Source organism: Rhyacophila brunnea, unplaced genomic scaffold (genome assembly GCF_057557595.1).
Source record: "Rhyacophila brunnea isolate RB1 unplaced genomic scaffold, BYU_Rbru_1.0 scaffold_15, whole genome shotgun sequence".
NCBI classification, from domain to species: Eukaryota; Metazoa; Arthropoda; class Insecta; order Trichoptera; family Rhyacophilidae; genus Rhyacophila; species Rhyacophila brunnea.
In genome coordinates, this window is record NW_028232806.1 from 17,552,054 (window position 1) to 17,624,142 (window position 72,089).

General features: G+C 32.1%; 2 protein-coding genes across 2 annotated transcripts; one reads left to right on the top strand and one right to left on the bottom strand.

Annotated features, from left to right (window-relative positions):
• The first annotated feature begins 23,635 nt into the window (after positions 1 to 23,635).
• Positions 23,636 to 38,475, top strand: LOC147074971 (uncharacterized). The gene is made up of 3 exons (XM_085942693.1): positions 23,636 to 23,708; positions 35,321 to 35,544; positions 37,878 to 38,475. Exons 2-3 carry the CDS (start codon positions 35,351 to 35,353, stop codon positions 37,981 to 37,983), a joined length of 300 nt encoding a protein of 99 aa, XP_085798819.1. The 5' UTR covers positions 23,636 to 23,708; positions 35,321 to 35,350; the 3' UTR covers positions 37,984 to 38,475.
• A 5,847-nt stretch (positions 38,476 to 44,322) lies between these two features.
• G6P (Glucose-6-Phosphatase) lies at positions 44,323 to 54,284 on the bottom strand. Its single transcript, XM_085942754.1, has 7 exons — positions 54,112 to 54,284; positions 53,627 to 53,791; positions 52,354 to 52,560; positions 51,771 to 51,901; positions 51,216 to 51,481; positions 50,092 to 50,213; positions 44,323 to 45,992 (listed from the first exon to the last, which is right to left on the bottom strand). Exons 1-7 carry the CDS (start codon positions 54,162 to 54,164, stop codon positions 45,722 to 45,724), a joined length of 1,215 nt encoding a protein of 404 aa, XP_085798880.1. The 5' UTR covers positions 54,165 to 54,284; the 3' UTR covers positions 44,323 to 45,721.
• Positions 54,285 to 72,089: the final 17,805 nt, after the last annotated feature.

Sequence of the window (72,089 nt, forward strand, 5' to 3'; positions counted from 1 at the left end):
GCTATCTAGCAATGTCTTCCAAAAGTTTTTTTCATTCTCACTACGACAGTTAAGTACCTAATGCCCACCCAAAAATAACAGTTTGTTGCAGTCCTGAAACTCGTTACAGATTCCTGTAAAATGAACGGGGTAAATGGTTCGAGTCGTGGCTTACGTGGCAAAGAAAAATATTATTCTGTCATGAAACGTATTATTATTATTATATTTTTCAATTTTTAATAAAAGATTTAGTTAGATATAAAAGAAAAGCATTTGCGTTTATGAATATATTTTTTATTGTCAAGGGGGTGGGTTGTACCTACAGAGGCACCTAGCGGAAAAATACGATGCTAGAAATTTGAGACATTTTTTTTGATAATTTACAATTTCAACTGTATTAATTAATAAATATGTATCTGAAAAAATTAACAAGTTTTTTTTTAAGTCAAAGATAAACTTACAATTGTAAAAAAAATGTTATAGAATGTGAATTTGTCACAGGACCACATCTTATTATTACATTATATTTTATGGTCATATTTACTATTAAAATTTAGTTCATTAAATTTTCTATTTTTTATCGTACATATTTTTGACTAATTCACAGTTGTAAAATTTTTTTATATTTATTTTAAAAACATCGATTTTTATGAAAATATAAATGTGTATAACCTGAAATCCTTTTTATTTATATGAAATCTTATTTAGGTAAGGTCCCAATATTTAAGCTCGATTTGATATTCTTAAATAAAAAGACAATATCAATGAACATCAGGTAAAATACACCGGCTTTATCGAAATAGATACCAACAAATCTAAATTGACATTCAAATTTACGCGTTCTTGTATATATATATATATTATATTAGGTGAGTTATATATTATATTAAGCGAGTTTATATGTATAATTTTGTTTTTGTTAAAAAATAATGTTTTAAAAGTAGGTACCTTGTAAGAGTATTATTAAAGACTAATATCTCATTAGTTAACTCGATTAATTATTTTTTCTTAGAATTGACGATTTACACCTCTTGAGTGTAGTATTTTTATTATTATAAAGAATTTTGACCTATTATTAGGTTTGACGATTTATTATAATAATATGCTGTCCAGTGTATTGTTATTAATAAGAGAGGGTTTTTACTAATTAGGTTTTTTACTTCAGCTATTCATAATTTGTTTATTGTATTTTTTGTTGTAATTTCTGACTAAATAGGTAGGTAATGGAGTTTTTACCTATTTTATTGTATCGATTTACTATATAAGGTAGAGTTGAGGGTGTTCGTTGTCAGTGTGTGTTTGCCTTTGGTGAGTGTACACGACGCCTGAAGATGCCGAAAGGCGAAACCCGGGTGGCAAAAAACGACTTAAATGGAATAGTACAGAGCTTGAATCCATTAGAATATATATATTTTTTAAATTTTAATCCTTAAAAATATATTTTATGTCTACATTGCCTTCAAGTTCATTGCCATCAAAGCCATCTAATTTTTAACAACTTCAACTTATTACCTTATTTATCTTATTTGCGATGAATTTGTGAATTTGTAAGTAATTTGAAAAAGCAAAAAACGGATTTTGGGACATTTTTATTACTTCAAACAGCTTCCGATCTCTGGATACTCTTACAAATTGGAATCAATCCCGGAATACCATATTTTTTAAGTTCTTGTCGTCAACCTTTTTTTGCCATCTCTATTCTTGAATAGTCACTATCACATTCAACTCTAGTATGACAGGATAGAAGAAATTTTTGGTCAATCAGCTTCTTCGCCGAGGTATTTTTTATAATGCATAAGTAAACATGCATGCCACATTAATATTTCTGTTCTGTCCATCTGCAGCATCTGAGTATGTGACAACGTGTTTGATTTCAGGTGAAAGATTCATGATTTTCTTAAATAGGTACTCATGGTGCGATGTCATTAGAACCTCTCCACCAGTTGACTCGTGCCACATTATAACCTTCTGAGAATTCTTGAGAAGAACATTCTCTAATAGTTAAATTCTACACAAACAATAATCTTTTATAGTACACAATATTTGTGGATAATATCAGACATGGTAGAACCTGTTGTAAACAACTATAACTAGTTGGTTTGACCTTTCCTTAGCTGTAGTTTTATCTCCTGATTTACTGTCATATGCTTTATGTGCATCAATGAAATGTGCATTGTGTTATTTGGAGATTTCATTCCTTGCCTCTTTAATAAATATATAACGTTTACATGTAATAATATATATATATATACACTAGCTGAAGTACCCGGCTTCGCACAGGGTCGCTTCGTGGTTATATTTATCTTAGATATTTAAAATATAATAAGAGGTAATTATTTTTTTAATATTAAAATATCTGTGTAATACAATATGGCAATATGAAAATAATTCTAATAAGAGTAAACGTCAAAAAAAAGACCACTAAATTAAAATCGAATCCAACATATGTAAACGTTATTAATGTTATTAATATGTAGTAAAAAAAAATCAAAATTGGATGGAACAAACAATAAACTTTGTATTTTATATAATACTTATTTAGAAAACTTCACAGGTGTGCGCACAACAACTGACAAAAGTTTCATCGCAATCTGATGAATGGTATAGGAACGCATAGGAATAGAAGAATATGATTTTCGAATTCAGAAAGCTTCGTGGGCATGCGCACGACAACTCACCAAGTTTCGTTGCAAGTAGAATAAGATAAAATAGAAGGAGAAGAAGATGGTTGTACCAATTCAGAAACCTTCGCGGGTGTTGGCACAATTACTCACGAAAGTTTTATTGCAATCGGATAAATGGAATAGGAACGCATACGAATAGAAGAAGAAGATGGTTGTACTAATTCAGAAACCTTTGCGAGTCTTACCACAACAACTGACTAAGGTTTCATCGCAATCGGATGAATGGTATAGGAACCATACGAATAAAAGAAAATAGAATGAAGAAGAAGATGATGATTTTTATAATTCAGAAACCTTCACGGGTGTGCATACAACTACTTACCAAAATTTCATCGCAATCGGATGAATGGTATAGGAATGCATAGGGGACAGACAGAAAAACAGACAGACAGACAGGCATACAGACATTCATTTTTATATATTAGATATAGCCTATACTCTTCGCGCAAGTGCAAGCAATAGGTTGACAAAGTTTTATCGAAATCGGATGAACGGTATGGCAGCGCATAAAATTCGAACAAACAAACAAATATTGATTTTTATATTATAGTTATAATATATATATAGAATATATTATATTCATCGCCTTGTGTATCTATATAAGGTTTATTGAATTTGAAACCCGTTTTGTTAAATACATCATAATAAGCAGTTTTCACACTTCCAGTTTCCAACTTCGTTGTTTTATATTCACCATTACATAATTTTAATATTTAAATTACTTGGGTAAGCATATTTAAATAGGAACATTTTCACAGGAATAATGGCTCTTGTGTTTTGGACGCTTTCCTATAAATGCCTCGATCTGGACTCGTTCATCAACCAATTTGTTTTTTTTATGGATGTCTTCCTCTTAAATCTTGTCCATGAAAGCCAGCTGGCAATGAATTTGTCAGAATGAATTATTGCTGTAGAATCTGTTAATTCAGCACCACTGACGTTTGAGGATCAGATTCGACGGATTTTTCTGGACAATTAATTCTTACACCAACGGATCATTATTAGCACCTGATGGTATATAGAGCGAGAGAGGTATTTTTAAAACTACGTTACCTATGAGAGTATTCTTCTGGTAGATTTATTAGGGTTTTCTTTATCCTGCTGGTTCGTACATATACTTTTGATTTCTATTGCTACTACTACAAAGGTATATAGACTTTTATTAAGTAAACAAAAGTATATATACTTCTGTAGTAAAAGTAATAGTAAATAAAGTCTATATACTTCTGTAGTAGTAATAACTACTACAGAGGTATATAGACTTTTTCTACTATTACTACTACAAAAGTACATAGACTTTTATTTACTATTACTACTACTAGAAAAGTATATAGACTTTTTTTACTGTAACTACTACTTCAGAAGAACATAAGTATACTTTTTTTTACTATTAATACTACTTCGCAAGTATATAGACTTTTTTAAACTATTACTACTATTACAGAAGTATATATATTTTTGTTTACTATTATTACTACTTCAGAAGTACATAGACTTTTGTTTACTATTACTATTACTACAAAAGTATATAGATTTTTTTTACTATTACTACTACTATAGAAGTACATATATTTTTGTTTACTATTGCTACTACCACAGAAGGTATATAGACTTTTTTTTACAATTACTACTACTACAGAAGTATATAGACTTTTTTTACTTTTACTTTTACTACAGAAGTACATAGACTTTTGTTTACTATTACTACTACTACAAAAGTACATATACTTTTTTTTATTATTACTACTACTACAGAAGTACATAGACTTTTGTTTACTATTACTACAAAAGTATATTGGCTTTTTTTACTATTACTACTACTATATAAGTACATATACTTTTGTTTACTATTACTACAAAAGTATATTGACTTTTTTTACTATCACTACTACTTTAGAAGTACATATACTTTTGTTTACTATCACTACTACTACAGAGGTATATAGATTTTTTTTACTATTAATACTACTATAGAAGTACATAGAATTTTGTTTACTATTATATTTTTCAAAAGGTCTGCTTCATGAAATTTTACTTTAATGACTCGGTATTTTGTAACTACAGGCAATACTACTTTTTGGTACTTAGAGCCTTATTTAATACACGTATTCATATTATTTTTGGTTCTAGTTACAATTATATTCCGGTTCGTATCTGAATGAATCAGTGAGGGGTGTCCGTTAAAGCCAAAAGCCCGTTTTATAAAAAAACTAACAAAATCCTGTTTATTTTTTTTCGATGCAGATGGACCGGACCGGGAACCGGACAAAACAGAACATGAAAAAATAGAACAGTGACAAAACAGAACAGTGACAAAACAGAGCAGTGACAAAACAGAACACTACAAAACAGAACAGTGACAAAACAGAACATGACAAAACAGAACAGTGACAAAACAAAACACGACAAAACAGAACAGTGACAAAACAGAACACGACAAAACAGAACAGTGACAAAAAACAACACGACAAAACAGAACAGTGACAAAACAGAACAGTGTCAAAAAAGAACACGACAAAACAGAACATGACAAAACAGAACAGTGACAAAACAGAACATGACAAAACAGATCAGTGACAAAACAGAAGAGTGACAAAACAGAACACGACAAAACAGAACAGTAACAAAACAGAACAGTGACAAAACTGAACAGTGACAAAACAAAACAAGACAAAACAGAACAGTGACAAAACAGAACACGACAAAACAGAACACGACAAAACAGAACAGTGACGAAACAGAACACGACAAAACAGAACAGTGACAAAACAGAATACGACAAAACAGAACAGTGACAAAAGAGAACACGACAAAATATAACAGTGACAAAACAGAACACAACAAACAGAACAGTGACAAAACAGAACACGACAAAACAGAACAGTGACAAAACAAAACACGACAAAACAGAACACGACAAAACAGAACAGTGATAAAACAGAACATGAAAAAAACAGAACAGTGACAAAACAGAACATGAAAAACAGAACATTGACAAACAGATCACGATAAAACAGAACAGTGACAAAACAGAACTAGACTACTAGCTGGACATCTAAGGACAATGGCTTCTTGCCTCTTCCGAAACCGAAACCTGAAAAATTGGTTATTTACATTTTTATGTGTCTGTAATATAACAGAGAATGAATACTGAAAATAAAATTTTCATATCGCTTTTAAGTTTTGAGATAATAGCTGTGTCCATGTGGACACGCTTGACACTTATGTTATCAATTATTTTTTTTTTGAAATGAATTCATTTTCAGTTAATTCTGTTTTCTATGAAAAGTTGTTTCGGAAAAATCCGTAGTCCAATCCACTATTATTGGTTGCTATGGGGGTGGTCTTAGCAACTAAATTATTAATATATACGTGCGTTACTACGGAAATTAATATGAAATGTCAAAATGACATTTCAGTAAGTATTCTATATTTTTCAGAATTTCTATCAAGTACAAAAAAAGTATTTATTAATACATAGAATTGTCAAGTTTATATGATTCAACAGAAAATTTAAAAACGTGGTATATAAAAAAGTTCTTTTTATCTTGTAATAATTATTTACTTCGATCTCTTTACAAATTTCATTGTGTCATTTGTTTGAATTATTAGTCATTTATATATTTTTTTTATATTTGCGCTTTATACTATGCATGCATCTTTTCATATAGTTTTATATTGTAATTTCGTCGATCCAGCGGATTATATGGTGGGAATGGGACGATTTGGCATCGCGAACTGGCCTCGGGCGATTGCCTCCGGTTATTGGCCGCCGGTACAATCGGACGCCGGCCCAATTGGACACTGGCCAAATTGACCGCCGGGAGGATTGGACGCCGCACGATTGAATTATGTGCGCAAAGGAAGAGACCTACGTAACGACTTGGTAGAGAAAGTAGACACGACACTTTAATATGCTTCTATCTACTTAGTGGTTATACCAAGGCCTGAACAAAAACTATGCATGAGTGTGAGTGAGAAAGTATTCGGCACCCTTACAATCTCTGCGACACGCGCTAGAGTAAGATAAAAGTTCTACATATGTGTGAGCTAGTTTCCAAAAGTATCGCCAGCAAATCGTGTAGAAACGCTTCACATAGCGTCGATAACCTGCCAGCTCGTGTTGCTAAACTTGCTATTTTTTGTGTTAAACATAAGGTCAGTGGTAAATATTTTTAGTTAATTAAGTAGAAAAGATGGTTCTGTGTGTTGTCTTAAAATGTGGTAGCCGTACTGATAAGCAAGAAGATGGTATTACGTTTCATAGGTAAGTTGATACATGTTCGTGATAATTTATTTGTATACTATTATATATTTTAATATCAGTGACCTAGTGTTTCTTTAAAATAACTTAAATTATGGATATGGTTGCATTTTGACCGCTTAAAAATACTATATAACGTAAAAAAATAGAAAATTATATTTTAATTCTGAGCGTCTAGTGCGAGCACTAGCGAAATGGTCTATGGTCTCGAACATTTGTAGACGAATGCGTTCGCTCGCCCACAAACCAAACGCAAGGCACGCGGCTTCATTTAGCAATGCAACGGGTGGCGTCTAGATGTATCTATAGTCTATGGGTTATACCTAATACATTTTGCGCATTATGATCGATAATAATTAGTGCTTATGCCTTATGCTGTTTATATGTAAAGAATTCTTTCCACGTCAGAACTTGAAGATGTGCATAATTAAGTAATTTATTGTATTATATAAAATAATAAAAAAGGAGGTTAAGAAAATATTCCAATCAGTTTCAGTCAAAAAACTCTAATTTTACATTAGACAAGAAAGACATCACGTTAATATTAGGTGCGCTTTTTAACCTAGAAGCAGGCACTGCTCATATTATGTGCAAAATAATGTGAATTTCACGTAGACGAAAAAACATTACATTTATACAAGTAGCGCTCTTTAACCTTTAGCCCTAAAGAAGCTGGCATTATGTGCCCAGATTATGTGAAAAAGAATTGTATTTCACGCGGGTGGCAAAAATATGATGTGTTCATCGTTCTGTTATGTCCTAGTGATGAGTACTTTTAGGAAACAGGTGATCTGGGCTGGCAGGTATCCTGCATGGTTTGGTGGTGTTAACCTTCCTTAAGTTTCTGACCAAAGTTGGGATACTCTGAGATACTCCATAATATCTTATGTTGCAAGGAAGCGTCGTATGTAATGTAGAAGGGTGTGTTGTAATATTTATTCGTGATCCCCGAATCCAAGTCATGACCGGCGTTGCTGGCAAAGCATATCCGCATGAGGCCCTCTTCAATCACCTCATGCCACTCGTTATAGTGGAGGATGTGATTACCGTCCCCTACGAAAATAGTTGAAACTGTATCTTGATCACAACACAACACTGCCGCCATACACGAGTAGTAGTGTTGTGTTGAATACGTCTTATTAGTTTGATTCATTAGAGATGTAGGTACCTGAGTACTAAGGATGACTTGAATGCATCATCATATTCTTTGAGGCAACACATTCAGTCCTGTCTTTCCCAATTGTAATGACACAATATAACAAAAAGCTTACCTACTTCCCGTCATACATTTTTAGCATAGAACATGCTTTAGCCGTCATCTCCCAGCCTAAAAGTGTCAAAAAATTAGCGAACTTAATAACAATGCATTCATCGTGATTGCGACGGCCCCGCGGCCCGCAACTTCAATTCCTTCAGTCGTTCACGCACCGCGCTTTGAAGATGTCGTATGTCCCGGTCCTGATTGTCAACGTTCGGTAATTTCTTTATTTATAGTAATCAGTTATCAGATGACAAAACCTGATAACTCGACTTTTTGACGAAATTGAGTTATTACTATATTCAGACTCCTCTCGTTGAGATCTATAAGATGGCAAAACCCAATATATCGTAGACCCACTAGTATTGGAGTTATGAGCGTTGTTGGCATTTTGTTATATCCCCAAAGTGTTGATTTTCGAAAGTTGACAGAAGCTTATAAAGCAAAATATCTCATTTTGCCATCTTTCGTTTCCAAGGTTTGAGTGAAATGTATAATAGTACAAAACATAATATCTTCCAATACTGTGATTTTGCCATCCGACATTTTGTTTGCTAACATCATGGTAGGTATTATAAGATGACTAAGATGACTAGATGGTTGGAACTAATGAAGAACCAGAAGGATAAAGAAAACTCTAATAAATCTACCAGAGGAATACTCTCATAGGTAACGTAGTTTTAAAAATAACTCTCTCGCTCTATATACCATTAGGTGCAAATAAAGATCCGGAAGTCGGTGTAAGAATTAATTGTCCAGAAAAATCCGTCGAATCTGATCATCAAACGTCAGTGGTGCTGAATTAACAGATTCTACAACAATAATTCATTCTGACAAATTCATTGCCAGCTGGCTTTCATGGACAAGATTTAAGAGGAAGACATCAACAAAAAAAACAAATTGGTTGATGAAGGAGTCCAGATCGAGGCATTTATAAGAAAGCGTCTAAAACACAAGAACCATTATTCCTGTGAAAATGTTCCTATTTAAAATTTAAATAGCATATTTAATATGCTTACCAAGTCATTTAAATATTAAAATTATCTAATGGTGAATATAAAACAATGAAGTTGGAAACTGGAAGTGTCAAAACTGCTTATTATGATGTATTTAACGAAACGGGTTTCAAATTCAATAAACCTTATTTAGATACATAAGGCGATGAATATAATATATATATATACATATATTTAGCTAACTTATTGAGCGCATCGACAAGAACGTTGACAGGTGGCAGTGCTACCCAGTATTTTTCGAAAATATGTTCGTTATTGCCGCAGAATACGAAGGGAAAATAAATTTTAAGAAAGGGTCGAAAATATTCGCGTTTTAAATTGAGCTTTCTGTAATCACTTTAATGGTGTTGTGAACAGTGAGCGCCCACCTACTGTAAAAATAATAATAGGATAATTATAATATTCTATTATTATATTGCAAGAAATGGGGGAAAATATAACGCAAGCTCTTATCAGGCAATGCAAAAATGAATCTAATCGTTACACAAATTTTGCAGTAATCTCTTAAGCCAGTATGCACATAATAAATAATTCGTGTGTCCTTCGTTGGCAATGGAAAACATTTGTTTTTCCCAGTTTTCCCCTATAGTTCTGAAAAGAAAAGAGGCGTTTAGTGTGTAGGTGTAACTTTGATTAAAACACAATTATTTAATGTTACTGTAATAGTGTCGAATTGTGGTATTTAGTGCAATATGCATATAGCAATAAATTTATTTAAAAAAATAACATTTTTTAAATTCGGTACGTTTTAATAAAACGCTGTTTTGGAGTCCCCAATATGTACCTACCAACCCTAAGTCTCTTCAAATGTATATCGGATCGGTTAATAATAATACAAGAAGAAGAAGATTTGTATAATTAGACGATTGCTATTTCAGTTATAACACCATTATAAGGAATACTATAATAAACCTTATCAAATAATTATTATATTATATATGTCTTCATTTATCTGTCTGTTTGTCTGTAACGTATTGCAACACGACACACATAAACACACACACACACGCTCCGCTCTTAGTCACGTAGAGTACTTCTACGTTTTATAACGTTGCTCTTTTTACTATTCTGATCCGCCTCTTTGCCTGATTATCTCGCATTAAATTAGATCAAATAATGATATTCACTTGTATTAATATATGCATGGGCGGCTGGTTCCTTGGGTCAAATAGTCAATGACCTCCCAAAAATAAATATCTTACAATCTATATTCATTATACAATGTCAATTATCTCCTATATATTATTATCCTACGCCTTTTTCCGTTTTGGCGAGCGATTGTAACGTGACGCACGCTAATTTATATGTACATGTATCTAACCACCATACACACACACGTATCTCAACTCTCACAATCGTTCAATTTTATGGATGCCAAGATTCATATTTCTTAATAATATTTCTTTCTCTCTCATTTTCCATATGTGAGACAGAAAGAAAGCACAAAACACGCCTTATTTTCATATTGTTTTATCTCTTGAATACACTAAATTTTGGTCATTGCTGAAAACGATATAGCTATACTATTTTCAATGTGTAAAATGAAACAGAATGATATATTTTTTTCCATAAATTAAATAGAGTTTTGTTCTGTGGTTTCAAGGTCTCGTTTGAGCGGCAAACCTTTTTATTCTTATTTGTTGTCGCTTATTATTTCAAACTGACCATTGTTGTCTGAAAGTTTCAATTATGTTATTAATTGTAGTTCAGTTTAAACCCAACCTTTGAGTAAAACCCATCGACTGCATTTTATGTATTAAACCATTGTATACAAGTTACCGATTAAAATGTAATCTGCTATATTAATCATAAAGTTACCTTCTAACAGTGGCGAAGACTCCATACTAGGCGATTATTTAAAGCCTACCTTTCTAAGAAAAATAATTTTTAATTCTATATTGACATATTAAATAATATAATCACATAATAATATATTCAATATGCCCAACGACATCTATCGTATAATTGTCATAATAATTTGAAGATCTTTTCCACTATTTCAATAAGCACCATTTATGGCATGTCTCGAAGGTTTAAAAAAATAAGCGACATCTCGTTTCGCTTTACATATTGTATGGATTACGTTCGCGTGAACCGAAAACTTTTTTTATATGAAGTTTGTTTCTCATAATTTAAAGACGTCTGCGGCGGCCCATATAAATTGGTAAGCTATTTAAGGAGCGCTTACGCTTACATATTACGTAAGTGCACATTTATTCAAAATAATTTATAAGATAACTTAAAAAAATAATTTCTAGGGATTCAATCACATACCTATAAATGTTGATTGTTTTTAAAAATAATAAATAATTTATCTCGTGATTTTTATTTGTCAGTTAGTTTATTCATAGACTAAGACAATTTATTCAGCCAATTATGTAAGTTGAAATCTGATATTGTATCTATCTAAGTCTGTTTTTTAGATATAGAAGTATTTTAAAATGTCTAGTTTACGGGTTAAATTATAAATTGTTATTGAACAAATTCACAACAACGGATATTTTCAATATATTTTGAGCGTATCTTGCGTTTATATTTAAGAAAATACATAATTCAAATTAATTGCTTAATTTTATACCATCAGTGAGCTTTTGAAATTTCATCGGTTTTTGTGTACCTACCTATTCATCAGTAGCTATGTCGGATTATTTTCTTATTTCCCGTAAATACATCTAAGAAGTGTGCTTTCTCCACAGCCTACCTGTTTCCAAAAGTCACCCTCCGCCACTGCCTTCTAATAAGATCAGTGGAAATATAAAAAGTGTTTATATATAAATGATCCCGCCATTCCATAACACTAGGTATTATAACGGAGTTTATATATTAATATTTATTAAATGTGTTTGATTGTTTTAATCTTATGTTCTTAAATAGTATTAAGTATAACAGTTATTAGGTGTATAAATCGACACACAAAGTTTGGTTTTTGACCTAATTTACAAAAAATTATAACGTGTTTGGTGCAATTTCGGTTAACGATGAGTTGACAACGTGCAAAATTTTTTAAGGGTAAGTAACCTACCTATAACAATTTCTAGCACTTCTTCTATAATGTATAAAAAGCTAATTTGCAATACGTCTTACAATAAGTATACAACGAAAAGGCAAATTAAAATAATATATTCAAAATTGACCTACCCCGTTGCCAGGCTTAAGGCCGCTATTATGTAGTAATAAATAGATAATATATGGAAAATAAATATTTTTAGAATATATTATTACTTACACCATTTTCATAAGATCCGTATATTCTACCTATGTATATGCATTTTGCTCACACGTTTTTTAATCCATTCACTGTATTGTATTAAAGTTTCGTTATTTTCATAAATAAAAATAAACTATTTTAAGACAATACCAATGACACTGGCTTTGTCGAAATAGATACCGTCCAATATATTGACATTCAAATCGACGCGTTCTCTGGCTATGAATATTCTTAAACCTATATTGCTTTGGTTATGAGTTATGATATACGAGTATGATATACAAAATAGTATTGCTGTCAGCTCTAATAGTTCTATTGAACGCATTGTTAAGAATATTGTAATTTTTCTAGCTTAAAATAATTATCTATTCACTTTCAACAGGTTATTGTATATACAGGCTATGATAAATCCCTGGGCATTACAATATTATAAATGATTCAATTTATATGACAACTATCAAAGTTAAGATGGGTTTTGTCAATGTTAATGTCGATTTCAAATTCAAATTATTGAGGATATATTTTTCATAGCTGACAAAATTAGTACGTATTTGAGTTAAACAATTTGACAGTAACCTAACTCATACAACACAACCTTGTCATACCATCCCGTTGATACGTAAATAGTGATATTTTTTGTGACTTTATTTGTATCACGTTGCGACAAGCTATTTTTTTCACTGATAATTAAGTTTGTTATCAGAGGTTTCTTTCGGTTGTTTGGGACATAATATTTCACGCCGGACTTAGGTTACTGAGAATCGGTACTGAATATTTGTGTTATCAATGATAAATTATTTTTGTATATTACTGTTAATTTAGCTAAATTGCATAGATCATTTTATACTAAATATAATAATTATAATAATTATAATAATAATATATAACAAAGGTGAATGATTATACAGACATAAATTAATATACCGTAAAACGGGGTGAATTGGAACGTTTTCAGATTTCAAATTCAATTTAAACCCTTATGACTGAAAAGCTAAATTCGCTTGCCAAAACTTGTGTCTGTGATTCAGCAGTATGGTTTGTGAATGGGAACACTCAATATTCACTCCCCATCGATATTTTCCTAAAATTATGGTTTGTTCTTATTTACAATCGAAACGAGGTCAATAGGAACGGGGAATGAAAAACAGTTTTTATTAAAAGTCATATTTATTTAGAAAACAGAAACTGTATTTATCAGTGGACTAGCTGGAACAAAATTATGTACCTATTTAATTGTGTTGAGTTCATTCTTGGACATAGCCATGTTCGACAAAGTTTTTCAGACATGCGAATCGCAACAAAATTTTTCACATTTTTTTTAAAATAACAAACGGTCAAGTTTCCTGTCCTATCGAAGTTTCCAAGAGGCAGAAAAACAAATTATCTGTCAAATAACATTCATATTGGAATGCAAACGATAGCATTTTGGCAATTGCACTACTCTGAATCCTTTTACCGGGAACTGTTCCTATTCACCACGTTTTACAGTAATCACCCATCAACTCGTATCTAAATTGATTTATCCACTGTATTTTCTTCTTCTTAGCTACCATCAATGTGATTTTTTTCTTTATCGCATACCTGCAACGGTGGGGCTGTACTCCAGGATTAACAGCACTATGTTACCTCTATTACATTTACTGTTAATCTTTCCTTTTAATATTATCTGTATTGTGTGGTTTTCTGTTTGTGATACCTACTACGAATAACTTCTCGGTCATTTGGTTTAAGGACGTTAACATTTCGTCTCTCTGTCAGTACAAGGAATTTTAAAGATACGCTTTTATAGTCGTAAATCATTTTTATATTTTCATTTATTCACCTTGACATTATTATAAGATTATCGACGTACCTATATGTGGACGTCCGAGAATGCGCCGATACTAGATGCATATGTATCTAACAGTGGCGAAGGGTGGAGGTAGGCTGTTAAGATCCGCCATAAATAGTGCACATTAAACTTTTTCATACATACATATTTGTTTTCATTGAAATAAGACTACAATTTACAGATAGTGTTGGTTAGATTTTAAAATTCAATTAAACCCTGAGAAACCAAGCCATAATAGATAATAGTCAAAAATTACATGTCTATCTATAAAATATCTAAAATTATGCAATTAAATCATACATAACTTTGAGTATTTTATAGATAGAATACTATTTTTTATTTATTATAGTTTGGTTTACGCAGGACTTAATGAATTAAAAAAATGAACCAACAATATGTGTAATATGTATTTTTAATCCAACGAAAACAAATAACTATGAATGAAAAAGTGTGCACAATTTTGTCGTATCGCCCAAATTAGACCAAATCTATTATGGTTTTGCTTAGGCAGGTTTTAATTGATTTTTAAAAACTAACTAACACCGTCTGTAAATTGTAGTGTTACTTCAATAAAAACAAATACATATGACTATCAAAGTTTAGTGTGCACTATTTATAGCGAATCTTAACAGCCTACCTCCACCCTTCGCCACTGGTATCTAAGATTAACCTTCCTGCCAGAGTGTAAGACCTTCGAACGCGGAAACTACTATTTGAGGAGTCCAGGATACACTCTTGGTTATATAGTCAAAGATGATGATAACGAAAAAATAAAATAAATACTTTACATACGAGGGTGGGTCAATAATTCCTTAGAAAAAAGCATTAAAACAGTTTTTATTTTTGTATTTTTTTTTTTATTTCTCAACATAATCTCCTTGGAGCTCAATACACTTGGTTAGACGTTTCTCAATTTTTTTTAAACCGTCAGAAAAATAAGTTTTCGGAAGGTCCTCAAAATAAGCATTTGTCCGATCGATGACTTCTTCATTTGAAAAAAAACGTTGTCCACTTAGCCATTTTTTTAAGTTTGGGAAAAGGAAAAAGTCACTGGGGGCTAAATCTGGCGAATACGGTGGGTGGTCGACCAATTCGAACTTCAATTCTTCAATTTTAGCCATTGATCGTAAACATGTGTGAACACGGGCATTGTCCTGATGAAAGAGGATTTTTTTCCTGTTTAAATGAGGCCGTTTTTCTTCAATTTTGTTTTTTAGCTGGTCCAATAAAGATGCATAATAATCCCCTGTTATTGTTTTTCCTTTTTCCAAATAGTCAACGAAAATAATTTCACGTGCATCCCAAAATACAGTAGCCATAACCTTACCAGCTGATTTTACGGTTTTCGCCTTCTTTGGACATGGTTCGCCTTTCGCAATCCACTGCTTTGACTGTTCTTTCGTCTCGGGAGTATAGTGGTGTATCCATGTTTCATCTACAGTCACAAAGCGACGAAAAAATTCATCCGGATTGCGTTGCATGAGCGACAACAGGGCTTTAGAGGCCACCACCCTATTGCGTTTATTGTCGACTGTGAGCAAACGCGGCACCCATCTTGCAGAAATTTTTTCCATGCCCAATTTGTCATGTAAAATAGAAATGACGCTACCTTTTGAGATCCCTGTAACCTCAATTATCTCACTCAACTTTAATCTTCGGTCACTTAACACCATATCGTGGATTCTATTGATCATTTCTGGTGTAGTCACCTCTACAGGACGTCCTGAGCGTGGTTCATCCTTTGTTGATGTACGATCACGTTTAAATTCATTTAACCAGTTATAAATAGTTGCAAGTGAAGGAGCAGATATGCCGTGAACTAAATCCAACTCATTTTTTATTTCCTTTGCTGTTAACCCTTTTATATTAAAATGTTTAATAACAGCTCTAAACTCAATTTTCTCCATTTTCCATTTTTCCATTTTCCACAAGCAAATTTTTTTTTAAATGTACGAGAAACACACAACAACCCGACCAATCTGATTGAAACTTCGCAGCATACTGAATCGGTATTGCCGCTGCATGAAAACAAACCGCTTACAGTACTAGTCGCGCCACCTGTCGGCTTTTCTAAGGACTTATTGACCCACCCTCGTATTATGTGTAGGTACTAAGAAGTTTATATGGAAATATATATGAAGACGATTACGATCTCAAAATAAGTTAATAGTTAAAATTGAGATAAGTACACCTATATTTTGTCATCGTCATAGATGAGGGCGTTGTCTTTGTTGTTCATTATTGCATCGATGTCGACTAAATATAACGTAAAGTTTCGGCATGTACCTATATATCGTTCTGAATTTATCGATCAATAATATATTTAGCGAAACAGTTAGTTTTTTTAAAAGAACGTAGTAGGTATGTGGACCATATTTGGATTACGGCATCGCCCGCAAATTTTAATTTAATATATTGTAACTGAATTCGAACATGTACCTATATTGGATTTCAAATCTCAATTCAAAATTCTGGGCTCTTTATTACCAGCGGAAAATGAAATTTATCCAGCGATGAAGTGTTCTTCCTGCAACGTAACCTGTTCATATCTACTTGAAGATCTTAATTAGTGATTCGCCACATTTATTTGTTATGCATCGTTTTTTTAGATTTTCGTGCGTTATGGCCAATATGCATCTTTCAATACCGCATTGTGTTACATACAACCACATACAACTGATCAATTGGATAAAAATCAGGGAATAAGAGAATACTGTAGAAGTCTGTCTACTGGAACAGCGGCAATTTTTATTGCCGATTAAGGCAAAATTTCAAAATTTCTTTGCCGCTGGCTTCCACTAAAAAGACAAGAACCGAAAATACATTTAACATTCGTTTAACAACAGGAAATATTATTTTAATTGCTCGATAAAAATAATCAGAAAATATCATTAAAAGTTTCGAATTTTGATGTTACAATATTATACGAAATTCATAAGCTAACTAATAAAATTATTCTGAATTATACTTTGTATTTAAACTTCTTACATTCTTTGCGTGGGACAATTCGTAGGTTTGTATTGAATATTATGATGATTGAAATTTTATTTAAAATACGAGGTGTAAGTAATTTATCGCTTATTTCAAGTTTCAATACATAAAAAACAATTGAATAATGATAATTTTCCTATTGATGTATGTTGAAAGTTGCCAGCAATAAAGTGTCTGCGAAGTTGCAACTTTGAAGAAATTAAATAGTAAGCAGTGTATGTACCTATGTATTATTTTAGCAAACAGAGCAGTGGCTGTTAAACAAGGGCCAAAATATCTATTTGTTACTCGTATAATAAGAATTCAGCACAGCTTGCAATATGTTTTAATTAGTTGAATTACAATGTTTTTCAATAGAGAAATTTCAAAGTACCTTTTGACAGCTCTTGATTGGAAATGTGCACTATCATAAATTTAATACAGCATGTTTTTATTATATATATATATATATATAAGATATTTAGTGTATAGAGATGGAGCCTAAAAGTATGAAATTAAGGCACTACAACGATACAACGGAATATAATTTTCATACAAATTCCGAACACTGTCCAGGGGTTTTATATAGAAAAGCTGCATTTACGATAAACATTAACATACTTAAACAGGCTCAATCTGGAAGAAAATTCAACATCCTGTCATATAATATGCTCCTCGTAAGTAGCAGTAGGGATGTTGCACGGTTGATTTATTGATCTCGTACACTCAGGTGTAGACTGGAATTTTTTGAATAATTAATTGAATAAAAATAAGTTAAATTAAAAATATTAGGAAGCACCTAAGTTAAAACTTCAATTTGGGGAGATCAATACCTAATAGATCAAGTTAATGGCTATCAATAATTTCTCGCAGGAAGGTGGCTAGATGCACGCCGAAGTGTAGAGCCAATCGACGTTAGGTACATTTAAAGAGCTTTTTTCAGAAGATTTTTTTTTTGCATACATCCGAGGTTTGGATGAATTTTGCAAGAGCTAGACAAAGACTAGACGCATTTAAAATATGGTGCTGAGAGTCTCATGGATGGCTAGAAGGATGAACGAGTCAATTATCGGTGAACTCTAGTTTTGAAAAAGTTTTCGTGCGCCAGAGTCTCGTTATATATGTATCCTGCAGGAAAGATAAACCCCGGAAAATCTCTATGTATTTTTTCTGGTTGAAGATCGAAGAGCATGACAAAGAGTTTCCTCCAAATGAATGGACCAAATCAAGAATGCCACAGGGTTTTCACCAACACTAGAAGGGTGGATCCAAGCCATAGATAAAGCTGCCCGATGGCTTAATCGTGTGAGAACTTCTTACATCATAATATATTATATTATATATGTATACTTATTTAATTAACAAAAACACAGTAACAGCGCAGCAGGCGAAAAAAAAGAAACGATACATCTTTACAAAATGATTATTTCAGTAAAATTACTACTTAGATATCTACCCAAAGTGTACATACCGTGGAATAATCAAATTTAATTTATTATCACAGTTCTCACTTGTTATTTGTGCGATTTATTATAGTACCCACTACATAGCTTGTCACTTCGCGTACACAAATGTCATTGTCGCATTCCCTTCACAGATTTTGCGACATACCATTTATGGACGTAAAAAATAGAATACTATATTATTTGAAAGCATTTATAGTATTTTATTATTTTTATAGATGCTCTCTAATTGTGAACAAGAGATAGAACATTCGTTTCGACAGGTGAACTGCTAAACAAAATTAACTATGGTTTTGATTTCATGGAATCTAAAAATTGAATCGAAGTATATGCAATATGATACGGCAGAGAGTAGAATAATTCCGGGAGGTAATGACTTGTTTACACCCACGGTGGCCGCGTGGCTTAAGCGTTGGCCTATTACGCCGTGGGTACCAGGTTCGAATCCTGGGTCTGGCATATACACATATTGTTTTTTAATTTGTGTATGAGTCAGGGTATGGACCTAATAGGTTGGGCAAGTGGCTGACAACCATTTATCGTAAAAACAAAAATCTGTCAATACAAACCTCCACTCTGTGGAGGTCCATATGATCCTATTAGGATCGGACATGGACGGGAAAGACTTGTCAATTAATAAAATATGATATTTGTGATATTTGTGATTTTGGGTCTGGCAAGTACACATATTTTTTTTCAATTTGTGTGCCAGTGTTTGGACCTAATAGGTTGAGCAAGTGGCTGATATCCATTTCTCGTAAAAAACAAAATCTGTTAATACAAACCTCTACTCCGTGGAGGCCCATATGATCCGACCAGGATCAAACATGGTCGGGGGGGGGGGGGGGAGATTTGTGATAAAATAATAAAACAAATATTTTTCTCTTACAATGAATTAGGAATGAAGTGACGAATCATTGGCCTTTCCTATCTTAAAAATAGTACCCAGATCGAATAACAATGAAGAAAAAATGGGAGAATTGATTTAAAAATAAACATACTAAAATATTACAAAAATGTATTATTTACTAAAAAAATATCTAACCACAGTAATGGATATACCTATTACTATTTTGGTCACGACAATTATCTCTATGAAATTCCTACGGAAGTCGCAAATCGGTTGTGTTGACGCACTTACGCAGTGGGAACCTGTTGAATTATAGGAATCCACAAAATCACCGAATGAACTCGGTTTAAATATTGTGACTATAATTACTCAGTGGACCATGGGACTCATATTATTTAAATCAATTTATATACTATGTAGGTACCTCTGATTTGTATGGGTTTTTAAAGATAAACATGATTTTTCTAAAACCAAAACCGAAAGTCCATAAATGAAAAATGTTAAATTGCGTTTTGCCGAAAGCTTTCAATTACAGATATATTATATATGTGGGTATGTGTAGTTTGACTAATATAATAATTAATAATGTAGGTAAGTGGCAAGTGAACTGATTCAGGGGTGTGCTCTTGAATCTGTCCCCGTACCAGCCCTGCCCCACCGTTCGATGGTCTCCATGAGTGAATCATAATATAATAATTAATTACCGATAAGTTCTATTTACATGTACCAAAAAATCTCAATGCATAGTCTTAAACTATTATGTTGTTTTGGTGACACTATAAATAACATTTCTTAGAAATAACGTTAACTTATGCGCATTTATAATCTAATTAATTGACATAATATTATAAAGATGTGACTTGGGCGAATTTGATTTTGTGAGACTATACTTTTTATGACACAACGCCAGTCTGAATATATAACAATGTTGTAATTATTGAAGAACGCGATATTAATGATTTGTAACCATAGACTGTAGATACATCTAGACGCCACCCGTTGCATTGCTAAATGAAGCTACGTGCCGTGCGTTTGGTTTGTGGGCAAGTGAACGCATTCGCCTACAAATGTTCGAGACCATAGACCATTTCGCTAGTGCTCGCACTAGACGCTCAGAATTAAAATATAATTTTCTATTTTTTTTACGTTATATAGGATTTTTAAGCGGTCAAAATGCAACTATTAGGTAAAGATATCCATAATTTAAGTTATTTTAAAGAAACACTAGGTCACTGATATTAAAATAAATAATAATATACAAATAAATTGTCACGAACATGTATCAACTTACCTATGAAACGTAATACCATCTTCTTGCTTATCAGTACGGCTACCATATTTTAATACAACACGCAGAACCACCTTTCCTACTTAATTAACTAAAAATATATACCAATGACTTTATGTTTAACACAAAAAATAGCAAATTTAGCAACACGAACTCGCAGATTATCGATGCTTCGTGAAGCGATTCACCACGATTTGCCAGCGATACTTTTGGAAACTGACTCAAAAATATGTAGACCTTTTATCTTACTCTAGCGCGTGTCGCACAGATTATAAGGGTGCCGAATACTTTCTCACTCGCACTCATGCATCGTTTTTGTTCAGGCCTTGTTTGTAACCATTGATATAATACTGGATGAATCTATGCTTCTTAAAATGACGCCCGATTTTCAGCGACTCGGCCAGTGTTAAAACTTACTGTTTTAATATCAGCGGACTCAACTCGATATAAGCTCACTTAATATTTGTCTCGAAAACGACTTGGCAATAATTATGAGTAAGCCCGATCTAGCTTGCATCTTACTCTAACTAATAGTCAGCGCATGACGACTTACTCTGTCCGCTCACACATGAATTTTTGGTAGCTTGCAAGCTTTGGGTTGCAGACCCTTAGGGTCACTATTCCAACAACGCAAATTTAGTTTTACAGCCAGGGCAATACGGGTGAAATTCGGGAATCCATGTTAACGGTCTTAACGCATTATACCTACAAGGAAATATTATAAGACGATATTCGTAATATCTTCTTTTGTGGTACATTTTTAAAATGACACTTGTATGGGAACTCCTCATCTAGTAGTATATCAATGTTTGTAACTCACGATTGCTATCGGCTTTTTGTAAGTAGACTATTTCTGTCTTTGGTTGTCATTTTTTTGCACACACGCGACTAGACCTCTCGCTGAATCTGATGTATTTTTTTTTTATTTATTATATTTAATTAAAAAAAAAAAACATCCGAGTTGATTTTTTAATATTGTTAAATGCCATGTTGCAGTGGCGAAGATTCCATACTAGGCGATTATTTAAAGCCAACCATAAGAAAAATAATTTTCAATTACATATTAGCGTATTTATATAATCACTCGATTTAATTAGTAGTAATATTGTATTATCTTCTTATTTCCTGTAAGTATACTTGACAAGTGACCTCTTTTTTTCAGATCTCCACAGCATATCTCTTTTCAAAAGCCAGCCTTTGCATATTTATAAGTAAAAAGATTGTAAGGGCGATGGAAAAGGTAAATTAGGAAGCTTGAAAAATATCACGATGACCCGGAATTCTTTACCTGTACCAAGTAACTTGTATTTAGCAAAATATATAACATTTAGAATGAAAACCATCCTGCTATTTTATGGACACTCCTGTTGTAGTCCCATGCTGTATTTTAAAATAACGTATAACTGCAGGTATATTATCGTACGTATATTTTGATAGTTAATATGAAACACACTAACTGCTCAAAACTGTATTTTTGTGAAAATAAATCAAAGTGTAATATTTTCTTTTATAGTGGTAAATGTCAATTCATGGTGGAACTCCATTGTATTATTTGATTAATTATTTGTTTAAATAAATAAAACACAATTTTATAGTACTTATTCCACTTTCTTAATTAAATTTGTACCGGTTTCGTCATCTTGATAGTGTCCCTTTGAAGAGGACGAAACCGGTACAAAATTTGATCAATAAAGTGGAATAAGTACAATTAATAAAATTGTGTTTTATTTAATTAATCAAATATAAGTGTAATATGGCACACAGTTTAAAACCAAACCACATGCAGTTTCAGTCTATGGATGGCCTCCTAGACGGCCGACATTGAAATGAAATGCCCAAAGAGATACACGTAAATTTCGACGTATATATCAAAAGTGTAATATAGTTTTTAGTGCTTTATAACCCGTTTACACGTGCATATATTTACTGCTGACAGCACGTATTATCGCGACCATAATGCACGTATAAAGATGTATTATCATATAAGTTGCAAGATTGAATGCATCAATTAAAAAAGCTCAGATGCTTCTGAATTTCACGTGACAGTTGAGATTTGTTATATATCTGCGCCTGCACAGTAGAACGACAGTGGCGAACCTGCCAGTAAAAAAAAACTAACTACACCGCGCAGACTCATTTTGAGGTTAACCGATTTTCGCGACTTGTCAAATAGTACTATAAAATGACAACATCGCGTCTCGCTTACGCTTGAAGAATGAGTTTGGCGAGCCAGTCAGCACTTTTACGTGAAAATAGTTATTATCGGGATAGTTTAAAATACACACTATTGATGCAAGTAAATTCATGCACGTATACAGGCGCTATTAAGATAGGGCATTGTATATTATGTTGGGCTCAGCATTATTATTATGCTTATAAAAGAACGCACTTCTCACATAGGAATTTTAGTATACACATATACAAAATTGAATTATTCTGTGTGCGGCTTTTATAATGTACCATCTTTCATTAATTATTATCCGGCGTTGTCCAGAGTGCGGCGCCAAATTATTTGGGGCGTTTGTTTTCAGAATAGGTACAATTTTATAAAAGAACAAGAATTTATTAAAATATTCTGTCCCGAAATTAGAATCGTCACTATTGCAGACCCTGCGAAGATTTCGTCGGACCAGTTATAATCTAGGGACGCCGCGTATATAAAGCTGCGACGCTGTGTCTACTCAAACAAACGTCCTTGCGACGCCGTGACGACTGCCCAAACCTCAACGTACCTCAGCAGATCACACGCGATATTAATCATCACGGGTTAAAAGTAAATAAAAAATAAGAGTATAAATTCAAAAGTGTTTTTTTTAATTCTGTTTTTGAATTCTGGCGGTAATTTTCGTTTGAATATTTTATATAGTGATTTTCTGCAGGTGTTCTACAGTTCAAAGGTTGGCATTTTATTAATAATACTACATATTTAATCAATTCTGGCTAGCATATAAGTGTTTAAAAAGTATTCAATTACGCAATTTGTATGAATTAATTTTATTTTTTTATCCCAATTATCATTGGTTGTAAATAAAAAGAAATGATTCTGTATCTATATTTTACAATAATCAACCGTAATAATTACGAACCTATGAAGTTTAACAAACACAAAGTAATTGTTATATACAAAAATTAATTAAACCATTAATTAATTAATATTAAAATTACATCCAAATTATAACTGACAAATTGGTTATTTAAATAAATTAAATAATTATGTTTTTAAAATGCATAATTTTGAAAATTCTCAGAGACTATTAGAAACTTTCAGACTAGACACTAATCTTTCACTTGCCGGGAGAGTGTTAAGTCAATCCACCAAGCGTCATTATTGTGAATAATTCATAATAAAAACACTGTCTGAAGTGTTTCAAATTTCCAGCATCTGTCATTTTAATCAAGGCACTACTGCCTTATTAAATCAGTAGATGGTGTCAGGATTTTCTGATCGTCACTTTATTGACTGATGTGAAATTCAGACGGATTTGTTTCAATTTTATTTTCTTACATTTTATAAACTTTTATTATATTCTTATCCCATAAAGGGATTAATTGAACGACTTACAGAACATCTTGGCAAGAAAATAATTTAATTTCATTTATTTATGTCATCACATTGTGGATATTGCACAGTATTAGATCAATACTTCCACATAATGACAATTATATGACAATGTATGACGTAAGAACAGCATTATATTATCGAGTAAATAAAACGGATCTGGTTTTTAATAAATTTTAAAATAACTTTCCAAAGTATTTTTATTTAAACATTTTCCCCTGTATTTATGACGGGATAAAAATATGTATATTTATAAAATTACGTTTAATATATTATCGATATCCGAAATAATTTGGCTAATTGATGCCCTCACTAAGGCTCATTTATTAATATAGCTTTCTCGTCTACGTTAATTTAATAATTACACAAATTATTATTAGACACGTCTGTATAAAAACTATAACAAAATATTGATTTCAATACCAATTTAGAAGTAAACGTCTAGTTATTTTTCTCAAATTTATCCCAAAAATTGTTGTAAAAAATATGGGTACCAACCTAATTGTTGTAATTCATACTTAAAATTTGTTTATTTACATTTATTGTAATATTGTTATTTTAAAACGAATACGATTTACGTACAAATTCATTTACAGTATTTTTATGTATGTAACTACGAGACGGCGATATCATTTTAAACGGAATATGAAAAAAATCTTCAATATGTATCTACAAACGTACGCAATGAAAAATGGTCTACTGGTTTCCAAAATATAGAATAGTTCTTTACAATTCAGTCACTCATGGCATAACAAAAGATTTTAGCATGTAACTTTTCGCTCTAGAGACTGGATATTGGATACAGGTTGATTGCAAAATTAGTGAATAGAAAAAAAAACCACAGTATATTTTTGGGAGTCACACGTTCTAATCAGAGCTGTTAGAAACTAATTTAAATGTTTAGTCCCATTGGAAAAATCAAATGGGGTTGGGTTCCATCAAATCAAAAATCCGGTTCTTAAAAATTAACTGATTTTAAAACTCAAAAAGTGGATGTTTGTACTATTTTATTATTAGATATTATTATCAGATGGAGTATATTATGTACACCACAATTAATGTCGATAATCAACCAACACTGAAAATTTCGGAACCCTGTAATTTCAAAAGGGTTCCGGTTCCGACCAAGGTTTTAAAATAAAGTATTATCGGGATTCCGGGCTTCGTTTCCTGGTTTTTTCAAATTCGAATGTTAAAGAAAATAGCATATGCGACTAAATACATCGACCATAATATAAGCTAATAACCATTTATTATATATTACGATATCTTCCGATTATGGAGTTCCATTTGCTTAATCTTAGTGTGGACTTATTTTGTACGTGAATTAGGTATACCATATTTTTCTCAAACTAAATTATTTTCCTTCAATCACACTGTACGTACAAAGAAACGGGAAAAGACGTGTTTTCAATGAGTTTGTTTCGAAAAATGGTCGAATTTTCTATGGCAAACCTTTTTGAAGTGACGCAGCGTAATTTAGGTACATACCTCTAAAAATGGCAGAATAATTCAGAAAATTCACATAAATCACGGGAATAAACTTGAAGTGTTTTCATCCACAAGTGTTTCATGGTTAAAGGGGGCTTTATGAATACATCTTCAAACTTTTTAAATAGTGGTATCTGTCATAAATTAAATATTTACTTCTAATACTATAAAATATAAATATGTTATATAATTTAAAGTTGTTGTTCGGTCAGATCTATCAAAATCATATATGAAAATTGACCGAAATCCGATGGATACAAGTTCTGGGGTATTTTACAAGTATTATGTATTTCCCTTCACGTCATAAACGATTTAAATTTTTAATTAAACGAAAAGCGTTACGACTTTGACGGTTCTACGGTTGAAATCCTCTAGCGTAGACCCTCTACGGTGAAGGTTCAACGAAATAAAAAAATCCATTGTTAAAGTATAGGTATCTATTATGACAACCCTATTATTTTTAAGTATTTAATAATTTAAAAAAAAATACTTTCAATTACCTAATCGTAATAAAAATATAGCAACGTTAATTTTGGATGAAATTCACATAGTAACGTCTACATCGTCACTTGAATTTATTCTAAAAAGCACGTTATCCAAAGATGTTTTTAAAATTTCGTCATTGAAAGGTATTGTAACTCGAGACAATTTGATTAAATTAAACTTTAGAAATCGCACTTACAACAGCTTAGAACTGGCGTGACGAGTTCTAATTCATTAAGTAACTATGATGTCAAATTATCTTAATGTGACATAGCATGTGTCTAATAATTTAACATAGTATCTCTACTAAAGTATCTAATCGGTGCTGTACACATCTCAACAGGTAGGTAAAATAATATACCAACTTTATCAAAGTTGTAAAAGTATGAATAATTTAACATTATTTTCATTCAACGTAGCACCCTTCTCTTTTCTCTCTGCATCATAGGTTTTTGCATAATATCCTAATAAATAAAACGTTTGAGGGGGTGTTGTTTAAATTAAAACTGATATTAATTAAAATTTTGAATATATAGGTATTTAGAATAAATATACAAAAAAGGTTTAAACATTTTGGTCAAAATACACTAAACAATGTATTCGCATCGCTAGTATTTATTTATATATATGTTGAGTAAATTCTAAAGTAATTAAGTTATTATATAGATATCCCTGAAAGTAAATTTCATAGAAACTACACATTTTACGTATGTTTCGGTAATGACATGTACTGTTTGTATAAAAATAATCAAACCGCCTAAACCTTTGGCGTATACATAATATAATATGATTATTTGAATATTCACACGTATGTGTATTTTAAATGTTTAGAGTGAACATACCGTATCAAACACCGCATTTAAATAGTATTTTGACTTTTACTATTGTTTATAAAACATGGTCACCGAATAATGAATACACAAGTCGCAGTAGTTAATGATTTCACGGGAATCCAATCATAGTTTTTCGAGCTTATTCCTATAACAAAAACTATGTAACCTTCCGAATTTTCCATAAAATATTAATTGAAAATAATATATAATACCGAAAATGTTGAAAAAATCTTCAACTCTATCTTTTATAAGATGTACCTATTCCAAATATTTTATACTTATTTAATATCTTATACTAATTTCATTTTTTGGTTTTTATTATATTAAATTTATAAAGTATTTCGTTAATTGACGCAAAAATGAAAACCTGATTTTTTTTGTATTTAATTTTCTGAAAATAAACCTAAGTAAATTATCAAAAAACGAGAAAATTGTGATATCAACTATAATTTAAGGGCCCACATGCTCAGCGTAGGTCAAAATGGAGCTTTTATGGAATTTTCAGAGCATAACCCTGGACATTCCTTAAACGTTGTAGATAATCTATTTATATAATTTTGAAGCCTTATTATCCTTTATATTTATTTTAAACATTTGATGACTTCATAAAGTATTTTTATTACATAAAATAGTATTCTTTTAAACTTCTCGCTCTAATTTTTAGAATATAGTCATATTTCAGTACATCCATGTGCAGTGGTGTTAAGATTTTTTAGATTTATTAATTTTTAAACGCATTTACAAAACCATAAGTAAAATTAATGTTAACATTATATAGTGACATATTTAGGATAAAAAATTATATTTTATAATCTTTGTGATCCCAAATTTGACGAGAATTGGGCATTTTATTGTTCAAAGCACATTTCATACGTCTAAAAAATCTTAACACCACTGCACATGGATGTACTGAAATATGACTATATTCTAAAACATTAGAGCGAGAGGTTTAAAAGAATACTATCTTATGTAATAAAAATACTGTATGAAGTCATTAAATGTTTAAAATAAATATAAAGGATAATAAGGCTTCAAAATTATATAAATAGATTATCTACAACGTTTAAGGAATATCCAGGGCTATGCTCTAAAGATACCATAAAAGCTCCATTTTGACCTACGCTGAGCATGTGGGCCGTTAATAGAAAATATCTGTACCTGTATAAATCGTACAATATATGTTTAATTGCATTACTTATAAATTGATAATGGAAAAGCTTCTTTGAGAAATTTTCAAAGAGTTAAAAAGTTAGTTACCCTGTACCTAATGTAATATTTATTATTAAGTTATAATGAAATGGATATCCTCTTTGTCAAGTTTTAAATATATCAGTACCTACCTGTACTTGGAATTATTCATATCATTTTGTACCGATAAATTGTTGAGTATTATTCTAGTTTCACAAATTAAATTACTATTTCCACTTCATCGCTATAGCGTAGGAGATATAATACATTTTTTATGAGGAGATAATGTAATAACGAATCTCATTATTAATTTTAAATTATGGTTTTTAATTACCTACTTGATAATATTAAATTTGTCTTTAGGCGTTTCAAATTGTTTGAATATATATTTTTATAACCGTGATAATAGTTGAGAAATTACTTTAAAAAAACATTCATTTATCTTTTGAAATCTTGACAGATGCGTGAATGATTGAGTGATGGAAAAATATGCACAGTTACATATTATGGTAATTCCTAAATAAAAACCTAATTGAAGTGAAATATTTAGATATTGCAGACACTGAAATAAACAGTTTGCTAAACTATAATATTTATTTTCACCAATCACAAAATCAAGAACATTAATCTTTAAATCCTCAGGTTGAAAATTATGCCTGAAACTCCAATTCCCAAACCAAATATTGTGAACATTTGTAACAATGTAAAAGAAACTAGATCTTTTTTTACCTGTTCGATCCTAAGATCATACGGGCCTCCACAGAGTAGATGTTGTGTCAATAGAATTAGTTTTTATGAGCAATGGATGTTAGCCACTTGCTCAACCTGTTAGGTCCTTACGCCTACCAAATACACATTAAAAACAACAATTTCCCAGACCCGGGCTTCAATCCCGGAATTATAAGATTGACGCGGAACCGCTCGGCCAACATGACGTTAATGAAGTAGGTGAACCTGCAGATATATCTGTAGCATCAAAATAATGACGTCCATCCTGCGACGGCTAACCGAAGACCGCAGAGTTACGAGTCTTGCGGTTTAGAAGATTAGCCACTTCCACTGATAAGAAAGTAATACATGACATAAAATACGTATATATATATTGCAATTTTTTCTATAATACCTATATAATAAATGAGTACTTCACGTGTGTCAATGCCGTGTGCCCTTCTTAAAATGTCGGGTATGCTAACATTTGATTGAGCAGGCATTTGGTTACAATCTACAATTTTAAAGCTGGTTTTAATAAATAATAATTAATGAAATACAACTTAAAATTAATCGTAGATAAATGTAAGCTATTCCCAGTTATGTTATAAGTTCACCTAAAGTCGGTTCCGGCTTAATGCACATAGGGGAATACAACGGCAGTTAATACGTGCCTAATTACGTCTTGATCAATCTATAGATACAACTTTGCGAGTAAGCTTCTAGGCTTCATCAGGCGACAAGCCAAACCATTCAAGAATCCAAATGTGATACGTACACTCTATGTCTCGTTAGTGCGTAGTATTCTAGAATATGGGTCGATTATTGTGTGTCCTTATGAGACTATAAGCTTATTTTAGAACGCGTCTAAAATAAATTTCTTTGATATCTTTCTTTTAAGACATCTCTCTTGAATCTCGTAGGTCTCTTCTGCTCTTGCATTTTTTTTGCCTGTTATTGCGAGGGATGGTTTCCAATCCTGGTGTCCTAAAAATTTGAACTTACATGCGCCTGTCAATTACCTACGTAGTCGCAGCCATGATTTATTCTGGATCGGAACCTAAGCCTATCAGGCACCATTAGCGAGGGGTGCAAGCAGTGACGTCCCTAGACAAAATGCCGCCCCTAGGCAGCGCCAAATTGCCGCCCCATTATTCATACAGTATTTTTTTTATCATCCTTTCATGACTCCAATATCTAAGAAATATGTTCTACTGTAATGATGTGTTTAGTTTGAGATCGCAAAGGTTTAGGCATTATTAAATCGATAATCGATGACGGCGTGACGCTTCGATACAAACTAAAATCGTGGACCGGAGGGGTAGGTGAGACGCTCTGTAAGAGGAGGGTGCATCTTTAAGTTCGACGACCAACGCAACTTCCATGCATACTGGTTAATAACTAAGACTGTAATTCATAAATTTGCACGTGTCGTTTCTGGTCACCAAGGACGTCGAAGGGCAACGGAAGTAAACTAGACATCGCGAACCCAACAAAACCAGGGAGCTGATTTTTTAAAATAATAATAGGTATTTATATATATTCCACATGAGTCTCCTCGATTTGCCGCCCTTCAAGTAACTGCCGCCCCCAGGCGACGCTCAATCTGCCTACCCCCACGGGACGTCACTGGGTGCAAGACTAGTCAATGCAATCCCCAAATACGTAGATATTTTTGGTGACGTGCTATGTATTTTGTATTTTATTTTTATGTATAAAATTGTACTAATGTTTATTATTATTATTAAATATATTCTATCCTTCTCTCTTGTGAGGGTAATTTTGGTTATACTGTAAATCTCATGTCGTGAACGTCTTGATTTTGGATTTGTTATGTCCACAATGTTTTGTTTTCTTAAATAAATAAATAAATGTTATGATTTTTTTTTTAAATATTGTCCGAGAAAATAAAAAGATAATTATTTTATGTAAACAATACATCACTTTTGCCGGAGAATATTTTTATCATAAGCCATAATAATTGTATTTTCTTATAATTAATGAAAGATAATATATCGATTTTTTTTTTGTCATAAATTCTCGTAAACTTACGACAAAAGTACAATTTTATAAAATATAAAAGATTATAATAACAATACATCAGGAAAATTTTTCATCTTTCAAATACGGTAGAGAGGTAAATTTTAATTTTTTTTTTTTGATTGTCTTTGATATTACGTCGACAACTTTTTTCAGGTATGCCTTTTATATATTTGTAATCTAATTAATTATAATTAGCCTGAACACGTGCCTATTTATTTTGCTGTCTGTTTTAAGAATATGGACAGCGTCTTTAATTAAAAATTGATTTATCGAAATGATGTAAAATATTTTTTCCCACCGTAGAGCAGCGCTCGGAATCTTTGCTCGCTTTTCATGGCTTGATTGAATTTTCTCAATGTTCATAAATATTGTTTTTTAAGGGTATACCTCAGCTGAGGCATGGTCTAAAAAGATCGTGACTAGGCGATGCGCGGATTGTGCAAATGACGCGAGCCGAACGAAATATAATTTGTCATAAAAATTCAACATGCGTCCTTTTTATGTTATGTTTATTATTATATTCGTAATAATAATGGTATATTCATTGACATGTTTTCTTTTTCAAATACATGCGGAACGTTTTTAAGCCATCTTTACACGATTTAAGAATATATTCGTCCGACGCCATCACAAAACAAATTGACGTGCAAACAGGTCGACGATCGCTCTCCAAATGGCAACGCGGCCCAAATTTCGTTCCACATACAGTTGAAAATTATTTGCCGTTTCACTTATGTACGCTCTTAATCAATTGGAACTAATGTATTGAGCGAATTACTATCAACCAACCCTCGTAACAGTCTCTAATATCACCTCACTGCTGAAATCAGAACAAAATTACTAATTGGTATTTATTGATTTAGAAATCGGTTACATTTAAAAATGTTAAAAAATATCTTCATTAAAAAAACAAAGTACGAAAGTAGAACAAAAAAAGGTTAATTATCCATTTTTCTGCTTTTAATAATACTAACAAAAGTCAGTTTACGATCAAAAATTATCATAAGTTTCAGTGACTGATGATAGAGACATGTATAGTACGATATTATAATATTTGTTAAAATTGTAATAATATTATATTATTTAACATTTTACGAATACCGAAAAAGAAAGCGACAATTAGTTATATCAAATGGCTCATGGACAGAATAAGCACTCGTGGGAATGATACGATTCGACGCTGCTGAGTGGGCACAACCAAGTGGGCGCCGTTGACTGAGACAAGTGGGCTCTGGGACAAGTAGGCGCCACACAGTCGCTTGAAATGTGCAAAGTAATAGTCGTACATTACGATATGATACAGAAAGTAGACAACGAATTTTAATAGATTCATATCTACATAGAAGTTGTAATACATTTTGCGCTTGATATATTTTTACTGTGGATTTATAATCATTTTGCCTAACGCTGTTTTTGAAAGATTTATTTTTATAAACAGCGTCAGTCAATGATTATCTATCCACAATAAAAATATATCAAGCGCAAAATTTATTAAAACTACTAAGTGTATAGACATTACATTGCATTCGAGTGTGCAGCGCCTATTTGTCCCGGTGCCCAGTTGTCACAGCACCCAATCATCCCGGGGCCCACTTTCCCCTACGCCCAATCAGTCACGCCTATTTAGCGGCGCCCACTTGGTGGCGCCGAATCGTCCTACAACCGTACTCACTGTGTGCCTCGTTTAACATCGGATAATATAGCTACGTGACACATACTATTATCCTTTTTGAAAGCACGCTGTTTATTTTTCAATAAATCATACTTACGATATCAATAATTACCAAATTTAATACAATTATCGCAAACGTGGGATTCACTATTTCGTTATCGGTATAATATAGGTAAATTAGAAAATTCTAATCTACTCGCATCAATCAATCGGATCAGAAAATGTAAGCTGACTTGACACGTTATAAAGGTTGTTTTTTTAGAGGTATAGAACTTTGAAATGGAATAAAATAAAGATGACTTTTTATATTGACATGAAATTTACTTTATTCGAAAGATGCTCTTCTGGCATTATAATTTAAATATGACTTCTGGCATATGACCGCCACGGCTGGCTCGGACGTAGTCTAATCTGGAGGTCCAATTTTCGATGACTTTTTCCAACATTTGTGGCCGTATATCGGCAATAACGCGGCGAATGTTGTCCTCCAAGTGGTCAATCGTTTCGGGCTTATCGGCGTAGACTAGCGACTTCACATATCCCCACAGAAAATAGTCAAGCGGCGTTAAATCGCACGATCTTGGAGGCCAATTCACGGGTCCGAAACGTGAAACTATGCGGTTACCAAACGTTTCCTTCAATAAATCAATTGTGGCACGAGCTGTGTGACATGTTGCGCCGTCTTGTTGGAACCACAGCTCCTGCACATCATGGTTGTTCAATTGATGAACGAAAAAGTCGGTAATCATGGCTCTATAGCGGTCACCATTGACTGTAACGTTCTGGCCAGCATCGTTTTTAAAGAAGTACGGACCAATTATTCCACCAGCCCATAAAGCACACCAAACAGTCAATTTTTCTGGATGTAACGGTGTCTCAACATACACTTGAGGATTATCATCACTCCAAATACGGCAGTTTTGTTTATTGACGTATCCATTCAACCAAAAGTGAGCTTCATCGCTAAACAAAATTCGCTTATGAAAATCGGGATCAACGGCAATCTTGTTTTACAATAAATTTTCACAATTTGGAAGCGTTGTTCAGGCGTCAGTCTATTCATGTTGAAATGCCAAACCAAACTAAACATAAATCACTTAACAGCTGACAAAATGGCCGCCAATTAAAAAAGTGCTGCCAGCTTAAAGTTCTATACCTCTAAAAAAAACACCCTTTACAATAGTTAATAATTATATTAACGGTCGAACAGATTTGCATCAGGTATTCTGTTTTTGGTTAATAGGTAGGTACATTATAGTTTCCTAGCGAGATATTTAATGTAAATGGCACATGTTTCAATGTTCAACGGTTGGGATTACGGTCATTTATCGAATCTCAGCGCATTATCTAAGTGCTTTGGAGCAATTTTCAATTCTATAAAACCAATAATATCCTTGAAAAGGAAATAATTATGACAATAATCACCACAATTTTACAGCATCCCTTAGGTTTAATAAATGGTCTTAAATGGCAATGAGACAATGAATATATAAATTACGTCGTTTGTCAAAATCCGCTTTATGATGGTCAAAGACGAAGGATCTTTTAAAATTTAAGAAGTCAAAATTGTCAATTACTTACCACTTAATCTTGAGATTTTTATAGATCAGCCAAACATCAAACCATTTTCGTGTATCCAAAAGTTTCTGAGAGAATGTAACCTAACTTTACCTGCAAGTATAATTTTATAATACCACATGGTTGAAGTCATCATGTAATATATTTTTTTTATATAGTCTCATATAAATGTACCTACCTAATAACAGTGTACGAGTATTTATGAATGATCAGCTAAATAAGTCTAAGCACAGACTTCTTATCCTAATAAAAAAGTACATACAAAGGATTTCATGGGATTAGTATTGATCAATCCTCAGATAATGTGATGTTATGGCCGTTTTTTTCTATCTGGTAACGGCATATTATGTCTGCCTACTATAACCTTTAAACTTTTGGTTACCCTCCAATATGGAACAGAGAGCTACAAGTTATAGTTTTACTTCCGGGGTAGAGTGGTAAATGATACCACGTAGTTTATTCACACGCGGTTAGGTTACATGATATGTCGATCTTATTTTTATTTAAAAAAAAAACTTAACCATTATAATGTACCTACTTGTTTAAAACATACTAAATTATAGACGAGAGGCTAGGAGGCTGGTATAATATTAATTTCTCCTAATCTACTAATCGAAAATGGTGGGGTTACATTTTTGAAATCGTTCTTAAAAAATAATACAGCCCCTCATATGCCTTGAAGATGTATTATTTTGTTGGTAACACTGTCCACTAAAAACAAACACAAGAAATCTCACATTTAGTGGAATTTCTTTGATTGACAATTTGATGACTGGCGTTAATTTAATGTTATATAGAGTTTTAGAGATAACTGTAATAGGTATATTACCGTTTTATGTAAAATGTAATTCTGCCAAGAAAATGCCAACTCTTATTACGGTAAGAAAAAATAATCGGAATTTATGTTTACCTGATCCGTACGAATTAACTCGCCCATTAACTTTTGTATTTCAGATACAGCACCAGAAGGAGGAAATATCCACGATGATTTCCTGTAGAATGTTGTTCGCCGTGACTTTAACCACAATAGTGGTTTGCCAACTCATCTCTATGGCATCATCGTCCCCTGCAGAAATGTCTCAGCGCTCTGCGAGAGCCGAGAAGTTCATGGACTCTTCCGAGGGCCACGACTACGTCAGGAAACTCATAGCACAATACTCCCCGAGGACCGGAGGAAGGTTAGAATATAATGTTATCGAACCACCAACATAATGTCTTATTGTTTTATAAAAACTTGTAAACTAAAACTCATTATATATTTACATAATATAACGTTGATTGGTCACACCAAGCTCTCGTTGAGAATTATAACAAAATGATAACAGTGCTTTAGCTTAGAAAGCTTCTTACTAGTTTTTTTTGTATACTTACATAATTTGACTGCGAATCGCTGACATATTGCGTCTTCTCTTCTCAGTGAGGATCTGTTTTTCAAGCCCTCTCTTCAATTCTGTTACGTAAAGAACTTTACAATTTTACCGAGCTCTTTCATCTTCGCCTATGCTAAGGTACATTTTAGTACCTACCTCAACGTTTTCAAAAATACATTTGTAAGTCGCAACTCTACTCTGTATCACTCAATTTTTGCGCATTTTACTGATATTGGAGTCGCTTAGAATCATAACTCACATATTCCAAAAATCGTGTTTGGAGATAATCGCAAAAAACCACCAGAGCACTATTTTTAGTAATTAGAAGAAAAGTATTGAACACACTTGAATATTAATGAGAGAGTCGATTGACATTACTTTTTGTATACATATAATATTCCTAAGGTTACAGGAAGCATTTAAAAAATTTATAATGTGAGTTTTGACACCAACTTTGTGAATATGTGAGTTATGACCCCAAGGTGTAAGAATAATGTGAGTTTTGATTCCAAGCTACATAAATATTAATACATGTAGATTGTAGATGCATCATACTTTTTATACAAATTTGGTAGGAATGATTGGATTTTTGAATAAAACTAATTATTGTAGGACATTCTGTCATATTTTATTTTGTTCTTACATAATCATTAGCAGTAATTATACATTTTATTCTAAATAATATTATATTATCTTCATCCTAATGTGACTCCAGACACTGAATTTTATTGATATCATATTTTTTTATGATCAAATTCTTGCATTCTTCTGATTGACAACGATTTGCAAAGATTAGCTCCTTTCTGATGTGTACATAAGGGACATTATAGGCATTCCACTTGCCTCGTACCTGAAACCAAAATAAAACAAACCAACTTAATAAACCCTTGGAAGTATTTGCCCTTTATTGTGGAACAAAAGGAATACGTAGATACCTACTAATATATAATTAGCTTTTGGAAAAAATAAGTCTCACTCATTGTAAAGTTTATTTTAATAACTCAATGGAATATTTTATATGTATGCATGGTCATAATATTAATATATCATTAAATCATTGAGCTGAATTTATTTCACAGTGTCATTGTACAAAGTAATAAAATAACTAATAATACATACCAAGTTAACATAATATTATAAAATCGTTCAAATGTGTATACTAGTTGAAAACAATTTTTACAAACTCATGTGACTCATGTCAAACAATAGAGCCTATAGATTCAGAGAAAATTGACTGGCAACAGCCAATGACAAATTCTTTAAAAGTTTTAATTAAGTTACTTAGACTTAGACTTTTAAGAATAATTATTAAACTTTATATTTCATACAGAAGATATTCAATTCAATTCAAAGGAAATTCAATATCACATTTTGGTACTGACCTGTCAATCTTGGCATTATTTTTCTTCCAGTTTCAGGATACTTTCCTCTCTTCCGTACGACCCCACCTGTTACTGGGGATACACTTATATCCATATTGAAATCTATATTATCTTTAGTCAACTTTTAACAAATAACGCCGAAATTATCAAACACAATGACTGCACAAGTGAACAGCAACTTCTTTTTGAGATGCAAAATCCGCCATGACACTTTGAGGAATATAGCTCTCTGCTTGGTTAGAAAGGCCTTGGAGTCAAAACTCACATTATTCTTTGAATTATGTGAGTTTTGACTCCAACAGTGAACTTTGTCAACGATTTTCACACAGCTTAAAGTGACTTTTGATACCCAACTATTTTCTGTATTATTGGCATATTTAACTCAAAAACGACAAAAATGCAAAATGTGAGTTATGATTCTAAGCGACTCATTTGTGCGTCCTCGTGTATATCATATTCATCGCAGACCTGCGTATCGCTTCTCCCTATGAGGAAATCAAAACTTTTTTACCCATCATGTGGACTCAATATTAACATAAGCTAATTTATGGTCATCGAAAAATCAGAGTACCGGATATGAATAAGGTAGAATTCATTTTCTACTTGTTTGATGATGCTTTCCTGCAGTGGGAATCAACTCACGTACTCTGGAAGAATTTCCTTGTGTACTTATTCCAGTCGAAAAAAATCTGAGATCCACCGATATGGCGTACCTGTTTGCCGAACTTTTAATTAAGTTTTATTATTTTTTCATTACAGATTCGGCAAGAGATCGTTGCAGACAATTTTACAACGAAGCTATTTCCCTCAGCCCGATCAAAACGACATGGATATTTTGGACTACCTCTCACAACAATCTAACTAAACGCACCCTAAAGCTACGAACTATTACCATTTTCATTTGGTCAAATATTTTTCAGTCATTTGATTAACTAAGTTTTTCCGGGTTTGAAAAGAATGTGTCGTAAATTGACTTACACGTGCATGGATTTACTGCGTATTATCGCGGACATAATAAAAAAATGCACGTGTAAACACGTATCATCGTGTAAGTTGCCAGATTGCATTTATGGAACAAAAAAAGTTCAAAAGCTTCTGAATTTTCACGCGACAATTGGACTGTGCGATATCTGCGCCTGCGCTGTAAAACGATAGTGGCGAGCCTGTTTGTCTTTTTCCAAAACTTTTAGTATAGGTACATATTTCAAAAAAATGTATACCTAGTTGAAAGTATACCTACGTACATATCTTTTTTATACATCCACACATGATTTGTAGGAACAAAAAAAAAATAAGACACCAGAATACCTGTGGAAACTATTGAAAAATTATGACCAAATGGACATGAGACTCCGCGTAATATTATTATGTAACTACACACAAATATAAAAAAAACTAATCACAATATACATATCTAATGTTTAAATACATTAATAAAATGAATAAAATATGAAATGAAAAGACGAGCAGAAAACAACGTACATATTATGCTTCATAAATATTATTATGTATTAACATTTTTATTTTTATTTTCTAATACCTCTCTATGACATATCGATGGTGTTTCATACGAAAAAAAATTATTCTGACTTACTGCTTTCCATAATATATTCCCATTTGTCTCAGTTTTATAGGGAAAAATACCCTTATAATTAAAAGAAAATAGATAATTTAATTGGGAGTGTAAACATACCACTATACATTTTAAAACGTGTGCTGTGTATGTGAGATAATGCACTAGTTCAGGGGACGGTTGACTATTATAGCTGGCGAGACACTCTTTGGTATACGCTCGCGGTCTTTCAAAAATATTGAATGTATAAATAAAACTACATAATAATAAACACACATCATTCTTTAAAATTATAATCATTTACAATATCAACAATACCATTTTGTTTTAAATTTAGTTAAGACATTTTTATATTCGGGAAATCTATTTCACTTAATATAATTATTGTTATCGATCGTACTTATAATTTTTTTTTTAAAGAATTTCAATTACTGTGTTACATATTATTATTTAGCTATTCTGTATCAAATGTTTGCCAAACCTTCGCTAGGTTATTGAAGTGTCCCATAATAATTACGAAAATGGAGCATAATAATATAACATAACATAATGAACTAATACTAAGCTGACAATATCTTTTCGTTATATTTACGTTTTTTGACAACACGAGTAGGGATTGTAATACCGGTATTTCAAAACCGGTATCTCAGTATTTTTCCATATGAAAATACTGGTTTTAAAAACCAGATATATTCGGTATTGAAAGTGGAAACAAAATGTATTACTTAACGTAGAAGGTTTAACATGACTGTATTTTTGTCGGGTTACGCGATGTCTGGTTTACTTCCGTTGCCCTTCAATGCCCTTGGAGACCAGCAATGGCACGAGCTATAAAATATTAATATTTTATAGAGGTTTATATATATATATATATATATTGATAGATACTTCTGTTTTTTCCATATATTTCACAAAAACCATTTTTTCCATATATTAGTATTTTCATTTGGTATTGCAATCCTTAAACACAAGAACATTTTTTAGTAAGTAGGTACTTCAAATGTTGTATTATAATTTTAACACTGTGATTTATCAACATTATTAGTCAAACGATGGTTTAATTATTATTCATCATTATATTGTAACTTTGGTTAAGTAGTTAAAATAAAATAGAAATAGATAAAAGGAAGATCACTATCAAATAAAAAAACATAGCAAACACAAATTAGTACTTGTCATATTTTTTTTATTTTTTATCAATTCCTGTTTTCTCTTGTTTTCTCACGTCTTATATTTAAAACATCGTGTAATGATGTTTTAGGAAAAAAATACCTAATGTCCGAAAACAACGAAAAATAACTTTGATTACATGTTTGATATTTTTAATATTTGGCTGAATTAAAGATATCAAAAGAATACCCTGTTATAAGTAAATATTATTTTATTAAGAATAAACAGATTGTGAAATAAATATCATATTTTATCTAATGGCATTTTCTGAATAAGTTTATTACTATTGTATTCAATGAATAAATAAACCTAAAACATATTTATATTACGTCGAATGATTACTACATTTCTTCTTTACAATTTAAAATATTATAGGTAATATAAATATCCAGTGTCACTACGTTTTGTGCTGAAAAATAATTAGTGTAGATATACTTAATAAAATCTTATAAACTTAATTATGCATACTTACAAAAAATACTTTAATTTGAGTGAAATTCTGCCGGTGGCGTGCTTAAATGGGTAGGATCCTCAGAAATCATAAGTACCGCGGTAATATTATATAAGTATTTGATGTGCAAATGTGTGTTAAATTTTACTTTACTAATTTACTTAATTTGAAGGCTCTACTATTCTAATTAATATTACGTAAACATTTTAAAATATATAAGTATCAGAGCTACTAATACAACACACCAAAATTCAATTTGTTAGAAATCTTAAATAGATTTTTTTTGTGATTTTACTGAGGCTTTGACTGCGACTCGCTGTCATATCGCCTCTTCTTTTCTAGAAGAGGATCCGTCGATCAGGTCCTCACTCCTATTCTGTTAAATTACTTTACAATTTTGCCTAGCTCTTCCGTCTTACCCACCGCCAGGACACCCTTCAATTCGTCGACATTCTCATAGATATCCGCAATTCGCAGCTGTACTCTGTGAAGTTCATATTTAGGGCATTGTAGTGCCATGTACAATGTCCTCTAAAAAATGACATTCATCGCAGAGCTGCGATTCGCTTTTTCCCATGAGGACATCAAATCTTTTGCCCATGGTGTGCCCTGTTCTTAGCCTCAGTATTAACTTAAGCTCATTCCTCGTCAAAGTAGACTCTACAAACCAGGGCACCTCTCGTGGTGATGGTAGAATAGACTTACTCCATTTCCCCTTTTCTAATGATGCCCTATGGTGAAAATCTATCCACATACTTTGGCACATTTTCTTTATAGCCTCATTCCAGTCCGGGTTTTCTGGTATCCACTGATATGGTACCCCTGAATGGCCAACTTCCTTTGCCAGATCATCTGCCCTTTCATTACCCTCAATGCCCATGTGCGATGGGATCATTGGAGGCATAGATCTCCTTCTTAAATAGATAACAGTGTAACAAATGGTAGAAATACATACAACTATGTATTTTTTTTCAACCGGATCCCTACAGGAAAAATCACCGCACGCATCTGGTATCTTCGAACCTATATTATATTATTATAAAGATAATTATAATAAGATAAATTTATGTAAGTATCCCGTTTGTATATTTATGAAATGTGAAATTTAATGTAGTATTTACTCATATTATTATTTATAACATTATATGTATCAAAGTGTTTTTGAAAAACATAATATTCGTAATTTATTCAATAAATATTTAAGAAGGCAACTACATCAAGTATTAATAATTGTAAAACTATCCTTAATTTATCAAATAAAAACATATTTTATGAGAGAATTTAATTCTGTACACTGAATGAACACTGCAGAGAAAATAATATTTCCCTATACCTACCCTTATGTGGATATAAGATTGACTTCTATATAAGTAGTAAAATGTTTTTAAATACCTAGCCAATTCCAATTCGGATTTCCCTTTCCGTGCCTCTCCTGTGCGTATATATGGCAGTGTGAGGCGGAGGTGGCCATGAGCCAGTGCAAATTTAACAGCCCTACCATTTTATCCATTAAAACTGAAGAAGCTAGAAATCCCGATTTGTAATGTCATTATCGAAATCTCTACTGTTCTATGGTTGTAAACACCACAATCAATATTATTAATACATACGACCAGGGCAAGGGTGGTTTCCTCCCGAATGCCAAACTAAAATTGCAGTTTCCCTCGAGTATAGAAATTTTAATGGGAATATATTATAAGAAATTACAAAATTATGAAATACTTACCTACTTCATTTTATTCTATGAGTCTATAATGGCTCTACCTACAAAAAATGCATAAATACCTACATTTTGAATTTGATAGGTACCCATAAAGTGGTGATCATCGCATGAGTAAAAAAAAGTAAATCACTGTCATTTGAGCATGCCCCCCACAAGGGAGGGGAGGGGGACTATTGTGAAATTATTGAATGTTAATAAATTTTGATAAAATAAAGTAGGTACGTAACTAACTTACTTCATCCTGTTACGCCCCAGTATTGGGGCATAGGACAAGCAAAAGGTGACCCCACTTTCTTCGTTATATCGTCACATCTCGCCATCCCGTCATTCGATGTTATAAATCAAGGATCGCCAGGAATAATTATTTTGTATGCATGTCATCGTTTCAGGTTGCAATTTATAACACATTAAAAAAATTGTATTAAAGGTTTTATTAATACAATCTCCACATATTTTTTGTTATGTAGAATTTAAATAATCTGGCTAAAAAGTAGGTGAAGTATTTTTAACTTTTTAGAACTGATTATCATGCCGCACATGTATTAGAAAAGTGACTTAACTCAAAATTTGCAATTATTCAGAAGAGACATTTAAATTTTATTCGATCTTTGATTCTTCGTATTTTCAAAACAATGAGACAAAAATATAATAAAAACAGTTCACGTTTTGAAGATATTTCTCACATAAGCGTACTGGAAAAGCGACGTAACTAATAAAATGTCACTGTTGAAATTCATACAACGTCAAATATGGCCCAGTGAAAAAGTGACACTTGTGAAATCTAGGGATAAAAGAATAAAATAAATTACTTTCGCATATACGCACATGTAGATGGCGCTAGCGAGGTTCCAGTGATGATGATAACTGAAAATCGACAAATTTTGAGTTAGGTCTCTTTTCTAATACATGTGCGATGTAATGATTTTCACTGTATTCTCAATGTCATATTTATGATTTAGAGTAATAATACAAAAATTCTGGTTATTATTATTTATTTTCAATCAAAATTAGGTACATTTTGATTTAACACCTAAGAAATAGGACCACTGAGTTTTGGCGGCGAATTTTGTGTTTGGCCTGTATAATAGAGATGGCCCTGCACATCGCAACCAACATGCAAGAAACATAATCATTAATCATTGGTAATAACACATTAATAATATGTATGGGCTAATCACATTGTAGTCATAAACAATAATTTTTAAATTAAATATAAATTAGATTGCATTTCCACTAGGCACGGCACATATAGAATAAATAATTTTAGTGGATTTTTCACAACTCACAAAGCATCTACATAATATAATATGCTAATAGTTTATTTAATTTTTTATAATAACTCTAAAAATACAGTAGAACCTCGATATAACAGACTAATGCGGGTGAGGGGGTGTCCGTTATACAAAAACACAAACAAAATCCTGTTTGTTTGTCGTCGGATGATATATCCAGACACACCCGTTGTGTGACCCGAGTGATGTTAATGTTCAATGTCGACGCGCTTGCTTTCGGTAATCCTGCTTTAAAAAATGAATTCAGTTGTTTTCACTCTTTGTGTAATATAGTTGAATAGTAAATAACCGTTATTAGATTAACATGTGCAGAACATTGTTTACAAGCGGTGACACTTGGATTTAAACATTTTTAACATTAACTGGAAGTTTTTAACAATTTTCACATTTGACTGGATATTTTGTCCGATATACCAAGGTTCTACTGTCATAAAAGCATGTTATGTACAAATCATTCTTTAAAAATAAGATTTTCAAACCCTTGCAGCATTCCTTCTAAGATTTTATATTAACTCATCATTTCTTAGCTGCTTTCTAATCGCCTGGCATGAGTAATTATGACGTTTTTGCTGCCCAAATAAAAAAATATTTCACATAAAAATATAATTGGAATTATCACATAATAATATATTATTATAGATAATTATTATTTTAATTTTGGAAGAATTTCATTAGTATAATATTAAAGCGAAATGCAGTGGTGCTGTAAACTAATTGGAAGCATATAGTGACAAAATACAAAAGATGAAACAAGTATAATGTATTTCACTGATAATTATTGATAATTGGTATTGTGACCATACCAAAGCTTGATTCGAATGAATGAAGTGCTCTTGATGAGAGCACATTCTATTATCATCAGTATATCAGAGAGAACTTATTACACTACATTTTTATAATAAAAATAACCATGTAATCATAACATGAAAGTGTATACTTGAACACACATTTTACAATGGTTTTTTTCTAAAATATTTTTTCTTTTTAATGTTTTTAGATAGGTACGTATTGATTATTTCAACACTTCAAACTATTATCTTTGCAAGAATCGCATCTTTCATGTCCTCAATAGACGCCACTATTAGTATTACACTCTCCCTTAAATAACTGAAGAGATTTCAATGCATGTAATAAAATAAATCAGCGTAATTTTAAGCGAAATTGATTTTCCGATTGCGCTAATTTAGCAAATACAAGAAAATTAGAATTATTGCACTCAGTTAGTCTGTAATCTCACTACAACATTTTATAAATATTGTGCATAGATAAATTACATGTCATTGTAATATCGTTGCCATTAAGGCAAGGTCACCCATCAGCAGAATCACTACTTAGGATCCATATTTTATAGAAATGCAAATTTTAAAACCGTAAATACCACTGAATGAGGTAATCTGCATTTTCTGATTAGTCAATGTCCACTCATTAGTAAGAGCTAATGATACCATGTGATGCGTTCAAGAATCCCTGTCAAACGCGAGTCATCTTGCGTCTTCTTAGGTCGTCATGGCAATTACCTCCCAAGACGATATCATATTATAAAACATTCATTATCAATTTAGTATAATGGTAGAGATTCACTTATGCTATTTTTACGTTAAATATTAACATATACAAGATTTAAGAATGTTACATTCATTATTATTGGAAATATATATTTTTGAAAAACTTCTGAAACATAAGCAGGTAGGTACATGTATTAGAAAAAAATCCTAGAAAAAATAAAAAAATAATAATTTTGCAAAAAATATTGGAAGGTTTAAAAAGGTCATTTGGGTGACTTCATTAATTATTGATTGTGGAAATAATACCTTTATACAGGCAAGACATTTTTCTTGGCTGTGGTAAAAAATGGTGATATGATTAGATACCTGCCAACTGATTATATATTCATTTTTTAGCACTACAGGCTAAGAGGTCCAATGACAGTAGTGTAGTAATAAAAATGAAACAATCACAAAAACCCAGACATTCAGAAATCACTTAAATATATATTGTGACCTCACTGGGAATCAATCCCAGAGTCCTCAAATGAAAAGTCAGCGCCCTACGCACTGAACTACGAGGGCCAGGTAGTAAGAGGGATTAATTAGCAAGAACCATAGATGAATCGATAGTAAAAAGCATACCTGAACAGCAAAAGATGTGCTTTCAGATACTGACTTTTTTTTAATGGGTATGTTTCTGAGGTTTTTCAAAATTATGTATTTTTATATATTAATATATATTAACTTATGACTAGCTTATTCTTGGTTATATTAGAATAATGTGACTTAATAAATTAGTATTGGTAGAGATTCTAGTGATCACACCATAGAGATGTAACTATGGACCGTCTCTCTCTTTCTACTCTATGATAATGGTATGTATTTGTCATTCTATGTTTGCACCTATTCAATCTGTCTTTACTCTTCTGGCAGTGTTAGCCTGTGCGTCGCTCTTCCTCGTACGCCTATCCCGCCACTTGTTGGTGCACATGCCGAGCAGTGGCACCAACCGTATGAAAAACAATGGTCTGAGGGTGAACGCAAAGAAGTTCATCAGGTAAAAATATGTGGCGTTGTCTCTGGAGATGGAAGACTGCCATTGGTTGAAAACTTGCTGGAAGATGGCCGCAGAGATCGCGGCAATGATTATCGAACGTTTGCCTTCATTGTATCTGTAACTGCAAAAAAAGGATACCTATGTGAAATGGCTGTAAATAAACAAATGAGGTGTCTATTTTTAAAAGTCCACAATTCAATCTTTCTGTCGTTAAGTTAGTTGGATTTAAGGGGGGACATGCTCGTCGAAGGTCAAAATTGAGTTTTTATTGTATATTCAAACCATGATCCTGGACACTCCTTAAACGTTGTAGATGATCTATTTATATAATTTTGAAGCCTTATTATCCTTTATAGTTATTTTAAACATTTGATGACTGCATGAAGTATTTTTGTTACATAAAATAGTATTCTTTTAAACCTCTCGCTCTAATGTTTTAGAATATAGTCATATTTCGGTACATAACTGTGCAGTGGTGTTAAGATTTTTTACATTTATTAATTTTTAAACGCATTTATAAAACCATTAGCATAATTTATTACGAGATAATTTTTGTAAAATATTCACGATAAAAAATTATATTGATAATCTCTGTGATCCCAAATTTGACAAGAATTAGGCATTTTATTATTCAAAAAATCGGCAAGATTAACACATTTGAAGATGATTCTAAAGATATTTATTATAAGCTATGTCTTTGACCATTCAAGTGTGATAAACATCTTATGGATAATGATTGCTTTATAACAATTATTGACCTAAGAATAAGGTAGTGTTTTTTTGAAATACGCCATTTCTTTTGTCATTCTCTAGTGGTTAAGCTACAACATAAGGCCGTAGCCATAAATTGACAAACTATAATTGAAGTAGGGAGTAAAATGATATTGACGCGCATGTTTGAACATGTACCGTTTAAAAAAAAATAAAAAAAAATTCGGTTAGGTACATGTTCAAACACGCGCGTTAACATAATTTTACTCCTTACTTTAATTATAGTTTGTCGTTTTATGGCTACGGCCGTATGTTGTAGCTTAACCACTAGGGAATGACAAAAGAAATGGCGTATTTCAAAAAAACACTACCTTATTCTTAGGTCAATAATTCTTATAAAGCAATCATTATTCATAAGATTTTTATCACACTTGAATGGTCAAAGACATAGCTTATAATAAATATCTTTAGAATCATCTTCAAATGTGTTAATCTTGCCGATTTTTTGAATAATAAAATGCCTAATTCTTGTCAAATTTGGGATCACAGAGATTATCAAAATAATTTTTTATCGTGAATATTTTACAAAAATTATCTCGTAATAAATTATACTAATGGTTTTATAAATGCGTTTAAAAATTAATAAATGTAAAAAATCTTAACATCACTGCACAGTTTTGTACCGAAATATGACTATATTCTAAAACATTAGAGCGAGAGGTTTAAAAGAATACTATTTTATGTAACAAAAATACTTCATGCAGTCATCAAATTTTTAAAATAACTATAAAGGATAATAAGGCTTCAAAATTATATAAATAAATTATCTACAACGTTTAAGGAGTATCCAGGATCATGGTTTGAAAATACAATAAAAACTCAATTTTGACCTTCGACGAGCATGTCCCCCCTTAACATTTTTTTTTTATTTCATCGTATTATATTTTCAAGTTAAAACTATGATAACGTCACTGTTCTGGCAGAAGACACTAATTCGAAAAAATGACATATTGAGTTAGTTATAATACCAAAATGTTCCTTATTTCAAACTTTACCGTCTGGACACCTTCTTAATAAATAAACAGTCTTTATTTTAAAGTCATCCTTTTTACGATTACTTAATAAACTCACATGATAGACCATTTCAAACATTTCAACAACTTCAAAGTCAATTTACTCAAAACTAGTATTCTCCAGTTAGTGTGTTCTGCCAGAACAGAGACGATAATATCGAGTGCTTAAAGTCAGACAACGTTATCTACAAAAAAGTGTTTTTTTTTTTTGAGATAACGTTATTTTACATTTACGGCTCCATGATAGTCAAACAACGTTATGTCAATCTTTTATAATTTCTTATTAAATCGTCAGTAAAGTTTAACGCTAATTACATAAGTTACCCTTGTTTTCATATTTTTTAAAAACTATCCCTATAAATTTTAACATCATAAGCAAGATAAATGTACAAATACATAATAAATTATAAAATATTAACATTAGGTTTTAAATAAACATTTCCCTTGTTAAGTTACAAGAATCTAAAATAACGATTTTTGGCTCTCCTGTAAAGTTGCACTTTTGTAGATAGTGTTGTTTGACACTAAGCCCTCGATATGTCTGTTGTTATTAGTAAAAAAAAAATTATTACAATAAATATGAAAAAATTAAATTGGAATATGATATTATTATCTGCATTTATTTGTATTATTTTAATTATTATCTTATCGATTTCAAATGGGTCAATAATTTATTTAGTATGCTTTCAGTGGTTTTGGACATTATAGATCAGGCATGCCCAATGTACAATGGATTTTGGTTGTAAAAATGTATAAATGCACTTAAAAAATAATATAATTTCATGAGCCATTTTAAATTTTTATTTTCTTAAGGCGAAGTCTTCACTGAGCCTTTTTTAAAGAGGCACCTAGCGGAAAAATACGAAGCTTGCAATTTGAGACATTTTTTTGATAATTTACAATTTCAACTGTATTAATGAATAAATATGTATTTGAAAACATTAAAAATAAAAATATTTTTTATTTTAAGTCAAAGACAAACTTACAATTGTAAAAAATGTAATAAAATGTGAATTTGTTCTATCGGTCCGCACCCTATTATTACATATATTTTATGGTCATATTTATTATTAAAATTTAGTTTATTAAGTTTTCTAAGCATCACCTAAGCGATTTTTGACAAATTCATAGTTTTAATATTTTTTATATCTATTTTAAAAAACATCGATTTTTATAAAAAATATAAATGTGTATAACTTGAAATCCTTTTTATTTATATTAATATAAATATTTTATTTATATTTATAAAAATAATTGATTTGATATAAATAAAAAGGATTTCAAGTTATACACATTTATATTTTTTATAAAAATCGATGTTTTTTAAAATAGATATAAAAAATATTAAAACTATGAATTTGTCAAAAATCGCTTAGGTGATGCTTAGAAAACTTAATAAACTAAATTTTAATAATAAATATGACCATAAAATATATGTAATAATAGGGTGCGGACCGATAGAACAAATTCACATTTTATTACATTTTTTACAATTGTAAGTTTGTCTTTGACTTAAAATAAAAAATATTTTTATTTTTAATGTTTTTAGATACATATTTATTCATTAATACAGTTGAAATTGTAAATTATCAAAAAAATGTCTCAAATTGCAAGCTTCGTATTTTTCCGCTAGGTGCCTCTTTAAAAAAGGCTCAGTGAAGACTTCGCCTTAACCGGCTCATGTAAAATTCATTTTCAAATTAACCACGAGAAAGCCTACATGACTGCATTGTATGACTCGATTGCATCACTCACAGCCTGCCTCAGGAGTGAGAGAAAGAAAAGATGTGAATCCATCACATTTTAAACAAGCGCCATAGTTTCGTCTTACCGTCACGCAGTAGGCTATTTGCACAGTAGAATAGTTTAATGAGTGCCCAAATGGGAAATTGAGTCTTTCTTTGTGATAATGATAAACAAGTCTTGTTGTTTAACACAATCACTGCTGAACTTTTAATTACCTTTTAATTACCACATTTAAATAACACGTTAATTATATCTAATGGCCAAGTACTCCAAACGCGCCAGTCGCGGTGTTAGCACTAAATGAGTTAATTTCTAATGTCTCAGTATCCTCGGTCAAATATAATACGTTTGTTCAAGTTGAAGATGTCGTTGTCAAATGGGAGAGGGTGGTAGTTCAGATCATTGCCAATTTTGTACCTACTGGATAGTCAATTGCAGCCAACGTAAAGTTGGACATGCCTGTTATACATAATTACTACAGACCGGATTATATGCATTTGCATATTTGCATATGCAATTGCATATTTAGCGCATTCTCACCGGTTATTGCATATTTTACTTAAAATCTAGTGATGATGCATATTTTCGCTATATTTTATATTTCGAGGCCATCAAAGGTGTAGTAAATGATTTTGATAGTGCAATAGCTATGGCAGTTTGTCAGTCCAAGGAAAGAAATTATTTGCTTACCTTCCTACAGATGGTGTCACACATATAGCCCAACCAAGAACAGAGCCAGTGGCTTCCACCAGAGCGTATAGTGGAGTTGTGTTGAAGTGAAGAAATTCAGGAGCTGGGCACCACTTGAACGCCTGAATAAATAAGAAGAAATTGTGATATTAACTGACCTATTTCAAGGATATTATATACAATTATGGAGGAGTGCATGTTGGGTATAAAGTGTATGGACAAAAAATGTAATAATTCGATATGGGAACAAACAAGAGTATGCGATTTAATAGAGAAATGGGCAAGACACATGGATTGACAAAGAGACAACTGCTGGACAAATCTAGTCATCTCGTTAAATATTGAAATGCATTCCATTTTACTCTAATGCTTGCTGAGATTAAACGCAAGCAGAATGCTTACTCATTCACACTTATGCTTAGGTTTTCTTTAGACCTTGATTAATTTACTATAAAATTCTGTTTCCATTATTACTATCAGCGGTGGCAAGTGATTTCTATCATTCTTTGGATTGGGAGCGCACTTGCATTTAAAGAAAATATCTATTTGATGTTGTTTTCCGAATAAGCCAGTCCATAATATAATATCACGATTGCATTTTGATTTAAACATACAAATGATATCCAAACACTGCAAGATATAAATAACTAATAGTACAACTGTCTAAAGGTCAACTGTATTTGTCAACACTTCAAAATATAATAAGAATGAATTAAGACAAAAATATTTAGGTCTAGACCTTACGCTCTTTGCTTAGTATGTTAATTATGCATTAAACTATAAAAAAATATGACAATTACAGTGCAGTAAATTTAATGAGTTTCACAATGGGGCTTAGGCTTACAAATTAAAATATCAAATTTTACATGCTCTGATCACTCGTTTATTTCGCATACAGTCAGACAACGATAACGATGTTAATCAAACTATAGTTTCAAGCTGCGGAAAATGAGTAATGGCACTAAGAAGAATAAATAATTATTATCTTACGAATGCCAACGTCATGCATTTAGTGTTATTTTTTTTTATAAAAATGTTAGAGCAGCCGCCACTGGTTACTATAACGCCAAACCATCGTATTTTTAACTCTGGGTAACTTGAACAAAGAAAAAATATATGCATACCAATTTGACTGTCCATAGGGGGTCAAAGCCAAAATATTTTTGTCCCCAGTAGATAGCAAAGGCGAGAAGTATCAGATAAACGGCCATCATAACATGGAAAACCATTCGCCAACGCAGCTGACTTATATATGAGCACGGTTTCCCATCAGGTCTTCTGCACTGGTCGTCTTCCCTAGTGATAGGAGTGTGTTTCAATATAAATTCATCTTCCGAGCTGAGAAACGGATAGACAAGATAGTTGGATATAAAATAGGCTGTCAGGAGACCTGAAACAAAATAAAAATAAATATCATATTATGATATATTCTTAAGATACGACACTATCTAATGGAAATATGTTTGCACCGTGACACAAGTAGCAGGGAACATATTGTTTTAATCCAAAATACGACTTCTATAAACGTCGTGTCATATTCCGTTCCACAGTACAGGACATCTATGGATGTCCTGTCGTATCACATCTCACATTATATATACGTCCGCTAAATGTGTTAAATAATAAATAGGATTTTAAATGTGATTTTTAAGTTATATAAAAGAATTTAATGATCTTACCAAAAGCAGCTCCTAGCAGACACTGATGTGGAAAATGGGTCGCTACAAATAGCCTGGCCGATGCTACGACTGTCAAAATAATCCCTGTTAATAGCCATAGAGTCCACTTTAACCAAACATCACTCCTGCGACTGCAAAAATAATATATCAATTCGAACATGTGAGAACTAAAAACGAATGAGGCAATGTCATTATAAGTAATAAAAAAATCATGTTTAAAGTTAGTTGTAAAATATAAAAATTGGCGGCTGATGAATATGAACGACTTGCAATCAACAACCAGTTAAATTCTATTTAACTAACAAACAAAACTGGATTTGATATTTTATGAATATACATAATATTATGATAGAAAAGTATTTAAAAAAACTGAATCACGGAATTATCAAAAAAAGGATGAATGGAGGATACCAATTTCGAGACTAATATCTTCATTTACTTATAAGTTTTAGGGATATTATAAATATTGTTAATTAAATATTTAGATGTATTTTTTTAACAATAAAGTCAAGTGTTGATATTTTGAAGGATTAGGATAGGATATAACAGTGATATTTCGTGTAAATAACGTATTAATACATACATAATTCCTTTCCTCATTCTATAAGCCAAAATCCAAGATACCACAAGAGCCAAAACAGACGCACACGACATTAGATGACCACTGGGTGAGCCCGGCCCGGTTTCACAAGTCTGTGGACCAGCTCTGAGAATTGGTTTGTTGGGTCGCATCGGACCATAATATTGGGTTTCACGTACCCACCAAAAGGGGCGGTGTTCCATTAAAATCCTAGAAGGTTAGATAGAGACAAAAATAATTTAGTAATCTATGAAAAAGTCGTGTTATGTTTTATTTTACAACTGGCATATTATTATGACATCGTTGAAATCTTTCAGACTAGACAGCCGGAGAAAAAGATGTATTGTCAGCGTATGATATAAGTATACGCACACACATACGTTAAATAATTAATTCCAATCGTTGTGGAGATCGTTCAAATATGTTAAAAACACTTACAACATAAAATGATACAAAAAAAAGTTGATACATAATATAATCTTTCTGATTTGAATTTAACGTTGGGTTTTATTAAGGTAGATTTACATTCCAACCCTGGTGGAACAGTATTATAAGTTTGCTTGCACTAATACCATAATTAGACAAGCAGATTCAAAGACTCTTGCTAATTGTCAATCTTAAATAGCAATTATATGCAACGATTCAGGCACCGATTTGATCATAACATGCGCTGTGTTGCCTAATGATGCACTTAAGTACACTTATATCAGCAAATAAATGAAGAAGCTGTTAAATACATACAAAAAATAGATAAAACAGTTACCTACTATACTACAGACTACACAATATTAGATGAAGATAATATAATTCACAATATTACAGTATTATCTAATTCACAGTATCTATCTAATAGACCTGTGTTCGCTAATGCTACAGTTTGTCGACAGAAGGGTATGTGAGGAAAATCTTGGTGATTAGACTAAACAGTATTCACTCATGTTTTCTTACTTCAAATGGCACGGCAAACTATTAGAGATAATTTGGAAAAGTAACAAATTGCTGATTGTGTTTATTAGCATTTGTTTCATATTGTTATTAAAATAATGAAAAAACTCAGGAGACTGTCATTATAAAAACGAATGTTAATCTGACAGCATTGAGAAAGCACACCATGCACGGCTATGAGCCAATCTGTCAACCCAAGTCATTTTGAATTGGGTTAAAATAGAAATGGTTCTATTTCATAATTAAAAATGATATTTTTCGATCGTGGGATTTATTAAGTCGGCTCATGTAATTTGCCTATAATGCTATCATAATGACTCCTATTACATACCATTTCAATATTGCATTCAGCCACTCTCCGAATGTCGTCACAAGTAAAAACTCTGATGCATATACCGAATCAAATACGGCTATCAACGGAAATATAAGTGTCAACGTGTAATGAGGATCGGCGAAGTTATTTACGGAAGTGAAGAAATCCTCATGATTGGCAAACCTGAAATATAAAGTTTACATATTTAACACATCGTAACTAATAATAATTTTCTATTCTCCCCATACAAACATTTTCACATATCCTTTGATACACTAATACTTCGCATTACGATTAGTTAGACGAGAAGCGTAATTCCGTATGTATAATAAATCATTTGTTTCCATAAAATTTCTATAGTTGAAATTGCATTTTACCAAGCATATCTCAAATCGAAGGCATAAGATTATTTTCAGACATTTTTAAAAGTTTAGCCACAGCCGGCCAGACATTATTGACATAAAAAAAATCTCATTCTGTTATCAAAATTACGATATACTTACTTATTTTGTACGATCTGAATAATATCCACACCAAATGCATACACGTTATCCATTTTTCTGTTGATATTTTATACGTATTTTTCAAAACATCAGTACTTTTTAAAAAAAAAAAACTGCGTTGATTAGAGGTTATGTGCGCTGATTGTGAATGTCAAAGTGACATTTTGAACAATGTTGCTAGCAGTCATAAACCATAAATAATCAAAAAAAAAAAAAATCTATTTTGTATTCGATGAAACCTACGAAAGATTTAAGAATGTTGTGTTCATAATTGAGAATACTTAATTTGAAACACCATAGAGCAGTGCTTCTCAAACGTTTTCATACCACGGCCCCCTAAATCAGAAATAATAAATCCAAGGCTCCCCTCCCCAAAAATTTCAGTCTTTAATGACCAACAGTACTTTATTTAACATTAAGCATTATTATTGGTACATTTTTATTAAAATAATAGAACATTTCATCCACTGGGGGGGCCGCGCCCCCCAGTTTTAGGAGTACTGCCCTAGAGGGCCCGAGACATACCTATTTAAAAACACTTGAAAAATATGGGTTCGGTAGGAATTAATGGCGTTGACTTTTTATGAAGGCACTCCGCTGGACGCATTTCAAGCCCCGTGTTCGATCGAATGGATTCATAGCAACATATTTGGTGTAAGATGTGTACGTCAAATGCAATAAAAAGTTTGAGATCAGTTGGTACTGCCCCCCCCCCCTATCGAATGTTTATACGCCGATATACGTTATAATGCCGATACACTCTCGCCGAGAAAACTCGCGAAAGGTATCAGAAAGTCTCACCGGATGGCTCGGTGGCTTGGCGAGAGTGTGTCCGGCATTAGACGTGTTCTTAACTTAGTACGTCTTCTCCCGCACACGGATTGTGCAAAAATTGTTATCCTTAACTTGTAAAATCTCTAAAATCTAATATCTCTCATAACAAACCAATTTTACAAAATCAGTGTTAAAATCCTGACTCAACCCGCCTTTATTAAACACCCCCAACCTCTCCCGCGATTCAACATCGTGGTCGTCCAGAGCCGGACTGTTATACATAATAATAATTGAAATGTTCCAAATTATGTAACTGATCAACGTACACACATCAGCTGTCCGTTAACAAATAAACGTTGTATAAAACTTGGTAATAATTTAATATGTTTTATACGAACAATGTTAGTTTGCTGATGACGTGCATTGAGTTTCATACAAATTATTGTGTACGTGCATTTTGTATTTTCATTTCGACCATGTCCTATTCTAATAGGAACACATGGGCCTCCACAGAGCTGAGGTTTGTATAGCATGTATTTTGTATACCAGTAGAAATTTACAAACCATGTAGGTATGTATAAGCCGGCTCGCATAGCTAAACTTGTCTCCTCTGCAACATGTCGACGTCATCGTTATTCACAAAACGCACGTTGCCAAAATCGAGATAAGTATACACATTGGTGGAATGTGACATTTTAGTTTGAAAAAAGATCTAGTGTTGCAAGCAACAACTTGCACGCGATTCACGCTGAGAGTCGAAGCCGTCAGTGTTGGTTTTCAACTTTGAATAACATCCCTAATACTGGGTGTTCCTGGTGACCTTTTTTTTTTGATATTGCTGCCGATGTTCGTTTTTCGCAAACCGGTTTGCGCAGGCAAAACCGTGCGTGTGGTAGGCAAAACTGTATACCGCGCAAACCAAAAAGTGCGGCCTGCGTAAAATTCAACTTGCTTGAAATTTTAACTGCGCAAACCAAGTTTTACAAGCCGCGCTCAGTTCGTCGAAGGTTACGGTCTTTTTTCATTCATACTTATTTGTTTTCGTTGGATTAAGAATACATAATGTTACACATATTATTGTTGGTACGTTTTTTAAATTCATTAAACTCTGCCTAAACCAAATCACAATAGATAAAAAAAATATTATAAGTAAGTATCTATAAAATATTCATATTTATGTATGATTTAATTGCATAAGTTTAGATATTTTATAGATAGACTAGTATTTTTTTACTATTATCTATTATGGCTTGATTTTCGCAGGGTTTAATTGAATTTTAAAAACTAACCAAAACCATCTGTAAATTGTAGTCTTATTTCAATGAAAACAAATACGTATGACTGACAAAGTTTAGTGTGCACCATTTATGGCGGATCTTGAGAGCGTACCTCCACCCTTCGCCACTAGTATATATTATATTTAAGCAAAAAATGCTGATTTATATGGGAGTGTATGTTTCTTCTCAATAGCCATTGTTTGGTCCACTTGGACCTGGAGGATTTATTTCTCTTTTAATAACCAATAAACAATAGAAAAACGCTTGTGACAAAAACAAATTGTCACTTGTCTTGACACGACATTGCTGCGATTCCGAAAAACAGTGTTTTCACGACCACGACTTCTGTTGTAACGTAATGAGGTTTGCTCAGTTTTACTTGTGCCGTGTGGCCATGCGAGAGTGTTCCGTCTTTTTTGCACAGGCAAAACCGTGCAGGTAAGTCGCTGCCGTGTAGCCGGCGCAATACCTAATGTAATGTAAAAATATACTTCCCATAGATTACGTAAATAGGTACAATTAATTTAATAATAATCAGGGAACACAACAATTCATCTGTTATGTAATAACACTACCTACAATAAATTGTAAAATAGTGATATTTTTTCTCAAAACATCTTAAAAATTAAAATAGTGCTGTAGGTGACTTTTTTTACTATTGGAGCAAATTTGTGATGTGTATTTATCTCGTGTAGCTGGTCGACCTGCCACGGCCATCGACCACCCTCTATGCCCGGCTCCCCAAGGCTAGAGCCCTGCCAGCCTCCCCTTGTGGCCATGACGTACCTACCTACAATTTATTAAATTAGCGTATTTGAAGAAAAATTATTTTAACTAGACGTAGATATCAACAAAAAATAATATTTTATTATGGAGAAATTAATCTTATAAGGTGCCTAACTATTATTAAAAAAACCCTAATAATTCACGATAAATAATGTAATGTGAGGTAAAGGAAAGGAACGTCGTAAAAATATTATTTTCTCTGTAAAGTGTTCATTCAGTGTACAGAATTAAATTCTTTCAGAAAATATGTTTTTATTTAATAAATTTAGGATAATTTTACAAATACTTGCTGTATTAATGCCATCTTAAATATTTATTGAATAAATTACGAATATTATGTTTTACAAAATCATTTTGATACATTTTATTTTATAAATAATAATAAATAGTAAATACTACATTTCACATTTGTTTATTAAATAAAAAAAACGGTTACAGATGTTTCCCCATACAAATGATTTTATATAATATTGGCAAGTATTCTTTTTACTACATAACATAATATTACAAAAAAAACTTTTATAATCTTATTAGTTATAGCAGCACAAAACACAATAGCCCAGGAAAATGCCAGTAGGTATAATATACTAAATAACTACACTAAAATTTTTAATTAGTAGGTTATGAAGTAATTATTCATAAATATAATAATATTATCTGTAAGTTTTATCAGTGTAAATAAATTGATAAAAGGGAAATTCAGAAAATACGAATGATTAATATATAATACAAATTAAAATCCTTTATATCAAGGAAGTCACGATTAATCTTTCGATATTTTTAATCCAGCCAAATATTAAAAATATCACACAGGTTATTCATTATTTTATGACATTAGTTGTATTCTATAAATTCGTTATAATTGATATATTAATTTATTATAATATTCGATAAATTAAGAGAATAAAAGATTATATTATACTTTAAAAAAATCTAAATGAAAAGTATTTGTGTTTGGCATTTTTTTTTACAGCAATCTACTTTTTTCTAAATTTAATATTGTACTTAGAGATACAATATAACGATAAATTGAATCGTTGCTTGACTAGAATGATGATTAAAAATCACAGTGTTAAAATTATATCAAACATATTTTAAAAAAAAAATTACTTACTTATTTTCAAAAGTTATTCAGATGTTTTCTGATAAGTAATTATTTTATTTTTGTATGTATCCCATTCGCTTTATAATTTTATTTCGATTGTTATCGTTTTTAGATTGATATACTTAATAAAGTTATTTTTAAATACATAAAATGAAGGTTAGTTATATGGTAAAATAATAATATATTCAGCAAAATAAATTGACATATAAACAATATTTTTAATATACTTACTGAATTTTAGCTTTTTGTATACGCAAATAATAAAACTTATGAGTGAAATTTTAAAAAAAGAATGATTCAGTAAAAGTTGTATTTATTGGAAAATTAGTGAAAACGCTTTTATGGGGACCTAAGAAACAGCCATTTCCCTTAGTTCCCTATAGAATTTTACGATGAGCTAAATCAGGAATCGGTAAATTTTTGAGAAATAATAATATGAATATAATCAGAACTACTTTAAAAATACACCGAGACACACGGGACTGAAGATAATATTTCAGAATTTAAAAAACAATCACATTTATCGTTCGTGCACTATGCCAATGATACGTGCTAGAGACGGAAGTTTAATTAATTTCTATACATCACTATAAAATGGTTTAAAATACTGTAAACATAGGCAGATATATTCATTAATGATAATGATAATTAATATAAAAAAATATTGAAGCCTGTGATCATTGTTTGTTTGTTCATCTTTTCAGTATCTACAAAATTACTATTTAATAACACAATGTGATTTTACAATAATGGAGTAGTTAGTTTTTTTCTATTTATAGGTACATATGTGGCTTTAAAAGTCTCATGTTTAATTGGTCAAAAACAAAAAAAAAATGCCCCAATTATTAATTACACACATAAATTTTCTTTCTGCTTTTTTGTTCATTGTTACAAAAAATGTGTGATACTTTTGTGTTGTCTTGTTGTGTATTTATCTTGCATTTAATTTTTATTTCATGATTTAGGTAGGTACCTACGTAAGTAGTTCCTTTTACCCAAATTCACCAACCTTCAAATTAAGAACAATCTTTTCAAACATAGAAAAAAAACAATATAATAAAACAATTGCAAGTTATTTGACCAAGTGAAAATGGGAATTTTAATGTAATTATTTGTAGATGCGTTTAGTCGTATTGTTGTGATAGGTAGTCCAAAATGTCCATGTAGTTTCGATCGGGCAGAGGCAAATAGCTTCGTTGTAAAATAGGAAGTAACGATCTCTTCCCATATCTGCAATAAAAAAATAATATATTTAAATAAGAGTTCGTGAAACTAGTTATAATTATTAAATAATAATTAATGTATATTTCTGACAACAGGTGAGAGCACAGGTGCGTCCTCAACCCTATTTGAGTGCGCTCGTAGGAACTAGGGAGTGCAATACCGAATGAAAATACCAGTACTGGTATTTCGTATTGAATACCGGTATTAATAGTAAAATAATTGAAAACAAAACAGAAGTAAGCATTTACCAATAAATATTATAATGTATGTAAAAATCTCTTTAAAATATTAATATTTTATAGCATATGTTATTGCTGATCACCAAAGACGTTGAAGGGCCAGGGAAGTAAACCAGACAAAAGAATACAATTCTGTTTTGCCCTTTATGTTAATTAATACATTTTGTTTCGACTATCAATACCAAATATATTGGTATTGTCTGATTTTTAAAACTGGTATTTCGGTATCGAAAATACTGGGATACCGATTTTGAAATATCAGTATTGCAATACCTCGTAGGAACGTGTTTTAATAAATGAAAAGAAAGTTAATTGTTATAAAAATCTTAATTTCGTAGAAATCCATAGTCAGTATATTATTTTGTGTATTGACGTACCTACCTGTACATTTTATTAATATTGTCATGTTCTCAAAATGGAATAAATAAAATTTTATCTTCAAATGGGTTAGTTATGGGAAAAAGAATCTCCATAGGATCTCATCATATTTCCCTCTGAAATCTGGTGTCGGATTTAGGGACGTTGAGATTAGAAGCACTGACTGATTTGGAGATTCGTTACGATAAAAAATAAAATAAAAATCATAAATTCTAACTACCGACATACCTAGTAAAAATATTATATCTTTACTAGAATCATATTCTGTAACAAAAAATAATCTTTATTGAAGATGACAGACAGTAAGGGCATTTATCGATTTTAGCAGTTTATTTTTTATGTACAAGGTCGTATCTGTTTGAATTGTTAAGATATTGTCCTTTTTGATGCAGGGATTTCGTTATGCTTTTGGGTATTATTATATTTCTAATTTGTGAGAAATACGTGTATTTTTAAGATTTTGGTAAATTGTATGATTTTAACTGTTTCAAGGACCCTTTTCAATCTTCTGGTAAATCAATTGTATCACCTGCGTCAAAGAAAATCGCCCCTGCTTAAATATTTGGTAGGTATATTTTTATTATTTTTTAAATTGTGGAAGTTTCATTGCGAAAATATGTGCTCGTCACTCCGTTTTGGGTAAAAGATGGGCTGTCCTCGGAGTGATCCATCGACAACAGATGTGAAACAAGTGACATACTTATAATCTACCACTGAATTTCCAAGTTTTTTTAAAACAATATAATATTAACATACTATTGGTAGCAAAACAGTATTATATTCTAACCTTCCTCTGCCAATGATTGAGTAATATTCCATGAGTTTCTTTGCATAGTCGTGGACCTCTTGGGAGTTGGTGAACTTCTCGGGTCTCGTGGGGCGCGGCGGCATCTGCGCAGGGGATGATGATGCCGAGGAGATGAGTTGACAGACAACTATTGCGGCCAGAGTCACGGCGAATAACATTCTGCAGGAAGTCATCTTGGACGAATTATTTTTGGTACCGTATCTGGAAATGAATAGAAAAAGATTATTATTAAATTATCACTGTAAACGTGAGAATCCTGCCAATAATAAGCACCACCGTCTATTGTTTTATGGGGAACGTTGTCTATAAAATAGTAAGTATTATTGATGATCATTATTAATGCCATTTGTTTTCTTCAGATATATTTTTATTTGGATTGTTTTTACAACCACGTTCGCTTGGGGATAATCCCTATTTTGAATCAATCCGTCCCGCAGGATGAAGGTGTAATGTAATTGATATTTATGTCAACGTGTAGGTAGATGCACTGGATTATTTCGATCGATTCGGAATATAAATTTGTTTAACCGAATGTCTCAGTTTAACATTCAATTTAGAGACATTTAAACGTGGTATTATTAAACGCCCACTATAAATAGCAGTCAGGTACAGAACTTGTAACAACGTTCAGCATTCAAATTCCGTTTGCTTGGTAAAATAAACAATATCTGTCGATTGTGGTTTTTTAATTTATCACCCCCTTAATGGTGACCCCATAAGCAAACAGTTTATAACCAATACTGGTATTTCACTAAAGCTATAAAGACATTTTACCACATTGTAACCGTTTCATATTCTTCGTTTAGACGGAAATTGTAAAAAAAAATGTTAAACGACATTTTATTAAAGCCGATAATTTATTAGAAATGAAAATATAATTAATATTAAATTCTACAGGTTTTTAAAAGGTTTGTCGATAGCTATTTCGGTTGTAACACCATTATCAAGACTATCTTTTAATATTAATTATCTAATTTAATATTAATATACTTAATATCTAATTTAATATTAATTATATTTTCATTTCTTGTAAAATGAAATTCTACCAAGTAAATGCTAACTCAATTAACCGATAATTTATGTAAATTTCTGTTTTATCAAACACTCTCATCGTATTATTGAAATTGGCGCGAAAAATTGATGCGAATGAAAACAAACCAAAGATGTTGAAGAAGCCATTATTTTACCAGATGGAGCGGTCTGTGGGTTTCCTATAAAAATTACCGAAACAACTTTCAATTTGTTATAAAAGCCATGAAACGTGTACCATCAACCACACATCTTTCTAATTCTTCACAATTTGTATGAAAATAAGTAGAATTCGATGAAGGGTTCCTTCTTCACAGATAATAGCAAAAGTATCAAACTACACAATATTATTTTAATAATTATAAATTGATGCTTTTTGTTTTGATCATGTCCGATATAAATAAGACCATATGGGCCTCCGCAAAGTGGAGGTTGTATTAACAGATTTTTGTTTGTACGAGAAATGGATGTTAGCCACTTGCTCAACATATTATTAAGTCCGTACTCCAAACACAAATGGAAAAAGAATATGTCTGTTTTCCAGACCCAGGATTTAAACCTGGGATCCACTACATTATAAGGTGACGCGATTCAAAATGAATAGTAGTTAACATAAACTTTAAATAATTTTGCTTTATCGGAGGTTATTTACTTGATTAAATGGACGCATCGCGGGTACAAACCAACAGTATCTTTTCATTCCTATTTATTTTATTGACATGCCAATTAAATACGTATATTATTAAGATGACATATTACATGTCTAAAGAATGAATAATATAATAATATAATAATAATATAATAAGTATTTGCGTAAACAATTGTTACTCAGAATATTTAGTCTGTGTTTGAAACAAGTAAACGACATTAAAACTGAAGGTACTTATTCAATTTCGGGTTAAAATGTGTCAGATGTCATATTTGTAGATTATCGTCGCAGGAACGTAATACTTACATCGTTATTATGCAACTTGAGTGAGAAGAATCATTTTCTACTAAACACTAATTTCCCAAATAATGGCTGATTGGTGTCATTCTATGCATATCTGCCTTAGTAAATTATTATTATAAATTATCCACATCAGTGGAAAGGGCGGATGCAAAGCGGAAATAAGAAGGCGCACACAGATTGCAAAAAATGCGATGACGCCTTACCACTATATGGAAGGATCGGGGAATTTCGATTGCCACAAAAATGATGCTTGTGCAAACATTAGTGTTCTCGATATTTCTATACGGAGTCGAGTCGTGGACCCTGAAGGCAAGAGAACGGAAGGCAATCGATGCCTTTGAGATGTGGTATTGGCGCCGAATGCTTCGCATTTCTTGGACGGAGCACAGGACGAACCAGTCAATCATCCATAGACTGAAGATAAAGGAACGGCTCTCGACGATATGTCTGAGAAGAATTCTGCAGTTGTTTGGACATATTGTCAGGCGTGGACTGGACAACCTGGAGAGACTGGTAGTTTTGGGTAGCTTCCAGGGAAGGCGTAGCAGAATAAGAGCGTCTGCGCGATGGAGCGACCAAGTGAAAGAGCTGACTGGGGGCACCATCCATTCTGCCCTGAGAGAAGCGGAAGATCGAGAAGGATGGAAAGTCTTGGTCGCTCAAAGGATGGCGAAATTTAAATGTGGTCACGATCCTCAGCCATGAGTGCACGACCAAGAAGAAGAAGAAGAGAAATTATTTCAACACATTCTGCAAGGTAATATATTTTGGTTTCTTCTAAGCTAAATCTTTAGGATTAGCAATTTACACAATATAAAGTACTATATAAAATACATGTCGGGTGATATCAATAACAATATTACAAATTTACCGATAGATAACGAATATCCATAAATCTATTTTAATCAAGTACCTACTCAGTCGAGTAATTCCAGTGTGTAAAACATTACCATTGAATCTAAGCTTTCAAACATTTAATTCGCGCCTTTTTCTTCTGCCTCTATTATTACAAGATTTTTTACAACGTTTTTATTAGCTCGTATTCTTGTTTGTCCGGTGGTTGTTTGTCCAGTACAAATCTTGCAATCGATTTTTAACTAACTTCCTAACAAGCTAGACATTTGAAACTTTAAAGAATATATTATCAGAACACGATGCCAATGCATTCTTTTAATACTTTTAGCCATCTTTAAGCAGAATTGAATTCATTTTCAGTTAAATCTGTTTTGTACGGAAAGTTATTTCAGAAAAATCCGTAAAAAGTAAAAGACTATTATTGGTTGATAAGGGGGTGGTCCTAGCAACTAAATTATTAATATTTATACGTGCGTTACTACGGAAATCAAAATGAAATGTCAAAGTGACATTTCAGTATACTATATTTGTCTGTTTGTTTGAATTATCAAGTACAAGTTTGAGCAAATTGAGCATAATAATTCAACAGAAAATTTAAAAACGTTGTATATAAAAAGTTCTTTTTATCTTGTAATTATTCTATTTATTGACATAAATTTACCTCTTAGTTTTAATTTTCAGTCTGTGTGGATTTCAGCTGCATCCACGAAAACATTTTTTTTACTGCATTTTTTACGAGAAATTTTTGATATCCATTCGTTCAAATTATTATGCCCATGTCGCCTATATCTAGATTGAAACATTCCAAATATCTCTGTTTTACAAGAAATAGATATATTTTGCATATGTAGGTAAAAATACGATTGTGATGAGAGGTCTCATGTCTACTAACATAACTCTTCTTTATAAATATTATAAACCGATTTCCGACCATGTCCGATCCTAATAGGATCATAGAGGAGTTCTAGATACAGAGTAGAGGTTTGTATTAACAGATTTTGTTTTTACGAGAAATGGATGTCAGCCACTTGCTCAACCTATTAGGTCCATACCCTGACTCACACACAAATTGAAAAACAATATGTGTACTTGTCAGACCCAGGATTCCAGCCTGGGACCCACGGCATGATAGTCCAACGCTTAAGGCTGCCAAAGGCTATCAAAGGCAAAAGCCTGATCGCAAAAAAATACTCAAGTGGAATAGTACAAAACTTAAATTAATTAGAATTTAAATTCAAACTCCATCAAGTACCCTCGGTTGATAGTATTAATCAGACAAAGTGTATGATGATACATACAAGGCTCAATAATAGGTAATTTTAAAAACGCTTTCGATATAAAATAGTCCAGTTCCAAAAGAAGCAATAGTGGGAAAATAAATGTAGGTACAGTGGCGAAGGGTGCAGGTAAGCTGTTAAGGTCCGCCATAAATAGTGCACATTAACCTTTTTCAGTCAATTGTATATGTTCTTATTGAAATACGACTACAATTTACAGATGGTATTGGTTGGATTTTAAAAATCAATTAAGCCCTGTCTTACCAAACCATAATAGTATTGGTATATTTTAGGCGATATGACAAAATTGTGCACATTTTTTCATTCTTACTTATTTTTTTAACTTTAGATTAAAAATACGTATCACACATATTGTAAGCTCATTTTTTTAATTCATCAAGCTATGCCCAAACCAAACTGTAATAGATAAATTGTATTATCCTATCTATAAAATATCCAAATTTATGTTAGATTTCGTATTTTTTTTTACTATTATATATTATGGCTTTCGGTCGATAGTATTGATGATGATGGTATATAATAGGCTCAACAATAGGTAATTTTCAAAACGCTTTCGATATAAAACAGTCCAGCTCCAAAAGAAGCAATAGTGGGAAAATAAATGTAGGTATAATGCAATATTATGTACTGATTTTATATTGATTTATTTACCCTTGTACGCCACTGTAATGAAAGATAAATACTCTCGCAGCAGGGTGCAGTTTCAAAAAAAGGCGTTTATGAATCCCCTTGAAAACCGTGTTTTCTCTTGGACAGCATCGTCGAAATATTGACGTATTTGACACGCATTTAAAACGCAATCGGCTCGCAAACAAAACGCAAACGTCGTTTGGCGGATGAATCCGAAACTTCGCTTTGCCGTGTGCGCGCAGCCTAAGCCGCGCGGCCACCGTGGGCGTAAATGGCATATTAATTATTATTCAATTGTCTTATGCCCCGTAGGTATACGACGATTCAGGACACTTTGTACCAGAAATATTAATTGAAATTTTCCTAAAAAAAGTAAATAACAAACCGATTCCGAGTAAAAAAATCTATCTATAATTTAGGTCCTTCTAAAAATATCCCATCAGTCCTGTTTTGCTATTATTTTCCCCCGAGAGATATTTGTCCGACTTTTTTCGCGAGTTCTACAAAAATGAAATACGATTTTCATAATAAATGGTAAAACTGGGTTTTCCAGAATAATTTAAATCTAAAGAACATCCAATTTCGTACTAGTGAGCGATTTCATATACCTCTACTCAAGACTCCGGAGACTGCGAGAAAGAAACTATATGAAGAATTGTGATGTCCAAGAACGCTATGAGTCGTCTCATCAAAAATCGCAGGATCACAAAAATCAATAAAAAGGGAGTCATCGAAATGCTGATATTTTCAATCTGCCTATACGGGCGGCCCTCGTGGTGCAGTGCGTAATGCGCTTGCCTTCCACCCGGGAGTTCTGGGTTCGATCCCGGTCAGGACACAATATTAATGTGTTTTTCTCAAAGCCTGGGTTTTGTTATTGTTGAAAACTACTAACAACCACCTTGTACGAAAAAGCAAGGACATGGTTATGGATAATTCTAAAAAAATAAGAAAAATCTTCCTATACCGGTTGAAACCGAGACCTTCAGAGAATTGACGTATTCGAGCTATGGTGGTGGTGGAGAATACTTCGCATTACATCCAACTAGCACGAGATGTATTCTCAAAGTATCCGAGTAGCCTGAAGAGAATAGTGATCGCTGGCCGCGGAGAAGGGATGAGGTTGCAAAGTCGTTTCTTCTCCATCCTTTCGGACGGAGCGACACCACCAATAAAGAGACTGAATACACACAATCATCGTAGGATCGCTCTTCATTTAAGGAGATTATTGGCAACGCCTGTAATTTCGGTTATCACCATCTATATGAGGAGTGAGATTATGCATCATGCTCAAAGAGAGGGTGGGTAGTCGCCTTAGGCACTTTATATAAGTTTGGTGTTTGTTCTTATATACCTCGTTTACCTCATGTAAAAGGTTAAATATGCTATTAGTAACTGTTGAGAAGATTTGATCAGCTTGCAACTAATTACCAATTAAACAAACATTACAGAGTAATTGGACAATTAATAAAACGCCAACACGTTCTTACATGCTTTTGATAAAGCGTGATAGTGTATCGTATCACATACACATTATAAGATAAGTACAAACCACACAATAAAATTCGATTCAAGTATAACAAGAGTTTAATCCTTCCGATAATCTGCCACTGCCATAAATTCGTAATAACCGAGCTTTACTTTTCAGGGCGCATCTGTCTTTATAATAAGGACATTTTAAATCATGAATAATTTACCTAATGATAAAATATAAGTAATAATTACCCATATTATCAAGCCATGCATAACCGGATCCTAGCTATATGGTAAATAAGTTAGGTAGTAACATAATAATATAACTGTGAACTTAAGAGTTTAGGCGTTGCAATCGAGATTTGTCGTCTCGTGAAATAATGAGAAAAAATGATTTTCATCTCTCGGGATATTTTTTAGAAACTTCAAGATTCTCATTTCTCGAGGAATTGTTAATCTGGAGATTTCGAGACATTAAAAAATGAGATTCAGGAGGCAGCGAAAGAAAATTTTCAGAAAAAGTTAAAATATATCAATAAAGATCAAAACAAAAAAACGATTATTTCGAGACAAACGAAAGTGTCAGCCTATTTAGTCGCTATAGACTGGTTTTTAAGTAATATGTACATTAAATGTTTTTCTGTTTTTTCTGCACTTACATAGGTATATGGTTAAAAATTGAATAATAAAATCAATACTGCGATATTTTTAAAACAATGGATATTTGCCATACGCATTGCGAATAAGTTATTCATTTTCTGTAAGATCTATTCTAAATCACCCGGCGAGGGGAAAACTACACCCCCCCCCTCTGATATTGCTAGGATATAGCTATCTAGGTACTCGTGGTCCGGTGAGTATGGTACTGGGCTCTCACTCGGAGGCTCCGGGTTCGTTTCCCAGTGAGGTCACAATATATTATTGTGGTTTTATCAAAGTTAGTGTTTTTATGTTATCGTTTCACTTCTACTACTACACTACTGTTTCACTACACTGCTGTCATTGGGTCCCATGGCGTGTTGAAGTGTTAAAAAGAATATGTAGGTACGTAATTACATACATGTATATATTTATAAATACTAAGTTACGAATCAAGACAGCGCTATTACATTACTGTGGAATTTGTTGTAATAGCAAATACCATACCACACCACATTTATTTTCATCGGGAGTAGTACCGAGCAGCTAGTATTCTCATTAAATAAATAATATTGCTTGAGAATTTCTCTGCTGAGACACTTTGGATACTTTGGACGCGGAAGACGCACACGGCGCGTAATGACCAGGCGGCCGATCGATGTAATTAACGTGCATTTTAAAGGGGGCAATTAAAATCTCATTATCTATTCAGCAGCGAAAGCGTTAACCACAATCAAAAATACGATGCATCTCGACATTCTTTCATTATTTTTGTGTCTCTTTCCAAAGCTCTTATAAGCTTCTTCTGTACAAAATCTAAATTGATGATCATTGAAACATATGGGATTTATATATAACATATATATAAATAATATCGCTGGAAGATTTACATGTAGGTCTTACATATTACAATTCGGCGTATCACAGTTCACGGGAGCTGTCATACCGGAAAGCAGTGGCGAAGACTCCATACTAGGCGATTATTTAAAGCCTACCTTCTTAAGAATAATATTTTTTAATTGCATATTGACATATTTATATACTTAATCACTTCATTATTTTATGTTATATACAAATAATTTATTTTGCCAACGAGAGATGTCGTATATGTAGGAATGTATTGTCAGTATTATGTCGGGTCATATACCACAGCGCGCCGTAAATAAAGAATAAACGCCGCGACGTCTCGACGTAAATAAATCTCCGATTATGTGTGAAATAGTTCTGAATTTTTTTCGTATGGACTTTACGTCTCGTAACCTCAGCAAGTCTGCTGATTTGTATGAAATAAGGTAAGCTCCTATCGCAGATCACTGCTCAAGATCAAGCTCCTATCACTGTGTCCAAAATCATTAATAATTAGATAATTAAAAAAATAATTTCAACGGCGTTTAATCGAATATTAATAAATAAGTAAGTATAGATTGTTTTTATAAATAAAAATAAATTTTATCTAATGATTTTTGATGGGTATACATGTTTTGAAAAATACGTCATTTAAACACATCGCTCATTTTTATGTCGTCAATGAGTTTTTGAAGTTTCATTGAATTAGTGTGTCGTTGTCATTTACTAGTGTGTACCTATTCATTAGTAGTAAATATCGTACTATTCTCGTAAGTATACCTGACAAGTGGGCTCTTTTTATCTGATCTCCACAGCCTACCTATTTCCAAAAGTCACCCTTCGCCACTGCCGGAAAGATATGAAATGACGTGTTATTCGCAGAACATTGCGTAAAGCAATGTTCCAATAATTGTAATATATTTAATAATTAATTTGATATTGATTGGTAGGTATCAAATTTCTGATAATATACTTACGAGTATCTATTTGCTTTGCTAACCTACTTGAATAATTTACCCACCTATTTTCTTCTGTCTTTCTCTTGTGTTCTGGTGGTTTTTATTTGCGTATTTTTAAATGTTTTGTTTATACATGAGTTTGGTCTCAAAGATATATGGCCATCGATTTCCGATACCACATATCACGATGAATTGTGATCCGGCCAACTGCGTACTTACAATATTCCGGACACGCGCTGGATAACTAAGATTTAATGAATACCGAATCAAATAGGGAAATGCCTGATGCGAATCTGTTCAGATTGTTAATATAATTATAACATATTTAGATTAGGCGTCATGCTAGCTTACATTTACTGTTCCGATTGATTGATGCGAGCAGATTAGGATTTTCTAATTTGACTATATTATACCGATAAGAAAATAGTAAAACTCACGCCCGCGATAGGTACTTTGTATTATTAAATATATGTGTATGAATTGCAAAATAAACACCGTGATAACAAAAAGAGTACAGTCATATCACAAACTATATTTCGGTGCTGAAAATGTAAAGAACGAGTGTGTAGCTATATGAAAGACACATTTGAAAATTATTGTGATCAGGAATCAGGATACAGGACCACAGTGACGTCCCTAGTCAAAGTGCCCGCAGATGTATAAAGCAGTCCCCTTTAATTTTTAGTCTCAAATTGAATGCAAAATTATATTACCTACCTTTTTTATATTGCGAAAGCTATATGTTACAAATGTTTAAAAAATGTATAGAACGAGTGTTTTGTTCTATGAAAGATATATTTGAAAATTATTATGATCATGTATACAGGACCACAGTGGTGTCCCTAGTCAAAGTGCTGCCCATAGGCAGATTTATAATGCAGTCCCCTTTACTTTTAAGTCTCAAATTGAATGCAAAATTATATTATTACCTACCTATTTTATTACTTATCTTAAACTCTTAAATTGACAAAAATCTATATCATTTACCGAAATGTACTTCTAATCAATTTCTACAGCTATGGTTTTAGGTAATGGCAAGTTTGGAGGACCCAAGGAGGAGGAAATTTATATGTCGGTACTTTCTAACGTCGCAACTCACTCGCGATCGCATCATCCGCTCCGTGAAAAGCCGCCACTGCGTTCGACAGCTGTTGTAATGATTGTATTCGTTCCTTCGTTTGCCGCCCCTGAGCAATGCATGACCTCCCTACCCCCACGGAATGTCACTGCAGGGGCATGCTAAAAGGGATACACAGTACCAAGACGACAGATTTCAGGGGACGGAAAAATACACAATATTTTTTTTTAATTATTAAAATACATTATGTAAGTAAGTATATTAAATTCGCGTTATGTATATTAAATTAAATACTTACTGGGGAACGAATCAAATAATGCCATGGTGAGTAAAAACGTTCACTGTATGCCGTTGTTCAAAACTGATAATGGTAAGTCTATAATAATTATTATTATGAATTATTAATATTTTTAAGCACCGTTTTTAGATGAGATTAAGCCCCGTTTCAGACGGGATACTGGTGTCGCGCTCGTAAATAATATAGGAGGCCTTTGTATTCGAATAAAGGGGCCTTGTACGGAAACAGACGAAAAAGTGTACTGGACACGCGTTGACTCATTATTTCTGGGGCGTTCATAAACATAATACAAAACCCCCTTTATTCGAATACAAAAGCCTCCTTATTATATACGACCGCGACACCGGTGTCCCGTCTGAAACGGCCCTAAGTAACGACTGAGATAATCATGTTATTTATTCTGAACAATTACTCATTTCCTCATTAATAAAATCATATTATTATAAATAGCTTGGTACATAATGTAAACTATGAGAAAGTAGATAGGTAGGTAGGTATGTATATTTAATAATTAATGCCTAAACCTAGAAACCCTAGAAAGTCGTCGAGCCGCCACTGTTTGTAAGTTTTAATTGTTACCGATTCGTTCAATATATTGAATTCATAAAATATTAGCTGGACTTAACTGGAAAACAAACATACTAATGTGAATATTAGGAATTTGACTTGTAATTAATGGAATTAATTGATACCATTATAGCCTCTGATCCAAACGGACTTATGACATTTTATATAATTTCGACAAATCCGTGTTTAAACAAAGACGACACAGCAGATCGCCAATATTCTTGGAAATATGAAAGTCGCACGTGTTAGACTAATTATAATTAGGTGAGTATAAAAGGATGCCTGGAAAAAATGCCGTCGTATTATCAAAGACAATCAAAAATTGAAAAAATAGCACCTTCCGTATTTAAAAAAAATTCCCGCCTTAAAAATTCTGAGATATTGAAAAATCAACCTTATTTTATTTTTCGAAGTCGGTGATATAAAAGATATTTCGTAACCTCGATGGAATTTTTGACAAAAATTATGATATATTTTTAATTAAAAGCCAACGCAATGACAAAAATATCCTTTGACAAAAGCGATCTGAGAAAAAGATGTCATTTATTGTTTTAATTAAATAATTATTAACCTTTGGTATTTTCACGTAGATGTTTAAATTTTATAACATTGATAACCTTTGATGATATAGATTGACCGAGTAATTAGGTATCTACCGTATATTTATTTTTCATTTGAAATGTGTTCTAAAAATATTATTCTCATTTTATAATATTGGTTATAGACTTATTGATGTATACGCGTACTTAGCATCGCATTATTA

Coding starts and splice junctions, on each gene's coding strand:
- G6P (XM_085942754.1), bottom strand. CDS start 54,164: ATGGATAACGTGTATGCATTTGGTGTGGATATTATTCAGATCGTACAA. Junction 53,792..54,111: donor ATTCAGATCGTACAAAATAA/GTAAGTATATCG, acceptor TTTATATTTCAG/GTTTGCCAATCATGAGGATT. Junction 52,561..53,626: donor CTGAATGCAATATTGAAATG/GTATGTAATAGG, acceptor CTAACCTTCTAG/GATTTTAATGGAACACCGCC.
- LOC147074971 (XM_085942693.1), top strand. CDS start 35,351: ATGATTTCCTGTAGAATGTTGTTCGCCGTGACTTTAACCACAATAGTG. Junction 35,545..37,877: donor TCCCCGAGGACCGGAGGAAG/GTTAGAATATAA, acceptor TTTTCATTACAG/ATTCGGCAAGAGATCGTTGC.